At 46.6% G+C, this 72,089-nt stretch overlaps 2 protein-coding genes and 1 long non-coding RNA gene across 3 annotated transcripts; 2 read left to right on the forward strand and 1 right to left on the reverse strand.

The window, feature by feature from the left end:
* The first annotated feature begins 21,332 nt into the window (after window positions 1-21,332).
* Window positions 21,333-22,313, forward strand: LOC123494159 (uncharacterized). The gene is made up of 3 exons (XR_006664278.1): window positions 21,333-21,533; window positions 21,642-21,695; window positions 22,228-22,313. It is a non-coding gene; the product is annotated as an uncharacterized lncRNA (long non-coding RNA).
* LOC109733214 (putative wall-associated receptor kinase-like 16) lies at window positions 22,289-29,720 on the reverse strand. The gene is made up of 4 exons (XM_040389789.2): window positions 28,773-29,720; window positions 26,725-27,166; window positions 26,453-26,614; window positions 22,289-23,466 (listed from the first exon to the last, which is right to left on the reverse strand). Exons 1-4 carry the CDS (start codon window positions 29,199-29,201, stop codon window positions 22,289-22,291), a joined length of 2,211 nt encoding a protein of 736 aa, XP_040245723.2. The 5' UTR covers window positions 29,202-29,720.
* A 16,698-nt stretch (window positions 29,721-46,418) lies between these two features.
* On the forward strand, window positions 46,419-53,851 carry LOC109733225 (uncharacterized). The gene is made up of 15 exons (XM_020292422.4): window positions 46,419-46,808; window positions 46,986-47,074; window positions 47,946-48,012; window positions 48,093-48,208; window positions 48,882-48,948; window positions 49,054-49,102; window positions 49,468-49,553; window positions 49,683-49,933; window positions 50,007-50,062; window positions 50,492-50,577; window positions 50,856-50,948; window positions 51,756-52,191; window positions 52,304-52,824; window positions 52,929-53,157; window positions 53,251-53,851. The coding sequence occupies exons 1-15, from the start codon at window positions 46,635-46,637 to the stop codon at window positions 53,550-53,552; spliced, it is 2,622 nt and encodes an 873-aa protein (XP_020148011.1). The 5' UTR covers window positions 46,419-46,634; the 3' UTR covers window positions 53,553-53,851.
* The last annotated feature ends 18,238 nt before the right edge of the window (window positions 53,852-72,089 follow it).

A 72,089-nucleotide genomic window follows, 5' to 3' on the forward strand; every position in this document is an offset into this window, starting at 1 on the left:
CTGTCGTTCGAGATCCTGCCCGGGAGAACGGCAATAAGCTTTTTGGGGAGCGTCTCGACGTGACTGGTCCTGATCCATACCCTCCACCGATCGCCTCTGCTTCCACTACTTCCCCTGCATCGACTCCACGGCTGATGACGAAGCCGCCAAGAAGAAGGCCGCGGCCGATGCCGAGGCAGCTGCTGCCGCCGCCGCGTTGGCCTGGCCAATCGAAGGGTATGACTCGTTCATCCCCTATTTGCTCGTTCATGTGCTAACCGTATATATGTTGTTCATAGATGTTTCGGTTCTATATACTGTACATGCTCACATGCTTAGGTATCGGTATGAGATGCATACCGTATTTGCCATGCTTACTGTTTACTCGTGGATTAGATTAATCGAGAAAGTGCTAATATTTCCAACAATCCAAAAACCTTATTTTAGGCACTTTTCGACTCATGGCTTCGCCGCTACTCTGAAACCGGAAAAGTTTATTGGAATGCATTTTAAGCGTTGGCAGACGAGGACCACCTTGTGGCTCACAGCTATGAATGTGTTCTGGGTTGGTGGTGTGTATCCCACGATAACGATTGCTCCTGAACAGGAGAATGCGTTTAGGGAGGCAACCACCATCTTTGTGGGAGCCGTTCTTACTGTGATCGGAGACAAGTTAGTCAACGCATATCTCCATATGCGTGTTGCCAAGAATTTGTGGGATGCGCTCGAAGCTAAGTTCGGCGCAACCGATGCTGGAAGCGAGTTGTATGCTATGGAGCAGTTCCATGATTACAAAATGGTTGATAACCGTTCTGTATTGGACCAGGCCCATGAGATACAATGCATCGCTAAGGAGCTGGAGCTCCTGAAGTGTGAGTTACCGGACTAGTTTGTCGCGGGTTGCATTATTGCAAAACTCCCTCCTGGATGGAGGAACTTTGCTACTTCTCTCAAGCACTTGAGACGTGAATGCTCTATTGAGGATGTCATCGGGCATCTAAGTGTTGAGCAGAACTCGAGAGCAAAGGACTCACACGTGAAAGGGGCAGAGGGTTCTTCTAGCGCCAATGTGGTGCAGAAGAACTTCCACAAGTTCAAGGGAAAGAACTCTGTCCAGCAGAATACTACCTTCAAGAAGAAGGGTAAGAAGAAAGATAAGAAGAGAGATGGCTGCTTCACTTGTGGTTCAGAGGAATATTGGACAAACAAATGCCCAAACAAGTATAAGAAGTCAGGATAGGACGCCAAGTCTGTCAATGTCACTTTGAGCAACAATGATGGGGCATCTGGGTATGGTAATCTGTTTACCGTACTTTCAGTTTGTCAGTCCATCGATTGGTGGGTTGACACTGGGGCCAATATTCATGTGTGTGCTGATGTGTCTTTGTTTTCTTCTTACCAGGTCACACGAGATTGTTTGTGACGCCCGGGTAGTTAAGCTACAGTAAACCTTCGTTAATGATGCCATGTCACGATGGTTACTGTTGCTAATCTCGTGTTAGTTCGAAACCGATTCAAATTCAAATTCAGAATCAAGTCAAACGGTAAATTTTTCAAACGTTAAAACTAAAATGTTCAAAATGGGACAAATAAATCCTAAGTCATAATGGTGGAGGAACCACATTTTTGTAAAAATATTAGAAGCACTAAAATGATTTAAACAGTAGCAAAACAACTATTTGAGCGACTGGTATTTTATAAAATACAAAACTATTTTATATCAGGGTAAAACTTTTTATAGTAGTGGATTGTTCTGAAACATTATTTTAGGGGCTATAGATATATTTTTACTAAGTTAAAATTAATGTGTAACTAAAATAAAAGAAAAAAGAAAAATATGAAAAGGAAAAACAGGAATAAAACAACCCCCCCCCCCACTGGGCCACTCGACCCAGCTGGTAGCCAGGCCAAACCCCAGGCCGGCCCATCCCCTGCCTACTAACCCACTCCCCCTCCCACCGTAACCCTAAACTACCCACCGACGCCCACTCCCCCCCACGTCGCTCGTTCCCCTTCCCTCCCGTGATCTAGATCGGGATCGACCCGATCTCGACGCCTGACGCCGCCCGGCGCCGCCCCGCCGTTCGCCGGACCTCCTCGTCAGACTGCCCGTCTCCGACTCTCCCTCGCCGGCTCCGTCGCCCGCCACCTCACGCTCCCATCTCCCTTTCCCTCGACGGATCTGCTCGCGCCCGAGGACGCCATCCCCATCGTCGGAGCATGCCGCCGTCAAGCCCTCCCCGAGCACGCTGTTGCACGCCTACAGGGCCCGGTGAGCGCGCCCTCGATCCCCGTTTCGCCCCCGTCTCTATGTGGTTTGCCGCACCACGCCCGTCGCTGCGCGTCCGCGACCACCTGCCCGTGCCACGTTCGCCGTGCCTGCCGCTCCACGCCACTTTCCCGCGCCCCAGGCCGTCGTGGCTGTGCTTCGCCCGCGCCCGTGCCTGCACCGCCCCCTGCCGCCCGTGCTGCGTCGTGCCTCCCCGGCGCTCACCTCGCTAACCTCCTTAGCCCGCGCTCGTCGCCCCGCGGCGCTCCTCGCCCCTGCTGCTCCTTCCCCGTGCGCCACGCCGTCGCCTCTCCCCCCTGCGCCCTATCCGCCGCGCCGCCTAGTGACCACGCCGGCGCGTGCGCTCGGCGCTGCTCCCCTTTTCCGCGGCTGCTGCAGCTCACTGCGATGGCCGCCGGAGCCCCGATGCGTCCCGCCCTGTGGCTGGCCTGGGTGAGCGCCCAATCGGGCTGGCGCCCGATACCCGTGCCCATGCGCCCGGTATGGTCCCTGGACCATTGACAGCTGAGCCCCGCCCCAGAACATTTTTTTAAAAGAGACAAAATAATAATAATAATAATAATAATATAATTAATTAATTAATTAGTTAACTAAGTTAATTAACTTATTTAATTGTGATTAATTAACCTAATCATTTAACTAATCTAGTTAATCCTGATTAGTTAGTATCAATCAATGATAAACGGGACCCACCTACCAGCTTGACTGGTCAAAGGTCAAAGCTGACCAGTGATGTCATGCTGACGTCATAAATGCGTTAGAATTATATTAATTCTAGATAATGCTTAAATCCTTTTTAAATTAATATAAAATACACCGTACCTCGGATGGGAAAATCTTGTACATGAAAGTTGCTCAGAACGACGAGACGAATCCGAATACGCAGTCCGTTCGTCCACCACACATCCCTAGCATAGCAAACACGCAACTTTCCCCCTCCGGTTCATCTGTCCGAAAACGCGAAACACCGGGAATACTTTCCCGGATGTTTCCCCCCTTCGCCGGTATCACCTATCCCTGCGTTAGATCACCCCTGGCACCGCATATTACCTCGTTATGTTTTGTGATGCTTTGTTTGCTCCGTATTTATTGTTTCTTACCCCTCTTCTCTCCGGTAGACTACGAGACTGACGCCGCTGCTGGTGCCCGATCGACTACGTTGTTGACGACCCCTCCTCGGCTGAGCTTCCAGGCAAGCCCCCCCCCTTGATCACCAGATATCGCCTATTCCCTCTCTCTACTGCTTGCATTAGAGTAGTGTAGCATGTTACTGCTTTCGGTTAATCCTATTCTGTTGCATAGCCTGTCATTGTTGCTATAATTGTTGATACCTTTACCTGCTATCCTAATGCTTAGTATAGGATGCTAGTGTTCCATCAGTGGCCCTACATTCTTGTCCGTCTGCCATGCTATACTACTGGGCCGTGATCACTTCGGGAGGTGATCACGAGCATATGCTATATACTTTATACTGTTACATTACTTATGATACTGTTCGGAGATGGGGGCTGAAGGGGCAGGTGGCTCCATCCCGGTAGAGGTGGGCCTGGGTTCCCGACGGCCCCCGACTGTTACTTTGTGGCGGAGCGACATGGCAGGTTGAGACCACCTAGGAGAGAGGTGGGCCTGGCCCTAGTCGGCGTCCAAGGTTACTTCATAATAACACGCTTAACGAGATCTTGGTATTTGATCTGAGTTGGGTCGTTGACCTTATACGCACTAACCGCCACGTGGGACAAGATATGGGCAACTGGCGTCGTGGTACCAGCCGAAGCTCTTTTTGACGTCAGCGACTGAGCGGCGCGCGCCGCATTGGACCGTAAGCTCGCGCTTGTATTAAGGGGGCTAGGTCTGCTTCTGGCCGCGTACGCAACGTGCAGGTGTGCAATGGGCGATGGGCCCAGACCCCTGCACGCATAGGATTTAGACCGGCGTGCTGACCTCTCTGTTGAGCCTAGGTGGGGCTGCGACGTGTTGATCTCCCGAGGCCGGACATGACCCGGGAAAGTGTGCCCGGCCAGAGGGATCGAGCGTGTCGGGTAATGTGGTGCACCCCTGGAGGGAAGTTGATCTATTCGAATAGCCTCGTCCACGGTAACAGGCGACCCGGAGTTGTACCTTGACCTTATGACAACTAGAACCGGATACTTAATAAAACACACCCTTGCAAGTGCCAGATATAACCCGGTGATCGCTCTCACACAGGGCGACGAGGGGAGCATCGCCACGTAGGACTTATGCTATGCGATGATACTTGGTGAACTTACCATCTTTTCTCTTCTACATGCTGCAAGATGGAGGCTGCCAGAAGCGTAGTCTTCGACAGGACTATCTATCCCCCTCTTATTCTGGCTTTCTGCAGTTCAGTCCACCGATATTGCCTCTTTACACAGATACCCATGCATATGTAGTGTAGATCCTTGCTTGCGAGTACTTTGGATGAGTACTCACGGTTGCTTTTCTCCCTCTTTTCCCCCTTTCCATTCTACCTCGTTGTCGCAACCAGATGCTGGAGCCCAGGAGCCAGACGCCACCGTCGACGACGACTCCTACTACACCGGAGGTGCCTACTACTACGTGCAGGCTGCTGACGACAACCAGGAGTAGTTTAGGAGGATCCCAGGCAGGAGGCCTGCGCCTCTTTCGATCTGTATCCCAGTTTGTGCTAGCCTTCTTAAGGCAAACTTGTTTAACTTATGTCTGTACTCAGATATTGTTGCTTCCGCTGACTCGTCTATGATCGAGCACTTGTATTCAAGCCCTCGAGGCCCCTGGCTTGTATTATGATGCTTCTATGACTTATTTTATTTTTAGAGTTGTGTTGTGATATCTTCCCGTGAGTCCCTGATCTTGATCGTACACGTTTGCGTGCATGATTCGTGTACGGTTGAATCGGGGGCGTCACAAGTTGGTATCAGAGCCGACTGCCTGTAGGAATCCCCCTTCCACACTCCTTGGCCGAAGTCGAGTCTAGACATTGCAAAACTTTTTACTAACATTGTTGTGTGCCTTACGGGCCCACGTCGCCGTTGGGTGGTATTAGGATCTTTTACTCCTCGATCTTTACTCCGGGACTCTTAACTCTCTCCTATTTAGGTTTAATGAATTTACTAAAATCTAACTTTAGGTTCTCGAAAATACTTTCTCCCGGAGAGCCCCTTTAGTCCAGATGATCGCCGGCTGCACCAGAAGATTTCGAAGATACTCTCCGATACTCTCTCGAGACCTTGTGCCCGTTGCTTTTGCAATTCCCTACCACCAAAATATCCCTATGGATAAATACATACACCCGTCGTTCTTACTTTTATTCCCAGTTGATCTTGTTATTACAAGATAGCCCAAAATTCTCTCTATTGTTCCGAAAATACTTTGTGCTTACTGCCTTGCACTTCTTGCCACATGAATACCCCCCTATGGATAATTCCTCGCACTTACCGAGTATCCGTTCCTTCCCCGTTGTTCATGTGTTTCACAAAGTCTTTGAAATACTATTTGATCTTTCGAAAATCCTCAACAGCCTGTTGTTTTTGAAATTCTTGCTTGCTTGCATTATGGTTAATCCCATAAGTATACTAATCTTATTGGCATCATTTGTCACTATCATTTTTTGAGTCCCTTGATTCTATAAGTTGCGGATGTTCACCATCATCAGTCGAATCCTAGGATTATCCTTCTGGCTCAGACGACATTTGGATATGAGCTGGTTCTTGACCCATCAATGCCTTGATCGGTTGTGCTTCTAAGTCCATTGAACTTATTCATTTTTGATCAGAACGATTGCTTCTGATCCCTTGATTTTGGAATCATAATTCCTTTGCATCTGAGCTTTGGTTTAGTCAGTTGTTTCTATAATTCAATGCCTTTGCATTGTTTCTGCCACTGGTGGTGTGCCAATGCTCACATCAGCTCCATTGTGGATCGCCATATCCACTGTTGGATTATTATCTGACAATGTCCTTCATAATTAATCACCTTGTGAGTTCTTTCTCCGATACATAATGCCTTTGGTAAAATTGTATCCTCTCCTTTTGTCAACCATACTCTGCTTTCGAGCTTCTGTTTGTTACTCCTGAAGGTTGTGTTATATGTTCCTAAGGTGCCCCTATGGTTGAACCTATGCCTTTTCCTAATCTATGTGAGCCCAAAAGATTTCACGGGTCATACTCATCTCGTATTTCAACAGGTAAAACTTTCAACACTAATGCCATTATCGAAACGAGAAGTGAATGTAAGGTTATGCTTTGGAGAAGTGGGAGTCGACCTTGAACTTTGTGTTCATGCCCATGGACCCGAGGTGGAACTTAAAATGGAAGCTTCTTGTAGTAATAATAATCCCCTTGTGATAACTTCTTCTCTTATTTATGCTTGGTCCTTTGCAACCGTGGTTCCGACCATGATTGTTTTTCTTTGGTCCCATTTCTCGGACAAGTTAAATCGCTTGTCTTATGCAGATCAATGTGCCTGCCCAACCTCGATTCTGCTCAACCTTTGAGTATACCCCTACGGTATCTTGAGAATATCACGGAACTACATAACATCTTATGAGATCTCCATCAAGTACTACATTCTCACTGATTTCAATTTTTTCACGGGCTCTGGGTCGTTAAACACTCAAGGACACCGATAACTGAATCGAGTCCGCATCGTGATTAAAAAAACTATTAGTAATCTTCTTTACTTACAAGTTTGTACTCGATCACGTCATTGCTAGCCTGATCGGCTATATCAGTATCGTGCTGATTTTTAACTGTGCTACCTGGTCCTTATTTTTGGAGCACCACTTTCGGCGATGAGCTAAGCTTACGTCGATCTTCCTTGTCTTATCGTTCCATCTCGAACAGCAAGCTCGATTCCGAGTTGGAGACGTATCCATGGTTCCAAAAATCTTTCACTACAACACTCCTTTTGCTTGATGCAGTTGTTGTTCGATTGCTATCTTCATGAAACCTCTCGACAAATGTGTCATGATCATCATCAACATTCCGAGCTCCTCAAGGATATCAATTGAATTCATGATGAGGAATACCATCCTTGCCCTCGATGAATTGTGTTATCATCGACCACTCGATTGCCTTCCGTTCAACACAAACTTGTTCGTGTTTTGTGTTATACCTTGGGATCCTTGCTATCCAGCATTTGTTCTTCTTTACCTTGGAGTATTACCATCTTTTATGTCAAGAATGTCGTGAGAATTTCACCACCTCTAAAGAATTCTTGATGCAGGTGATAACTTTTGCCATATCCGTTCATTCCTTGGTCCCCGTGTTATTTCTAACCGGAAAACCGACAATCGAACTATGATGTGCGACTTCAAAACTTCTAGCAACCCTATTGCTTTGAATTTAATGGTCGATATTTCATTCTTAGACCATTGGTTATCGGATCACCATTCTAACATTGATCATGCTACCTAAGCCCATATTTCGGGTGCACCTTTCAACCAATGTTTAACTGTGTATGTTTTCCTCCAGCATACCTCATTATATCATTTGATCTGACAAATGTTATCCCCTTGTTCTCATAAGTGTGGAAATCCATCTTTTGAAATTCTCAATGAATTTTCGCTGAGTCAATCAGCCACCTCCTCACCTCTCCTTGATTTAATGATGAACTCTTGTTTCGGAACTCGCTTCCATAGATCAATTCCCGAGAATCTTACACAGTCGTCTCGACAATTTGTGTCGCACCTTTTCTCCTTGGGCCTCCTGAGTCTGAGTTATCCTGACACCAATCATATCTGAATCTCGGTCAGATATGATGGTTGGAATATATTTCCAAGAGTTATAACAATGGTCTTTATGTGACCCGATAAGGTGATGTCGTGCCTAGCAGACCTGGCCGGAGGCCCTATTTTTATAGATTCCTTTTCAGCAAGGTTATCCATTCTTCCATGAGGAAATTGTAAGACTTATTCTATAAGTTGTTTCCGATGGATCCTTTCTATCCAAAGTCTGACCTTTGCTTGAAGACCATGCCAATGCTACCTCGAAGCATGTCTGTGGTACTCCGATTTTCAATAAGAGCATTTGAAGAACAATGCTAAATTTTCTTTGTCCATTATCCAAATATCGTTGTTTGGTTAATGTCATGAAATTTCTCTCCCCTTTCCTAAAGGGTTTTCTACGTTATATCTCGTCATGGTTATCATGCTCTGCTTGCCCTTGGGAAGGATATACCCCTAAAAAATGTGTTTAAACACATTTGCCTTTCCATTGTTCTGTTTAATCTGACGATCACCTTTTCCTTTCCATTATTTTGTTTAATCTTTCTTGTGATCTATATGATATAAGCAATAATAATTCACTGCTTATGTAAACACCTTGGTGTACTACTCTGTCAATAAGACCCTGTTACTATTGTTGATGACATTCTTAGCCACCGATGGACGAGAACCTTGCCTATTGGTCCGCCTCGTTCAACGAGCAGGAAAATGGTTCTCTTCGTCCCTCGCCCTTGGTACCAACGTTGTTGTCGACATAACTGACAGGCTATTCTCTGGCATGCCTTGCTATCATAACTGTGCAAGATGTCATCGCCTTTCCTACTTTTAACCCACATGGTGGGCCCATAACCCACAGTTCCACAGGATCGAAACCTGACTCTCCTGTACACCTTGTTGACAAAGTTATCCCTTACTCTTGGTTTCGTAGGTAATTCGCGAGCCACCTTTCGAGAGATCATAAATTTTGGTATCAGACACAACACTTATTCCCGTTGCTTTGAACCCTTTCATGCCCTGTTTCAGGCATCGATCGATTGCCTGCCTGCTTGAAACTTCCCATAATACCTACTCACTTTGCTCTCGATAATGTCTTAAGTTTCAATTCGAGGGTTACTTCTGCCACCTTCCCTGATGTTATCTACTAGATAAGCAAACATTGTAGCGGACCATTTTTCCGTAATACCCCCTTATCCTTTCGTAAGTACGATGGAGTTCTCGAAGAAAGGACGACAACTTCATCATGATGCATTGGAATAAAGAATTGAAGACATCAACGAAAGGGATTAACTTCTTCGAGAAGATCCGTTAGAATATCGTAACCAGAACTTTCTCCCTTACTCCCCTCTTAAATCTCGGGACGAGATTTCTTGTAGTGGAGGAGAATTGTGACGCCCAGGTAGTTAAGCTACAGTAAACCTCTGTTAATGATGCCACGTCACGATGGTTACTGTTGCTAATCTCGTGTTAGTTCAAAACCGATTCAAATTAAAATTCAAAATCAAGTCAAACGTTAAAACTAAAATGTTCAAAATGGGACAAATAAATCCTAAGTCATAATGGTGGAGAAACCACATTTTTGTAAAAACATTAAAAGCACTAAAATGATTTTGGTATTTTATAAAATACAAAAATATTTTATATCAGGGTAAAACTATTTTATATCAGGGTAAAACTTTTTATAGTAGTGGATTGTTCTAAAACATTATTTTAGGGGCTATAGATATAATTTACTAAATTAAAATTAATGTGTAACTAAAATAAAACAGAAAAGAAAAATATGAAAAGGAAAAAAAAGGAATAAAACAACCCCCCCCCCTCCCCACTCGGCCACTCGACCCAGCTGCTAGCCAGGCCAAACCCCAGGCCGGCCCATCCCCTGCCTACTAACCCACTCCCCCTCCCACCGTAACCCTAACCTACCCACCGACGGCCACTCTCCCCCCCCCCACGTCGCTCGTTCCCCTTCCCTCCCGTGATCCAGATCGGGATCGACCCGATCTCGCCGCCTAACGCCGCCCGACGCCGCCCCGCCGTTCGCCGGACCTCCTCGTCAGACTGCCCGTCTCCGACTCTCCCTCGCCGGCTTCGTCGCCCGCCACCTCACGCTCCCATCTCCCTTGACGGATCTGCTCGTGCCCGAGGACGTCGTCCCCATCGTCGGAGCATGCCGCCGTCAAGCCCTCCCCGAGCACACTTTTGCACACCTATAGGGCCCGGTGAGCGCGCCCTCGATCCCCGTTTCGCCCCCGTCTCTATGTGGTTCGCCGCACCACGCCCGTCGCTGCGCGTCCGTGCCCACCTGCCCGTGCCACGTTCACTGTGCCTGCCGCTCCACGCCACTTTCCCGTGCCCAAGACCGTCGTGGCCGTGCTTCGCCCGCGCCCGTGCCTGCACCGCCCACTGCCGCCCGTGCTGCGTCGTGCCTCCCCGGCGCTCACCTCGCTAACCTCCTTAGCCCGCGCTCGTCGCCCCGCGGCGCTCCTCGCCCCCGCTGCTCCTTCCCCGTGCGCCACGCCATCGCCTCTCCCCCCTGCGCCCTGTCCGCCGCGCCGCCCCGCGACCACGCCGGCGCGTGCGCTCGGCGCTGCTCCCCTTTTCCGCGGCTGCTGCAGCTCACTGCAGTGGCCGCCGGAGCCCCAATGCGTCCCGCCCTGTGGCTGGCCTGGGCGAGCGCCCAATCGGGCTGGCGCCCGATACCCGTGCCCATGCGCCCGCTATGGTCCCTGGACCATTGACAGCTGGGCCCCGCCCCAAAACAGTTTTTTTAAGAGTCAAAATAATAATAATATAATTAATTAATTAACTAAGTTAATTAACTTATTTAATTGTGATTAATTAACCTAATCATTTAACTAATCTAGTTAATCCTGATTAGTTAGTATCAATCAATAACAAACGGGACCCACCTGCCAGCTTGACTGGTCAAAGGTCAAAGCTGACCGCTGATGTCATGCTGACGTCATAAATGCGTTAGAATTATATTAATTCTAGAAAATGATTAAATCCTTTTTAAATTAATATAAAATAAACCGTACCTTGGATGGGAAAACCTTGTACATGAAAGTTGCTCAGAACGACGAGACGAATCCGAATACGCAGCCCGTTCGTCCACCGCACATCCCTAGCATAGCAAACACGCAACTTTCCCCCTCCGGTTCATCTGTCCGAAAACGCGAAACACCGGGAATACTTTCCCGGATGTTTCCCCCCTTTGCCGGTATCACCTATCCCTGCGTTAGATCACCCCTGGCACCGTGTATTACCTCGTTATGTTTTTTTCATGCTTTGTTTGCTCTGTATTTATTGTTTCTTCCCCCTCTTCTCTCCGATCAACTACGAGACTGACGCCGCTGCTGGTGCCTGATCGACTACGTTGTTGACGACCCCTCCTTCTCGACTGAGCTTCCAGGCAAGCCCCCCCCTCGATCACCAGATATCGCCTATTCCCTCTCTCTACTGCTTGCATTAGATTAGTGTAGCATGTTACTGCTTTCGGCTAATCCTATTCTGCTGCATAGCCTGTCATTGTTGCTATAATGTTGATACCTTTACCTGCTATCCTAATGCTTAGTATAGGATGCTAGTGTTCCATCAGTGGCCCTACATTCTTGTCCGTCTGCCATGCTATACTACTGGGCCGTGATCACTTCGGGAGGTGATCACGAGCACATGCTATATACTTTATACTGTTACATTACTTATGATACTGTTCGGAGATGGGGGCTGAAGGGGCAGGTGGCTCCATCCCGGTAGAGGTGGGCCTGGGTTCCCGACGGCCCCCGACTGTTACTTTGTGGCGGAGCGACATGGCAGGTTGAGACCACCTAGGAGAGAGGCGGGCCTGGCCCTAGTCGGCGTCCAAGGTTACTTCATAATAACACGCTTAACGAGATCTTGGTATTTGATCTGAGTTGGGTCGTTGACCTTATACGCACTAACCGCCACGTGGGACAAGATATGGGCAACTGGCGTCGTGGTACCAGCCGAAGCTCTTTTTGACGTCAGCGACTGAGCGGCGCGCGCCGCATTGGACCGTAAGCTCGCGCTTGTATTAAGGGGGCTAGGTCTGCTTCCGGCCGCGTACGCAACGTGCAGGTGTGCAATGGGCGATGGGCCCAGACCCCTGCGCGCATAGGATTTAGACCGGCGTGCTGACCTCTCTGTTGAGCCTAGGTGGGGCTGCGACGTGTTGATCTCCCGAGGCCGGACATGACCCAGGAAAGTGTGCCCGGCCAGAGGGATCGAACGTGTCGGGTAATGTGGTGCACCCCTGTAGGGAAGTTGATCTATTCGAATAGCCGTGTCCACGGTAACAGGCGACCCGGAGTTGTACCTTGACCTTATGACAACTAGAACCGAATACTTAATAAAACACACCCTTTCAAGTGCCAGATATAACCCGGTGATCGCTCTCACACAGGGCGGCGAGGGGAGGATCGCCGGGTAGGATTTATGCTATGCAATGATACTTGGTGAACTTACCATCTTTTCTCTTCTACATGCTGCAAGATGGAGGCTGCCAGAAGCGTAGTCTTCGACAGGACTAGCTATCCCCCTCTTATTCTGGCTTTCTGCAGTTCAGTCCACTGATATTGCCTCTTTACACAGATACCCATGCATATGTAGTGTAGATCCTTGCTTGCGAGTACTTTGGATGAGTACTCACGGTTGCTTTTCTCCCTCTTTTCCCCCTTTCCATTCTACCTGGTTGTCGCAACCAGATGCTGGAGCCCAGGAGCTAGACGCCACCGTTGACGATGACTCCTACTACACCGGAGGTGCCTACTACTACGTGCAGGCCGCTGACGACAACCAGGAGTAGTTTAGGAGGATCCCAGGCAGGAGGCCTGCGCCTCTTTCGATCTGTATCCCAGTTTGTGCTAGCCTTCTTAAGGCAAACTTGTTTAACTTATGTCTGTACTCAGATATTGTTGCTTCCGCTGACTCGTCTATGATCGAGCACTTGTATTCAAGCCCTCAAGGCCCATGGCTTGTATTCTGATGCTTCTATGACTTATTTTATTTTTAGAGTTGTGTTGTGATATCTTCCCGTGAGTCCCTGATCTTGATCGTACACGTTTGCGTGCACGATTAGTGTACGATTGAATCGGGGGCGTCACATTGTTCCGTCCTGATGGGGAACGGCTCGCATGCTTCTGTTCATGGTGTTGGTACGGTAGATCTGAAGTTTACTTTGGGAAAGATCGTGCAACTGAAGAACGTGCAACATGTCCCCGCCATCAAGAAGAATCTCGTTAGTGGTTCCTTTCTATGTAAAGAAGGGTTTAAGTTAGTATTTGAGTCTAACAAAGTAGTCGTATCTCGTTATGGACTATTTGTTGGAAAAGGATATGAGTGTGGTGGTTTGTTCCACCTTTCCCTAGAAGATTTATGTCATAAAGTTGTGAACCAAATTCATTCCCATGTGAACGAATGTGAGGTTTGGCATTCACGTCTTTGTCACATAAATTTCGGTTGTATGACGTGGCTAGCTAAGATGAATCTAATCCCGAGTTTCACTTTAGCCAAAGGCTCTAAGTGCCATGCGTGTGTGCAAGCAAAGCAACCTCGTAAGCCTCACAAGCCTGCGAAGGAGAGACAGCTGGCACCACTAGAGCTCATACATTCAGATCTCTGTGAGATAAATGGTGTGTTGACTAAAGGTGGAAAGAAATACTTCATGACTTTGATTGACGATTCCACTAGATTCTTTTATGTGTATTTGTTAAATACAAAGGATGAGGCTCTACACTACTTTAAAATCTATAAGGCTGAAGTTGAGAACCAACTTGAGAAGAAAATAAAACGAGTCCGGTCTGATCGTGGTGGAGAGTACTTTTCTAGTGAGTTCGATTTATTCTATGCAGAACATGGTATTATTCATGAGAGGACGCCTCCCTATTCACCCCAGTCAAATGGGGTTGCCGAACAGAAAAAAACGTACTCTAACAGATTTGGCTAACGCCATGTTAGATACATCGGGTTTATCCAAGGCATGGTGGGGGGAGGCTGTATTGACATCATGTCATGTCCTGAATAAAGTTCCCGCGAAGGATAATGAGATTACTCCCTATGAGAAATGGGAAAAGAAAAGAACTACACTCTCTTACTTGCGCACTTGGGGGTGTTTGGCAAAAGTCAATGCCGATCCCCAAAAAGCGTAAGCTTGGACCAAAGATCGTGGACTGCGTTAATTTGGGCTACACTAAGAATAGCGTTGGCTATAGATTTCTAGTAGTGAAATCTGAGGTACATGACCAGAAGGTCGGTACAATTATAGAGTCTAAGGATGCTACATTCTTTGATGATATTTTCCCCATGAGATATATGCAAAGCACTTCTAGACTGGAATCTGATGAGACTCCTGAACCTGCCATTCCGATGGAATATTATGAACACAAAAGTGATGAAAGTTCATCAGAGGATGACGAGGAAACTCCTGTTAGGACTTAGGAGCAAGAGACAAAGGACTGCGAAGTCTTTTGGTGATGATTTCCTCGTGTACCTCGTGGATGACGACACTCCCAGTTCCATTTCACAAGCTTATGCATCTCTAGATGCTGACTACTGGAAGGATGCGGTCCGTAGTGAGATGGATTCCATCTTGGCAAATGGGACATGGGAGATCACTGATCGCCCCTATGGTTTCCAACCATTGTGATGTAAGTGTGTGTTCAAGAACAAGCTTAGGCCCGATGGTACTGTTGAGAAGTACAAGGCTAGGCTTGTGGCCAAGGGTTATACCCAAAAAGAAGAAGAGGATTTATTTGATACTTACTCACCTGTGGCTAGACTGACAACCATTCGAGTGTTACTCGCATTGGCTGCCTCGCATGGTCTTCTCGTTCATTAGATGGACGTTAAGACGACTTTCCTCAACGGAGAGCTAGACGAGGAAATTTACATGCAACATCCATATGGCTTAGTAGTAAATGGTCAGGAAAGAAAGGTGTGCAAGCTAGTGAAATCTTTGTATGGCCTAAAACAAGCGCCTAAGCAATGGCATGAGAAGTTCAACACTACTCTGACATCTGCTGGCTTTGTTGTTAACGAAGCTGACAAATGTGTATACTATCGCTATGGTGGGGGCGAAGGAGTTATATTGTGTCTGTATGTCAATGACATACTGATATTTGGGACCCACCTCAAAGTCATTGAGGAGGTCAAGGCTTTTCTATCTCATAACTTTGAGATGAAAGACCTGGGCGTGGCTGATGTTATCTTGAACATCAAGCTACTGAGAAATACTGAGGGTGGAATTACACTTTTGCAATCCCACTATGTTGAGAATATTTTGAGCCGTTTTCGATATTCAGACTTCAAACCTTCTGCAACACCATATGATCTTAGCGTGCGGATTCGAAAGTTCGAAGGCACGACTGTAGATCAATTGAGATATTCTCAAGTGGTTGGTTCACTGATGTACCTAGCCTGTGCTACTCATCCTGACATCTCATTTGCTGTGTGCAAACTGAGCCGGTTTGTTTCCAATCCGGGAGATGTGCACTGGCATGCTGTTGAGCGAGTGATGCGCTATCTGCAAGGTACTGTGAACTACGAAATTCACTATTCTGGGTACCCGACAGTACTCGAGGGGTATAGTGATTTGAATTGGATATCTAATGCTGATGAGATGAAAGCCACAAGTGGATATGTCTTCACACTTGGTGGCGGTGATGTTTCCTGGAAGTCTTGAAAGCAGACGATCTTAACGAGATTGACTATGGAAGCAGAACTCACATCATTAGACACATCATGCGTCAAAGCAAAATGGCTTCGTGAGCTTTTGATGGATTTGCCGGTGGTTGATAAACCAGTCCCGCTGTCCTTATGAACTGTGACAATCAAACGGTGATTGCGAAGGCAAGAGTTCAAAGGACAATATGAAATCCACAAAGCACATAAGAACAAGATTAATATCTGTCAGAAAATCAAGAAACTCCGGAGTGATAGCGTTGGATTATATCCAGACGGCTAAAAATCTGGCAGACCTTTTTACGAAAGGGCTATCACGGATTGTGATAGAAAATGCATCGAGGGAGATGGGTATGAGACCCACGTAAGTTGCCATGGGGGTAACCCAACCTATGTGATCAAAGATCCCGTGAATTATGACCTGGGAAAACAATCCAACGGTCAACTGAGGAGAGTATCCTTAGTTAACTCACTCCGTTGAAGATGCAATAATACTCTCAATTCTGTAAGGCAGGCTGACTTTTGTCTTAATGTGTTCCAAAGATTATGTAAGCAAGATGCTAACCTACAAAGCATTCTTTGGAGGAACACACCTATGTGAGCCCGACTGCTGGTCACAGTCTATGAGATTGGGTGATCTCTAGAAAGCTCATGAGAAGGTACGGAGTATGGCTAATAAGCTCCACCCGTGGGGTTTAGCCTTCGGCAGTCACGTATCAGCTGACAATGGGCGAAACTTCTACACGCCAAACTGACAATTCAAGGCATAGTCCATTGTTCAGTTGTGAAGAAGTCTAATCCCATTGCTCTAGGTGGAAGTTCAACTTAATAGTCTCCACTGAAAATTCTGGTATATCAAACATTGTTTGGAACAGTTGACAAACTTATGTGCCTCGAGATCTGGTGGGGGTTGTTGGATTATGGATGGGCTCAGGACCATATAAGACAATAATCCCTGGTGAATCTCTAAGGCCCATGCATGTGTACGACAAGTGGTGGGAAGTGTGGGACGTTTAGTACCATACTGCTACAGTAAGAAGAGTGAGACCTCTTTATAAGGGCTGCTCCATCACTTGCTATTGGGAGCTTGGGAATATGAGTTGTACACGCGCACTCCTCCTCCTCCGCCGCCCGCCTCGCCTCGCCTCGTCATGACGCGCGCGCCGCGGGTTGCGGGAATGAGCCGAGTCGAAGCTTATTTTTGCCGGTCAGGAATGGTTAATTAATCTCAGATTAATTAACGAGTCGCTTATGGAAGTGCCACTGTCCGAGACGTTGGACCGTGGGCTGTTCGCGGACTCGGTCGTGGGCCTGAGCCCAGGCCCATCTACCCGACGACCTATATAAGAAGGTGCTGGCCAGTGGAGTGAACCCTAACTCAGTTCACTCACTCCCTCTCGTACAACCCTAGCCGTCATCAACTGTTCCTCTCTCTGTGCTGCTTCCGGCAATCCCATCCCGATGACCGCGTGCACGGTTGGTCGGGAGAGCAGGTGCCTCCGGAACCCTGTCGTTCGAGATCCTGCCCGGGAGAACGGCAATAAGGTTTTGGGGAGCGTCTCGACGCGACTGCTCCCGATCCGTCCCCTCCACCGACCGCCTCTGCTTCCACTACTTCCCCTGCATCGACTCCATGGCTGATGACGAAGCCGCCAAAAAGAAGGCCTCGGCCGATGCCGAGGCTGCCGCCGCCGCCGTCGTGTTGGCCTGGCCAACCGGATGTTATGACTCGTTCATCCCCTATTTGCTCGTTCATGTGCTAGCCGTATATATGCTGTTCATAGATGTTTCGGTTCTATGTACTGTACGTGCTCACATGCTTAGGTATCGGTATGAGATGCATACCGTATTTGCCATGCTTACTGTTTACTCGTGGATTAGATTAATCGAGAAAGTGCTAATATTTCCAACACCATTTAGCATAGTTTGTCACCATCTGCATTTAAGATCAACCTTTAACTAGATATAAGCAGTAGATTTTTTAAGGAAGGGGTACAAGGCTTTGGATTTGGAACTGAATCTCACACTGCTTTTACTACTTCCTATATCTGCAGTATGAAGTAGACACTATAAGGTGGGCATACAAACTGAATTTTCTCTTAGCAAGAACAACTACAGCCAACCACATTAACAGACAAATACATTTTACGCTTAAGAGCTAATTTCTCTTATTTCGTTCTGAGTCAACAGAAAGTAATTCAAAAATTATGAAAACATTCATGATTTTCAGCATATGCATATTGGAAGATTTAAATTTTAAAAAATATACACAACTTTAATAGGCAGACACGTGATGAAAACCTGACAAGTCTTTTCTCTTGGTAGTTGATGTGAATTCCCCCCTTCCTAACATCTTTCACCTCTGCTTTGATCCTTGGGACCCCGCTTTTACTAAGTTCTGCAACTAAGCTCATCATCAAGAGCGAGCTCATCATCAAGAGCATGCAAATAAGAAATGTATGGAATTACTATGGAAACAAGTGAAAGATGCAGATGCATATCCATCCTAAATTTGAGTAAACTAATGTATGGAACTTCATGACTGCTCGGAGATTGATTAATAGAGAATGTAAAGTTTAAACAGTTGGCAGACAACACATTTGATAGCATGACTGGTAAGAGAATGTCCAATCCTAAAGTGTAAAATTAGAAGAAGGTACATCTGCTCTGTGGCATCTACGACTTTACAAAATGGCATCATGGTTTGAACATATTACATTTGGGCGCAAATAATCATGGCATGATGGCAAAAAAGAAAAAATGGCCATTCAGATCTCAACCACAAAAATCCTTTTGTAACCCTTCACTATCTTCTAACCTCTACGACCTAAAGGGTAGAAAAACTGAATCAACACAAATATATGACTCTATAATCTGTAGTTTACTGCGTACATATATTTTTCCGTGAGTTTGCGGGCATAAATAAATAAATTTATTTTCATTACTGTATTGGAGACATGCAAGAAAGCTTACATTCTTTTCCAAGCCCTTGTTCCAGACTTTGAGCTCCTGGGTTTGCGTGTTCAAGCATTTCATCTCCTTGGGCTTGAGACTTTGAGAGTCAGTTTAACTCCCAACTTCAATTTTCCAGTAGTGTAGTTGTTTCACCTTGTCATCCAGCTGAAACCTCAGGCTCTCGATTTCCCCTGAAATCGCGCAAGAATCGTCCTCAGAGACCATCGAAAACTTTCATTATCACTAGCTTTCTTCTTCCCACTTGCAGCTGATTCTGGTCAAAAAAAAGCTCTGCATTCCGACTGCTGCAGAGAATCATTTGTGCATTCGGCAAGTAAAATGTAACAAAAATGAGACATGCATGAGATATGACACAAAATTTTCAACTATACTTGCTCATAAGGGCGTTGTGCACTTCTAGTTTTATCAACCAACTAGCATGGCAAGATGATGGTGAGTTGTCTGATATTCATTCTTGAACAAAATTCTGCTATTGGCCGCCGAAGACGTGCTGTTAGAATAAACCATGTGTCGCCGTAGATCACCTGTGTGTCGCGTGTGGGTGTGTGTGTGTGCGCACTCAGTCCAGCGCGTACGGCAGGGCCGTTGGCGAGTGTGCCGGCCAGTTAGTTAATGCATGGATAAGATGGTGGTGGTTGTGGCCGTGCATGTAGCTAGCTTAGTGCATGCATGTATCAGGATATGGAAGTGCCTGTAGGGTAGTGGGTGCTACGTGCGTGCGTGGCGGCCGGCCCTGTGTGTGCTGGGCTATATAAGCCGATGCATTGTGTCTTGTTCGGCTTGAGCCGAGTGTAAGCCATGTAGTCATTGTAAAGAAGAAAATATTGGGGCGTTTGAGCGCCCGTGGCGGCGTTCGTCGCCGGCCAGAAAATCTTGTGTCCACTGTTCTTCTTCCACCTCCGTTCGAGTGAGAGGAGAGGTAGCTAGAGGGCTGCGGTTCCAACAATTGGTATCAGAGCTGGTTCATCTTGGGTGTTGTCCCCTTGCCGGAGGCGTACCGGCGGTGGCGGCGTTCGGCGGCGGCTGCGCGGTGAAGCTCTGGGCCGTGTGTCGGTCTATGGAGGTGCGCGGCGCGGCGAGGAGGCCGCGGTGGCTGCGGCGGCACGGTAAGGAGGCCACGGAGGACCTGCGTGGTGGCGGCTTCAACGACACACAGCGGCATGGAGGTGTCGCGCTGCGGTTGAGGCCGCAACGGTGCAGGGCAATAAGCCGTGGCGGCTTCAACGACACACAGCGGCATGGCGGCATGGAGGTGTTGCGCTACGGTTGAGGCCGCAGCAGTGCAGGGCAATAAGCCGTGGCGGCGAGCCGGGCGCGACCGGTGCGTGTTATGGGTGCGCACTAGACGCGTCGAGGGCGTCGGGACCACTGGCGCACGTACGAGCGTGCGGTTGACGTTGGGAGGAGGCGTATGTCGCCGTTGTGCTCGAGTTCGGCTACATCCTTCCGGCGTTTGTCGCTGGCGGCTGCCTTGGCGGACGCGGAGGCGGCGCGCGGTGAGCGTCTGGTGCGGTCGGGCGCGTCGGGTGCGTGCGGGACGTGCAGGACGCACTGGTGTGGTCGGGCTCGTCGGGTGCGCGCGGGACGTGCTGGGCGCAGAGGGACGCCAGGCGTGTGTCGCCGGCGGAGAAGGAGCTCGGCGTGTGTCGCCGGAGTCGTGACGGAGCACAGTGCGACCGGCGTCAGTGCGCCAGGTCAGGTCCGTGGCGGTGCGGCCGGCGTCGTTGCGCCAGGTCGGGTCCGCGGGCTGGTTCACGGTCGTGACGACATCGACGACGAGAGCTACACCAACTCCGACAACGGCGATGTTGTGGTTTAGGGAGAGTATGTTAGAAATAAACCACGTGTCGCCGTAGATCACCTGTGTGTCGCGTGTGAGTGTGTGTGTGCGCACTCAGTCCAGCGCGTACGGCAGGGCCGTTGGCGAGTGTGCTGACCAGTTAGTTAGTGCATGGATAAGATGGTGGTGGTTGTGGCCGTGCATGTAGCTAGCTTAGTGCATGCATGTATCAGGATATGGACGAGCCTATAGGGTAGTGGGTGCTACGTGCGTGCGTGGCGGCCGGCCCTATGTGTGCTGGGCTATATAAGCCGATGCATTGTGTCTTGTTCGGTTTGAGCCGAGTGTAAACCATGTAGCCATTGTAAAGAAGAAAAGATTGGGGCGTTTGAGCGCCCATGACGGCGCTCGTCGCCGGCCAAAAAATCTTGTGTTCACTGTTCTTCTTCCACCTTCGTTCTAATGAGAGGAGAGGTAGCTAGAGGTCTACGATTCCAACACGTGCCGATGCGTGATCCCCCACACTCCTCCTCCTCCCACGGTGGCCGCCGGCGCCCTCACTACCGTCGGTGGCGGGATGGGATTAGACGGGAGGCGGAGAAAGGCGCCTCATCTCAGTGGAAGGTCACGGCGGCGAGGATGCTGCGCCGCTCCGGAGAGGGATTTGGGGGAGAGAAGCTGCAGTCTGCAGATCGGCGGGGGAGTGCACAAGAGGAATGGCACGGCCGACAGACTCCAGAGCCCATCTATCGCCGACATACATAGTTGCGGAGTTGGGCCCGCAGGCCGTTTCAAAAACCGGCCCAGGTTGTGGATAGCGCCGATCAGAAAGCGGATAATGGAACATACGTCTTCTCCCTTCAAAAAAAATTGTCTTCGCTTCCCGTGCGTGCCCGTCTTATCTCCAACGGTCCGAAGCGGAACACGGCGGCCGCCGCGGCCGGGGAAAATCGAGGATGTGCGGGCCGCAGGCGAGCGGCGCCGCGGCTTCGTGAGTGGTGGGGGCGGATGGACACGGACGAGCACCTCTACGAGGACGCCACCATGCTGGGCTCCTGGCGCTCCCCGTCTCCCGCTTCGACGCCGACAAGGTCGATGCGCTCAAGTGCCTCCTCGCCCTCTTCGGCTCTTCCCATAGGTTCGGTTCCTCCCGTCCTCTGACGCCATGGAAATTTGAGACGATTTGCGTGCGTGCGCAGGTAGGCAAGAACGTGGCGGCGATCTCATTCCACCTCTTCACGCAGATCACGCAGGTTGGGTTCGGCTCGCGCCTCCTCCCCTCGTCCCATCTCAGGGCTTGGATCCCGACGGGATTTCGAATTTTCGATTGGTATAATATTGCATTGATAACAATATTTGACCTATCTGGATAAAAACTCGGTACTGGTACTGAAAAAATATTTAGTTCCTTCACATTGAATTTAGAAGGTAAATCAAACATTTACCATCTGTCTCCATGATAATATACAATGATATTACGATCGACAAAGTTTATGAGAAACAGATAATAAAGATAGACAAACTGACTGATTATATTACAATAAGGTCACTCACACTGCATAGTATATATCATAGTGCATGATACTACTTTAGTTACTGTATTCACACTGCATAGCATCATATTATCATTTCATTTATCCATTTGTAGGATCCAAACATAAAGTTGTGGATATGATCTATTGCTTATAAACTTTTCTCGTTTAACGTGTTATACTGTTCCACAATATGATGCTACAACCTTCTCTCACATTCTTAATTGCAATGCCGCATCATCGTTTTCCTTAGGTGGCACTGCATTGATACCCTTTATGATACTTGCACCGGGACAGATCTAAGGTGTGATTACTCATCGACCTGATCTCAGACTCGTCACTGCTTCCTTCTCGATGCTAAAATATTCAGCACTAACAACCGTCGAGTTGACCATTGCCGATCGCTGCCCAAGTAAGCTTTCGTTCTCTTCAGGTTCTTGTTGCAGCTGCACCCAGGGATGTTGCATCACCTTCCTCGACCTATCAAGCTTCTCTGCAACTTCCTTCATTGATGGCCTATTTGTACCGCACATCTCCAAGCATTGTTTTGCTAGCTCCGCGATCTCGTCAATAATCTCCATGTTGTCTTGCTTGATCCCATCATCCAAGATCTCCTGAAGCTTATTCTCCTTCACTGCAGACATAAACATCATTGATAGGCTCTTCTCTTGGTCAGAGGCATCAAGACTAAAGGGCTTCTTCCCTGTGAGCAGCTCCAGAAGAACGACACCAAAGCTGTACACGTCACTCTTGTCTGTCAACTGGCATGTTTGCATGTACTCCGGGTCAAGGTACCCGCAAGTCCCTTGTACAAGTGTGACAAATTGTGACTCATCGGTTGGTGCCAGGATAGAGGCGCCAAAGTCGGAGACTTTAGCCTTGTAGTCGCCATCAAGGAGGATATTGGAGGACTTGACATCACCATGAAGGATTGGTGTCGAAGTGGATGAGTGAAGGTAGGAGAGCGCGTCCGCGGACTCGTGAGCGATCCCCAAGCGAGTGGCTAAGGGGATACGTCGGCCATGGTTGCTGTGGATGAGATGGAAGAGAGTGCCGTTTGGGACGAACTCATAAACCAACATGGGGACTTCCACTTCGAGGCAGCATCCCAGAAGCTTCAAAATGTTTTTGTGGTTGATTTGGGATAGGATTAGCATCTCCTTACCGAACTCTTTCTTGTGTTGCTCGTTGACGGTTATGCATCTCTTGACCGCCACCTCCACGTTGCCCTTGAGAAGTCCCTTGTACACAGTCCCGTGCCCCCCATGACCTAAGACCTGTTGTTCGCTGAACTTGTTCGTGGCTTGCTGCAGTTCTTCCTCTGAGAAGATTTTGAATGTAACGCCTTGCTTCTCCTTCATCTCTTCAAATAGTATAAGGCCGCCGTGCTGCCGGAAGTAGTTCTGTTTCATGTTCTGTAGCTTCCGTCTCTCTTGGATGAAGCATGCAAAGGCAACAACAATCACAATGATGACAAGTCCAACACTTGCACCTGCATGATTATCAATCCAAGTATAGTTATGAGATAGTGAGATACCTTCTCGAATGAATTTAATGTCTTGTTTTCTTCTTTTGAAATCAAACACAGTGGCCCACTTGAAACCTAGTATGTTGGAGTTATGTTTTGTACTATGGTCCAAACTAAGAATTTTTTGGTCCTTCAAACTATTTATTTGGTTCGCTTTCCCTTTTAAACTATTGTTGGATCAGTTTCTCCTTCAAACTATAGTGTCTAGTTCATTTCACTAAGACTAATTTTGGACAACATCGGTCTTGACGTTGTGGACGGTTGTTTTGCCAATGTGACATGCATGTCATCCAAATACTGCTGGTTCCAATTTTATTTTTCCAAATACTGCACACACAAAATGACACGTGGTAGCAGCACGCACCACTTTTCGTTGGCTGATGCACCGTCGCCTATCAATACCTGACTACTCCGGGGTCAACCTCATTTTTGAAAAAAGAAAACAATACCAGACCATTGATGGTGGGGCGCAAGCTCGGTGAGCTAGGCAACCACGGCCACCACCATGGTCTTCGATGAAGAAAGCGTAGGAGGCAGTCATACCCAATATCTGATCTTCCTAGAACTTGGATAATGCCTTGCGGGCAAAACCATTGTCGAAGGGGGACTGCTAGGCGTCAGCCGGCTTATCTTAGGAAAAGATCAGCCGGCTTGACAACCGTTGATTTGGGCAGCGTTGATCCCCTGGTGCGTGCAATTCACAATACGCCTATGTACTCTTATACCCTGGACCACGTCATCACAATAAGCCATCACTCCAGCCACCGGTACGTCCAATGCATATTCTCGCTTCCAGCATGGCATGCATAGCTTCGATGAGAATCGCAGCTTGCGAAGTTGCAGCACCAAATTCAGGTTGCACATGTCGCCGACCATCTCATGGAAAGCTCAGCGTACTGGCCGCGCACCGGCCATGACTACAGTACCAGCAATCTCCGGGATTGCAGCACCAGCAACGACACCGTTGTGACCATCCCTTGAAGCATCGGCGATGCTCCGGCAACGCGACAATGTCCCATTGCAACACTGGTGATACTCTGTTGCAGCACCGGCGATGTGCCGGCGGCCCGACAACTCTCCATTGCAGCACCCGCACATTGGTGATACTCCATTGTAGATCCAACGATGCTCCGGCGGCATGACAACGCCCCATTGCAGCACTTGCGAGATTCCGACAGCTCGACGATGCTCCGTTGCAGCACCGGCGATGCTTCGGCGGCCTGACGATGCTCCGTTGCAGTACCAACGATGCTCAAGCGGCTCGAAGATGCTCTGTTGCAGCACCGACGATGCTCTGGCGGCCCGGCAATGCTCCGTCACAGCATCGACGATGCTCCATTGTAATACCGACGATACTCAGGCGGCACAAAGATGCTCCGTTGCAGCACCGACGAGGCTTCGGCGGCTCGGCAATGCTCCGTCGCAGCACCGACGATGCTCAGGTGGCTCAAAGATGCTCAGGTGGCTCAAAGATGCTCCATTGCGGTACCGACGATGCTCAGGTGGCTCAAAGATGCTTCGTTGCAGCACCGACGAGGCTTCGGCGGCCGGCAATGCTCCGGCGCAGCACCGATGATGCTCCGGCGGCCCAGCGATGCTCCGTTGCGGTACCGACGATGCTTAGGTGGCTCAAAGATGCTTTGTTGCAGCACCGATGAGGCTTCGGCGGCCCGGCAATGCTCCGTCGCAGCACCGATGATGCTCCGCCGGCCCAGCGATGCTCTGTTGCAGCACCGGTGATGCTCCTTTGCGGTACCGACGATGCTCAGGCGGCTCGAAGATACTCCGGCGGCCCGGCAATGCCCCGTTGCAGCACCGATGATGCTCAGACGACTCGAAGATGCCACGTTGCAGCGCTGACAAGGTTCCGGTGTCCCTAGAATGCCCCATTGCAACACAGACGATGCTTCGTTGTAGTACCGATGATGCTCAGGTGGCTCGAACTCGATATGCTCCGTTGCAGCACTGACAAGGCTCAGGTGGCCCAGCGATGCTCCGATGCCCAGGTGGCTCGAAGATGCTTCGTTGCAATACCGACGATGCTTCGGCGGCCCGGCGATGCTCCGTTGCAGCACCGACGACGCTCCGTTGCAGTACCGAAGATGCTCCTTTGCAGCCCGACAAGGCTTAGGCGGCCCGGCAATGCTCTGATGTTCAGGTGGCTCGATGATGCTCCGTCGCAGCATCGACGATTCTCCATTGCAGCACCGACGATGCTATAGGTGGCTCGAAGATGTTCCGTTGCAACGCTGAGGATGTTCCGGCGGCCCGAAGATGATCCGTTGTAACACCGAAGATGCTCCGACGGTGCACCATTGTAGCACCCACAAGGTTCCGACGGTCCGGCGATGATCCATTGCAGCAGCCATCGACGCATGCAGTAGAGGCCATGAATGGCAGCCCACCGGCGCTCCGTTGTCCTAGTATCGCCGACCATTAACGCGGCATAGCACAGAGACGACCTTGTAGCACCATCATTGGCAGGCCGACTCGCAGCAATGCTGTTGAAGTGCAGCCCTCCGCACTTCTGTAAGAAGTAGCTAAAGTGCACCAAGCTTGCAAATACGCTAGCACATCGTGTGGAAAGGAAAAGAAAGTCAAAAGAATCACGATAACCTCCTGTGGGGACCAGCCACATGCAACGCACGACTAATGAGCTGATCTACTAATCGGACGGCGCAGCGGGTGGTTTACGAATCGTCAGAAATCAGTCGGATGAATATAAACGTTTTCCTGTCGAAGTCATGAAATCGAGCATCCAAGAAAGGTAGGGGATAAAGACATAAATGTTAGTAGCATAGTTTTGGAGGGGTATATTGAACCTAAAACATATTTGAGAAAAAATAGCAAATCAATAGTCATTTTGGGTAGGTGGGGGTGGGGGTTGAGCTTTTTTCCCCTTCTTAGTAGTGATGATGTATATGCTCACTTAGCAAAGAGAAGAACACACCTACAACTGGCACCGCAGGAAAATGGGGAGACTTTGGAATTGGTACGCAGACACCATTTGCCATATAGTTCCCAGGGTGGCATGAGCAACTGTATTTCCCCTGCGTATTCTTGCAGATCCCTGGGCCGCAAGGATTAGCTTTTTCATGGCACTCGTCAATATCTGGGAAAGAAATGTTTTTAGTTCAAGTAGTTATACAATGCGTATACTCATGATCTACACGAGATGGTGAAAAATGTAGGTGAGGCAGAAGGCAGGCAAAAGGAAGGTACCTTGGCATCCAGCCTTGATGTAAGGGTTGCCTTTGTACCCATTGGAGCACTTGCAATGGTAACCTGGATCGTTGGTGGTGGAATCAACACACGCACTATGGCTGCTGACGCACGCGTAGGAACTCATGTTCTTTTTAGCTGCCTTGCAAGTCCACGGTCTTATTACCCAGTTCGCGACAAGAGGAACTCCCCCCTTGTATGTCTCATAGAACACTTTGGGTTTGACATAGCTGGTGTTGAAACTGAAAGCTGCCTTTTCCATCACTGTCATGTAATTGCAAGGGCTGTCTTTCCATATTTGAGAAGTGTTGTAGTTTTCGTTGAAATAGCCACGATAATACTGTATGCCCTTTGGGACATCGGCTTGACAACAGCCAGCGCCAGAGCATTTGCCATTCTCGAGGGTGACATTCTTGCATGTGGAATAGCAACCTATTACGTACTGCACACAAAACAAACCAAACAAAACTTATATTATGTTTTCTGTGTGTGCGTGGGACTGTGGGGAGGGGGGGAGATATGGGATGTCTTTAACCAGAGTAACGATTTAAATTAGGAAATTACGTGATTTTTATCTTACGGAAAGGTTATTTTAACCTATTATTTGTAGAAAAAGTCTTTCAAATCTGTTCACACTGGTTAATGGTAAGAGTTTTTTTTTCTATGACAAATCAACTTTTCTCTATGCACCCTATCGTTAACTTTAGAAGTATTCATCCTATTTTTCTCCCCGCTATTTGGAAACTTAAGATAGCACCTAGAACTCACGCACTTCTGTATCTGATCCTCAAAATAATTATATGGAACCTAGCGGATTTATTCAATGTAATGCTCACAGCGCATGAGTTACAATATCTTCTCTTCTGTGTTGTGGGCTTGTGGCCAAACTTCAACTTGTATGGGAGGAATCAGCACCAGTTCTGAAGGTTAGAAAGTTAGTTATTTCTGAAGGTGCCATTAATACTGTAACTTGTAACTAATGTAACGATGTGAGGATTATGGAATAGCAGGAATGAAATTGTGTGAACAAAAAAGTCTGGGTTAATATGAAACAGTTTGTCCCCTCGAAAGAATAGTGATAATAATAATATGGAACAGTTTGGGACATGATCATGGCCTACACAGGGCCGGTCCTGAGATTTCGGGGACCCCGGGCGAAACCAAAACTCGGGGCCCTTAATGCAAACACCATAATATGTGGTGATGCCTCAAGCATCTACTTGGGGAGCGTTGAGGATGTAAACAGAGATGGTTGGGGAAGGGGATAGCACCGTTGGTCTCCATTAATGGACGCACGGTAGTGGAGCCTTGAATCTGGAAGTGCGTGGGAGCGGCGGCGTTGTTCTCCGAGCCTCTGGGGTGGAGAATTTGGGGAGGAGCCAAGGAGGCGAGGAGACTGGAGACGCTCGGCAGAGGAGCGAAGCGATCGATTCCTTCTTTTTTTTTCTTCATATAATAGTATACTATATTACTACCTGGGCTGGGGCCCCTACCTCCCGGGGGCCCAGGGCGGTCGCCCCGTTGCCCCGGCCTATGGGCCGGCCCTGGGCCTACATAGGGAACTGGAAGGTCCCTTGCAAAGAGGCATATAGATAGACTTGCTGGAAAAAATTGGGGCTCTGTTTGTAAGGAGGGTGAGAGAATTTAACCTCTAGCACTACCAGGGGCTGGGTGGTAGAAGTGCAAGCTGAAAATTAAAGGTATCTTTAAGCCGAGTCCAGCAGAGCTTTGATGTCATACAAAGCTCAGAATAATGCACTAGCAGGAAGAGGTAGGAAGAATGCATACATGCTCACAAGATTAACTATCAGGCGACAACTTGTGAATGGTTCATCATTTTGTTATGTAGCATGTTATTTGCCTGTTTCTCTGTAATTAATAATGAGATGTGTACTGAACTGAAAAACAGATGTAGGTTTCATCTTCATAATGAAAATGGAGGCAAAGAGGTTTTACTGGCCCAAAATTTATACTGTAGAAGGAACGGTTTTTGTCTTCCCAAATACTTTCACATGGATCAGTATAATAAAAATGCTGAAATTACTCACAGTAGAGCTCATCATATAAGCGACTGCATTGCACCCGATGACGATAATTTTGTTATCCACTTCCGATATCGAGAAGGGTGAATTGGTGAAGGTCAAGCTTGCATCAGAGTAATTCGTCTTGCGAGTGGCCGGCAAATAGCACTGCCGAGACATCCTCGTCATCATCCAGACCTTGCTGCTGGGTATGGAGATCTTGGTCACCTCGATGTTCCATTTAAAGGGCTTCATGGTGCCGTTGATGCTCGTGCAGTTGAGGTTAAAGCCGCTGTGCAACGCGCAGTGCTCGCCGATGCCGAACGGGAACGGGATTGTGACGTCGCCGCACTTCGCCGGGCAGCCAGGACGCTGGCCTGCCGGTACATCGGCCGTGGCCAGCACCCATGTCGCCGAAAGGCAGATAAAAAGAAGCCGAGAACAACCCGGCTTCATCCTTGCGTGAACTAGTAGGTGTGTGGCTGTTTGCCCCTGGGCTCCTTGCTGACCATGGCGCGCGCTACCGTGGGCTATAAATAGATGAATGAACAAAGCAACAGTAGTTCTTTCTCGTTATTGGCTGCCTGATTGACTACCACCTCTCATTTTCTTTTCCTTTTTCTTTTTGTTTTTGCGTAGAGACTAGAGAGCGACTACCAGTTGACTAGGGTTAAGTGATGAAGTGACACAGGCAAAGCGTAATAGCTGCATTATCACCCCTGCCTTATATGGCCATCTTACTTCCTGGCATATTTGAAACATCAATCCATGTCTGAATCTGATTTGGCCTTCCTCATCTGGTAGGGCCTTCAGCAAGCAGCTTCCATGTCCGATGACCGCTTGTGTGGTTGAAGATGGAAACGAGCCTGAACCGGAACCTGATTAGGTTTGTAATCTGTTGGTATTCCCATTTTCCCATTTGTTTGTAACCCAAGCCAGTAACAAACCGTTCTTTTCTCCTCTGAAATGCATTGGCAGTACACCTGCTATTTTAGCCCCCCCCCCCCCCCCCCCCCCACACACACAGACACAAAAAAAAAAAGAGTACACCTACTATTTCCTCAAAAAATAAATCCGCATGCCTCTATTTGGTTTGGTATATCCCCTGTGTCATGATTTCGGGGTGAAAACCCATGTATGGTTTGCTGGATTCGGCGACAGCAGTGACGTGTTGTGTGGTTACCCTCTTGGGGACGTTGCCGGGGAGCTCAAATTCCTTCTGCTTACGTCACGGCGAAGTCTTCGGAGGGCTTGGATCGTTGCTCGAAGCATCTTTGGTATCGGCGGGTGGCGGTCTCATTTGCATCCTATCTTTTACACGTGACATCATCATCAGTGTTTTGGGTTCTTTCTGCTCGCTGGCATGATCGCCGCTCCATATCATGGAGCAAGAGGGCAGAGAGCCGCTTCGGCAACAATTTGGTGTGGGTGATGCAGCGAAGTCCGGTGGTTCCTCTACGAGACGCGAGTTCGTTCTTGGTTCTATGGTGCTTTTTAATGTGGTTTGGCCCCTCCCGTGCTCATGCTCGCGGGATGGTGGCGTCCAGTAGTGCATTGTTTTTGTTGCTTTCTTTGTTTGTTGGTTTTATTTTGATCTGCTTTGTAAGAATGTTCTCAACACATTGTATCATTTGGCATGCGTGACTATTCTCTTTTTAGAAAGACAACATGGGTTCGTTGACATGCTAGATTGTTGATGAATATGTTTGTTAATCTAATAATTAGCTACACTTCCAAGCATATTGTTTTTTTTTTTGCGGAAAAACTTTCAATTTATTCATCTTCAGTCATGGCAGTACAACGAACATCAAAAATAAAAATTGCATTCAGATCCGTAGACCACCTAGCGACGACTACAAGCACCGAAGCGAGCCGAAGGTGCGCCGCCGTCATCGCCCCTCCATCGCCGGAGCCGGACACAACTTGTTGTAGTAGACAGTCGGGAAGTCGTCATGCTAAGGCCACATAGGACCAGCACCCCAGAACAGCAACCACCGCCGATGAAAAATAACGTAGATTGAAATGATCCAAACTTTGGACAGCTTGGTGCCCGTGGATTTCTCCAAGCACGCAAAATAGTGTTCAATGGAATGCTTATGAAGTTGTGAAAGAACGGTTTGTTGTTTTTGGTCGTTTTCACTATGCCCTTGTACCCACGGTAGTGTTGAAGTCTGTCTTTTTATCTTTCAACAACTCTGCTACATTTAAATTTTACAGCCACCTTGTAAACGAGCATAATAATAATAATGAAATGTTTTTTTCAGGGGAAACGGTCATCGAAAGTTATATCCAGTTTGTTTTCTGGTGAAAACAGTTTTGATCACTAAGTTGTGGCGCAACAAAACGATTCACTTCCTGTGAAGAAAAGACATTTCTCGGCCAGTCCAAACAGTTGACGACCCTAGACCTCCTAATCACGTTTAGTACACTCATTGTTTTTTTTTTTGCGGGAATAGGACACTCATTGTTTGGAGGGACAAGAAGACTTGGGACTTGGCTGTCTTCGTGGGACCCTTGGAATTCCGATGATAGTACATGCCGAGAGATGTTATGTATAGGTATATGCATGTGCACGACGTACACGCTCCGTTCCATGCTCACTTGTCATTGTCGAGTATTTTGGTCGTTCACAGATACTAGCCACTCGATGTTTCTGGAGCAAGCCAAGCATTCTGGCACATATGCTCTCAAAAATCATGAAAAACACCAAACTTCCATATTGGATTTTTGTTTCTACTACAGAGTTTGGTGCAAGCACATGTATTCTTGTGTCATGTGAAAAAGAACAAATTAAGTGTGCAGAAAATGTGAGCTGAGCGTAGCTCAGACGGTTAGGTTTTATGTTCCGGAACCGGCCTACTAGGCTTCAAATCCTCTACATTTGGCATTGATGCTCCATCTTTTTGATTTATTCCAGACTTTTCCGCAATGTTCGTTCAATGAGAGAAGACGTTCCCGCCGACTACAAAGGCGTCTTAAATTCGCTTTAAAATGTATGCGGACACAATTGGATGGCCGGTGATATGATTCTCATATCACTATTCATGGAAGTGTACGGATGCATTGGCGGACAAATACCATGTCCATTTTAGGGGTTTGCGTTGGAGATGCTCTTACTGTTGGGATCGTAGCATAATTTAAAATTTTCCTACGTTCACCAAGATGCATCTATGGAGTCTACTAGCAACGAGGGGAAAGGAGTGCATCTACATACCCTTGTAGATCGCGAGCGGAAGCGTTCCAATGAACGTGGATGACGGACTCGTACTCGCCGTGATCCAAATCACCGATGACCGAGTGCCGAACGGACGGCACCTCCGCGTTCAACACACGTACGGTGCTGCGACGTCTCCTCCTTCTTGATCCAGCAAGGGGGAAGGAGAGGTTGATGGAGATCCAGCAGCACGACGGCGTGGTGGTGGATGTAGCGGGTCTTCGGCAGGGCTTCGCCAAGCTTCTGCGAGAGAGAGAGGTGTTGCAGGGGAGGAGGGAGGCGCCCAAGGCTGTAGGTTGCTGCCCTCCCTCCCCCCCTTTATATAGGCCCCCTTGGGAGGGGGGGCGGCCAAAACCCATCTAGGGTTGGGGGGGCGGCGGCCAAGGGGTGGAAAGGGGTGCCTTGCCCCCCAAGGCAAGGGGGAAGCTCCCCCCTAGGGTTCCCAACCCTAGGCGCATGGGGGAGGCCCAAGGGGGGCGCCCCAGCCCACTAAGGGCTGGTTCCCTTTCACTTTCAGCCCACGGGGCCCTCCGGGATAGGTGGCCCCACCCGGTGGACCCCCGGGACCCTTCCGGTGGTCCCGGTACAATACCGGTAACCCCCGAAACTTTCCTGGTGGCCGAAACTTGACTTCCTATATATAATTCTTCACCTCCGGACCATTCCGGAACCTCTCGTGACGTCCGGGATCTCATCCGGGACTCCGAACAACTTTCGGGTTTCCGCATACATATATCTCTACAACCCTAGCGTCACCGGACCTTAAGTGTGTAGACCCTACGGGTTCGGGAGACATGCAGACATGACCGAGACGCCTCTCCGGTCAATAACCAACAGCGGGATCTGGATACCCATGTTGGCTCCCACATGTTCCACGATGATCTCATCGGATGAACCACGGTGTCGAGGATTCAATCAATCCGTATGCAATTCCCTTTGTCAATCGGTATGTTACTTGCCCGAGATTCGATCGTCGGTATCCCAATACCTTGTTCAATCTCGTTACCGGCAAGTCTCTTTACTCGTACCGCAATGCATGATCCCGTGACTAACGCCTTAGTCACATTGAGCTCATTATGATGATGCATTACCGAGTGGGCCCAGAGATACCTCTCCGTCACACGGAGTGACAAATCCCAGTCTCGATCCGTGCCAACCCAACAGACACTTTCGGAGATACCCGTAGTGCATCTTTATAGTCACCCAGTTACGTTGTGACGTTTGGCACACCCAAAGCACTCCTACGGTATCCGGGAGTTGCACGATCTCATGGTCTAAGGAAAAGATACTTGACATTGGAAAAGCTCTAGCAAACGAAACTACACGATCTTTTATGCTATGCTTAGGATTGGGTCTTGTCCATCACATCATTCTCCTAATGATGTGATCCCGTTATCAATGACATCCAATGTCCATAGTCAGGAAACCATGACTATCTGTTGATCAACGAGCTAGTCAACTAGAGGCTTACTAGGGACAGGTTGTGGTCTATGTATTCACACATGTATTACGATTTCCGGACAATACAATTATAGCATGAATAATAGACAATTACCATGAACGAAGAAATATAATAATAACCATTTATTATTGCCTCTAGGGCATATTTCCAACAGTCTCCCACTTGCACTAGAGTCAATAATCTAGTTCACATCACCATGTGATTAACACTCACTGGTCACATCACCATGTGACCAACATCTAAAGAGTTTACTAGAGTCAACAATCTAGTTCACATCACTATGTGATTATCACTCAATGTGTTCTGGTTTGGTCATGTTATGCTTGTGAGAGAGGTTATTAGTCAACGGGTCTGAACATTTCAGAACCGTGTGCTTTACGAATATCTATGTCATCTTGTGGATGCTACCACGCGCTATTTGGAGCCATTTCAAATAATTGCTCTACTATACGAATCCGGTTTACTACTCAGAGTCATCCGGATTAGTGTCAAAGTTCGCATCGACGTAACCATTTACGACGAACTCCTTTCCACCTCCATAATCGAGAAAATTCCTTAATCCACTAGGTACTAAGGATAAGTTCGACCGCTGTCATGAGATCCTTTCCCGGATCACCATTGTACCCTCTTGACCAACTCATGGCAAGGCACACTACATGTGCGGTACACAGCATAGCATACTATAGAGCCTATGTCTAAAGCATAGGGGACGACCTTCGTCCTTTCTCTATCTTCCGCTGTGGTCAGGTCTTGAGTCTCACTCAATACTTACACCTTGTAACACAGCCAAGAACTCCTTCTTTGCTGATCTATTTTGAACTCTTTCAAAATCATGTCAAGGTGTGCTGTCTTTTGAAAGTATCAGCAGGCGTCTTGATCTATCTCTATGGATCTTGATGCCCAATATGTAAGCAGCTTTATCCAGGTCTTCCTTTGAAAAACTCCTTTCAAACAACCCTTTATGCTTTCCAGAAATTTTTACATCATTTCGCATCAACAATATGTCATTCACATATACTTATCAGAAATGTTGTAGCGCTCCCACTCACTTTATTGTAAATACAAGTTTCTAACAAACTTTGTATAAACCCAAAAACTTTGATCACCCCATCAAAGCGTATATTCTGACTCCGAGATGCTTGCTCTGATCCATGGAAGGATCGCTGGAGCTAGCATACCTTTTAGCATCCTTAGGATCGACAAAACCTTTCTGATTGTATCACATACAACCTTTCCTTACGAAAACTGGTAAGGAAACTTGTTTTGACATCCATCTGCCAGATTTCATAAATGTAGCTAATGCTAACATGATTCCGACGGACCTAAGCATCGCTACGGATGAGAAAAACTCATCGTAGTCAACTCCTTGAACTTGTGAAAATACTCTTTGCCACAAGTCGAGCTTCATAGACGGTAACATTACCGTCCATGTCCGTCTTCTTCTTAAAGATCCATTTATCTCAATGGCTTGCCGATCATCGGGCAAGTTCACCAAAGTCCATGCTTTGTTCTGATACATGGATTCTATCTCGGATTTCATGGCCTCGAGCCATTCGTCGGAATATGGGCCCACCATCGCTTCTCCATAGCTCGTAGGTTCATAGTTGTCTAGCAACATGACTTCCAAGGCAGGATCACGCATTACTCTGAAGTAGTGCGCATCCTCGTCATCCTACGAGGTTTGGTAGTGACTTGATCCGAAGTTTCATGATCACCATCATAAGCTTCCACTTCAATTGGTGTAGGTGCCACAGGAACAACTTCCTGTGCCCTGCTACATACTAGTTGAAGCGACGGTTCAATAACCTTATCAAGTCTCCACCATCCTCCCACTCAATTCTTTCGAGAGAAACTTTTCCTCGAGAAAGGACTCGTTTCTAGAAGCAATTACTTTTGCTTCCAGATCTGAAATAGGAGGTATACCCAACTGTTTTTGGGTATTCTATGAAGATGCATTTATCCGCTTTGGGTTCGAGCTTATCAGCCTGAAACTTTTTCACATAAGCATCGCAGCCCCAAACTTTTAAGAAACGACAACTTAGGTTTCTATAAACGGTGTCGTCTCAACGGAATTGCGTGGTGCCCCTTTTAAAGTGAATGCGGTTGTCTCTAATGCCTAACCCATAAATGATAGTGGTAATTTGATAAGAAACATCATGGTATGCACCATATCCAATAGGGTGCAGTTATGATGTTCGGACACACCATCACACTATGGTGTTCCAGGCGGTATTAATTGTGAAACACTTTCCACAATGTCTCAATTGTGTGCCAAACTCGTATCTCAGATACTCATCTCTATGATCATATCACAGACATTTTATCCTCTTGTCACGACGATCTTCAACTTCACTCTGAAATTACTTGAACCTTTCAATAATTCAGACTAGTGTTTCATCAAGTAAATACACTCAGCATCTACTCAAATCATCTGTGAAGTAAGAACATAACGATGTCCACTGCATGCCTCAGCACTCATTGGACTGCGTACATCAAAATGTAATACTTCCAATAAGTTGCTCTCTTGTTCCATCTCACTGAAAACGAGGACTTTCAGTCATTTTGCCCATGTGGTATGATTTGCATGTCTCAAATGATTCATAATCAAGTGAGTCCAAACGATCCATCTGTATGGAGTTTCTTCATGCATATATACCAATAGACATGGTTCGCATGTCTCAATCTTTTCAAAAAATGAGTGAGTCCAAAGATCCACCTACATGGAGCTTCTTCATGCGTTCTACACCAATATGACTCAAGTGGCAGTGCCACAAGTATGTGGTACTATCATTACTATCTTATATCTTTTTGGCATGAACATGTGTATCACTACGATCGAGATTCATTTTAGGTGCAAGACCATTGAAGGTATTATTCAAATAAACAGAGTAACCATTATTCTCCTCAAATGAATAACCGTTTTGCGGTAAACATAATCCAATCATGTTCAACGCAAACACCAAATCTCGATGGTAGAGGGAGCATGCGATGCTTGATCACATCAACCTTGGAAACACTTCCAACACATATCGTCATCTCACCTTTAGCTAGTCTCCATTTATTCCGCAGCTTTTATTTCGAGTTACTAACACTTAGCAACCGAACCAGTATCTAATACCCTGGTGCTGCTAGGAGTACTAGTAAAGTACACATTCATATAACGTATATCCAATATACTTCTGTCGACCTTGCCTGCCTTCTCATCTACCAAGTATCTAGGGTAGTACTGCTTCAGTGACCGTTCCTCTCATTACAGAAGCACTTAGTCTCGGGTTTGGGTTCAACCTTGGGATTCTTCACTAGAGCAGCAAACGACTTGCTGTTTCATGAAGTATCCCTTTTTGCCCTTGCCCTTCTTAAACTAGTGGTTTTACTAACCATCAACAATTGATGCTCCTTCTTGATTTCTACTCTCGCGGTGTCAAACATCGCGAATAGCTCAAGGATCATCATAATTATCCTTGATATGTTATAGTTCATCACGAAGCTCTACTAGCTTGGTGGCAGTGATTATGGAGAACTATCACTATCTCATCTGGGAGATTAACTCCCACTCGATTCAAGCGATTGTGGCACTCAGACAATCTGAGCACACACTCAACGATTGAGCTTTTCTCCCTTAGTTTGCAGGCTTAAGAAACTTGTCCGAGGTCTCATACCTCTTGACGTGGGCACTAGTCTGAAATCCCAATTTCAGTCTTCGGAACATCTCACATGTTCTGCGACGTTTCAAAAACGTCTTTGGTGCCACAATTCTAAACCGCACTGAACTATCACGTAGTCATCAAAACGTGTATGTCAGATGTTTCGTAACATCTACAGACGACGCTGAGGTTCAGCACACCGAGCGGTGCATTAAGGACATAAGCCTTCTGTGCAACAATGAGGACAATCCTCAGTTTACAGACCCAGTCCGCATAATTGCTACTACCAACTTTCAACTAAATTTTCTCTAGGAACATATCTTAACCAGTAGAACTAAAGCGCAAGCTATGACATAATTTGCAAATACCTATTTTACTATGTTCATGATAATGAAGTTCAACTGATTATGAACTCCCACTCAGATAGACATCCCTCTAGTCATCTAAGTGAAACATGATCCGAGTTTAACTAGGCCGTGTCCGATCATCACGTGAGACGGACTAGTCAAGATCGGTGAACATCTCCATGTTGATCGTATCTTCTATACGACTCATGCTCGACCTTTCGGTCCTCCGTGTTCCGAGGCCATGTCTGTACATGCTAGGCTCGTCAAGTCAACCTAAGTGTATTGCGTGTGTTCCGAGGCCATGTCTGTACATGCTAGGCTCGTCAACACCCGTTGTATTCGAACGTTAGAATCTATCACACCCGATCATCACGTGGTGCTTCGAAACAACGAACCTTCGCAACGGTGCACAGTTAGGGGGAATACGTCTTTTGAAATTTTAGTGAGGGATCATCTTACTTACTACCGTCGTTCTAAGCAAATAAGATGCATAACATGATAAACATCAGATGCAATCAAATAGTGACATGATATGGCCAATATCATCATGCTCCTTTGATCTCCATCTTCGGGGCACCATGATCATCTTCGTCACCGGCATGACACCATGATCTCCATCATCATGATCTCCATCATTGTGTCTTCATGAAGTCGTCACGCCAACGATTACTTCTACTTCTATGGCTAACGCGTTTAGCAACAAAGTAAAGTAATTTACATGGCGTTATTCAATGACACGCAGGTCATGCAAAATAATAAAGACAACTCCTATGGCTCCTGCCGGTTGTCATACTCATCGACATGCAAGTCGTGATTCCTATTACAAGAATATGATCAATCTCATACATCACATATATCATTCATCACATCTTCTGGCCATATCACATCACATAGCACTTGCTGCAAAAACAAGTTAGACGTCCTCTAATTGTTGTTGCAAGTTTTTACGTGGTTTGTAGGTTTCTAGCAAGAACGTTTCTTACCTACGTATGACCACAACGTGATTTGCCAATTTCTATTTACCCTTCATAAGGACCCTTTTCATCGAATCCGTTCCGACTAAAGTAGGAGAGACAGACACCCGCTAGCCACCTTATGCAACTTGTGCATGTCAGTCGGTGGAACCTGTCTCACGTAAGTGTACGTGTAAGGTCGGTCCGGGCCGCTTCATCCTACAATGCCGCCGAAACAAGAAAAGACTAGTAGCGGCAAGAAGAATTGGCAAACTCAACGCCCACAACTGCTTTGTGTTCTACTCGTGCATAGTAACTACGCATAGACCTGGCTCATGATGCCACTGTTGGGATCGTAGCATAATTTAAAATTTTCCTACGTTCACCAAGATGCATCTATGGAGTCTACTAGCAACGAGGGGAAAGGAGTGCATCTACATACCCTTGTAGATCGCGAGCGGAAGCGTTCCAATGAACGTGGATGACGGAGTCGTACTCGCCGTGATCCAAATCACCAATGACCGAGTGCCGAACGGACGGCACCTCCGCGTTCAACACACGTACGGTGCTGCGACGTCTCCTCCTTCTTGATCCAGCAAGGGGGAAGGAGAGGTTGATGGAGATCCAGCAGCACAACGGCGTGGTGGTGGATGTAGCGGGTCTCCGGCAGGGCTTCGCCAAGCTTCTGCGAGAGAGAGGTGTTGCAGGGGAGGAGGGAGGCGCCCAAGGCTGTAGGTTGCTGCCCTCCCTCCCCCCCTTTATATAGGCCCCCTTGGGAGGGGGGGCGGCCAAAACCCATCTAGGGTTGGGGGGGCGGCGGCCAAGGGGTGGAAAGGGGTGCCTTGCCCCCCAAGGCAAGGGGGAAGCTCCCCCCTAGGGTTCCCAACCCTAGGCGCATGGGGGGAGGCCCAAGGGGGGCGCCCCAGCCCACTAAGGGCTGGTTCCCTTCCACTTTCAGCCCACAGGGCCCTCCGGGATAGGTGGCCCCACCCGGTGGACCCCCGGGACCCTTCCGGTGGTCCCGGTACAATACCGGTAACCCCCGAAACTTTCCCGGTGGCCGAAACGTGACTTCCTATATATAATTCTTCACCTCCGGACCATTCCGGAACCTCTCGTGACGTCCGGGATCTCATCCGGGACTCCGAACAACTTTCGGGTTTCCGCATACATATATCTCTACAACCCTAGCGTCACCGGACCTTAAGTGTGTAGACCCTACGGGTTCGGGAGACATGCAGACATGACCGAGACGCCTCTCCGGTCAATAACCAACAGCGGGATCTGGATACCCATGTTGGCTCCCACATGTTCCACGATGATCTCATCGGATGAACCACGGTGTCGAGGATTCAATCAATCCGTATGCAATTCCCTTTGTCAATCGGTATGTTACTTGCCCGAGATTCGATCGTCGGTATCCCAATACCTTGTTCAATCTCGTTACCGGCAAGTCTCTTTACTCGTACCGCAATGCATGATCCCGTGACTAACGCCTTAGTCACATTGAGCTCATTATGATGATGCATTACCGAGTGGGCCCAGAGATACCTCTCCGTCACACGGAGTGACAAATCCCAGTCTCGATCCGTGCCAACCCAACAGACACTTTCGGAGATACCCGTAGTGCACCTTTATAGTCACCCAGTTACGTTGTGACGTTTGGTACCCCCAAAGCACTCCTACGGTATCCGGGAGTTGCACGATCTCATGGTCTAAGGAAAAGATACTTGACATTGGAAAAGCTCTAGCAAACGAAACTACACGATCTTTTATGCTATGCTTAGGATTGGGTCTTGTCCATCACATCATTCTCCTAATGATGTGATCCCGTTATCAATGACATCCAATGTCCATAGTCAGGAAACCATGACTATCTGTTGATCAACGAGCTAGTCAACTAGAGGCTTACTAGGGACAGGTTGTGGTCTATGTATTCACACATGTATTACGATTTCCGGACAATACAATTATAGCATGAATAATAGACAATTACCATGAACAAAGAAATATAATAATAACCATTTATTATTGCCTCTAGGGCATATTTCCAACACTTACTTCGCTTTAATTTTGTTTGTTTGTTTTGAGGTTGCTTACCACATACATTATGTGGTGCCCTTAGAGCATCTACAATCGGACTTGATAAATCCGGCCCCTCAAACGCCCGCGGACGTGATCGGGCGCGTTGCGAACAGTGACTGGTCACGCCTCAAATTAGCTCCACTGCATCCGCATCTCTCATATTTGAACCTCTAGATCCATACAAAGCATGCAAAAGAAATCCTACGTACTACCCTACCCAATCTTCGTCGTCGGAGATGTCCATGACGTCGGTGTCGGGCGCCAGGTGGACGGGCGCGTAAGAGGGCTCCTGCTCCTCCTCCTCCTGCTCGACCTCATCCATGTATGCGGACATCTTCTCCTCCTCCGCAGTGTGTTGCGCCTCCATCTCCTGCCGGCGACGACGCCTCGCCTCCGCATCCGACTCCGAGCGGATGGAATCGAGGATGGCCTGCTGCTCCGCCTGTAGACCCGCATCGCCGGCGTCCCCCACATCCTCCTCCTCCTCCTCCGCCTCCCCCAACTCCTCCCAATCCACTACATCCAGAGGTAGCCCCGCAGCGATCCGGGCTTCGCGCCTTGCCCAGATCTGCTCAAGGAGCTGCAACCGGCGCTCCGGCATTAGAAAGGGGTGGTCCCTTATCCGACGACGTGGGGGCATGGCTACTAGTTGTGGGCGGACGGGGAGTGGAAAGTGGCGGCGACAGCGGACGTGCGATGGGAAATGTGGAGGGGGTAGGGTTTTGGTGCCGGCAGTCGCCTTAAATAGCGGGCTAGGAACTATGCGGCCCGCCGGAGCGGCGCCATGTGGCGACATCAGTCCGACGAAGGAGACGTGTTTCGGGCGATTCCGACTGGGACCCCGATGTCAGTCCAATGTAGCGGGCGCGCCCGGACGCCCCTATATTCGCCCCATATTTAGGCTGGATATGAGGGGTGCCGGTCAGTCCGAGCGTTTAAGACCCGTTTAAGGCGCCTGGCTAGGTCGAAATTTCGTAACCTACCGGTGACCGCCCGGACGTTTGATGCTGGTTTGGGATGCACGGCTTTAGATGCTCTTACTCAGCTTTAACGAAGCCTAGGTCCTTCGAGACTGATATTTTTTCTCCCTTTTCTAAAAAACTAGTCCGAGAATTTCATCCGGATGGTACAGGAGGATGGGGTATGCTGGCTAGAGATAATGAGGGGGTGGTCATTTGTGGGTCAACTGGATACCTAGTACATCAGGCTGAAGCTCTTCATGCCGAGGCGTCGGCCCTTCTGAATGCCATCCAGGTAGCCGAGATACAAGGGATGGGACGTGTTGTTTTTGAAACGGATTGCATGGCTCTCCAACATGCAGTATCCTCTACTAGCCTTGACCGTGGTCCTCTTGGTGTGCTTTTCAGGGAGGCAAAGTACAAGCTTCAGCTAGGATTTATTGATTTTCATGTTTCATATTGTCCTAGAAGTTGTAATATACCAGCTCATATGCTGGCATCGTATGGGTGCCGGAGCAGTGAGGAGTGCCAAGCTTTATGGCCACCGAATCTCCCGTTTGATGTAACTGATGTTGTGACCGTCGATTTGATCGGTCCACCGTAAGTTTTGGAATGCAAGGTGTTCCAAGTTCAAAAAAAAAAAACTAGTTCGAGAATGATTGGATTAGTTACCAGGGGCATTTTGGTTATATCTCAGCTATTCAGCTGTACATCACGATCGTGAAGTCGTGAAGACCTGGTATTGTTCATGCCGGTACTTCTAGACCACCTGTCGCTTCCTGTGGAAAAAGACTGCCCCGACATGCATGTCCCCAATCGCTCCAATGTACTGTACTGGGGTGACCTTGACTCAACGCGTCTCTCCTTCGTTGCAACGAAAGTAGGGGGTTTATAGGTTTGAAAAATACAGAGTGCGTGCGGTGCGGTGGTGCTTCCGGCTTGCATGAGACAGCATCCCAAGTCTCCGCGAGTACTGACGCCGGGTGTACTGTGTGGGCAGAACGTGTTACGGAGAACCCACGGCACTGCGAATCGGTCCATCCCGCCGGTTTTTCCCCGGCGAGCTGCAATCACGGCGGACCAAACGAGTGGAAACCTCGTTCCTAGTACAGCGAGAGCTTCTCAGAAGACGTACTGCCTCACAGTGACACTTCCTGCGTGCGTGGCTCCGCTAATCTTGGAGCGAGTAGCTGATTCCGAATAAACATTATTGTAGTCGTCGCTAGGTGGTCTATGAATCTGGATGTAATTTTTATTATTTTTGATGTTCGTTATACTGTCATAATTGAAAATGAATAGATCAAAAGTTTTCTCGCAGAAGAAAAAGGTTGCGTGAAAGGGCGACCAACATTATTGCTACAGTAAATGATTTGTGAGGTAATATTACAGAAGATCTGTGTGGTAATAATTATAAAAGAGGTAGGTTCAGAGCACTATTTGGAATTCAAGTTATTTTGAACATGTGTAAAAAATTCAGGTTTGGACCATCCATGCGGCATGCGCCTGAGATTTTGTGTGGCATTACCTACCTTCTGGAGGTTGTTCAAGTGAGATTCTTTTGGGTCGAGCAAAAGCTTGGCCGACATACGCTCGATTAATGTTGGAGAATTTTAAATGAGGCCGATGGGTTCTTATGGAATTCAGTGGCGGTTAATGGGGCGTCGGAAGTTTAGTTTAAGCGTGCCTACATTTCTGCTTGACTTTGTTCATGTTTGCTGCTATGACCAAGGTTTATTATTTTGTTTCAGGATTTTTTTTCCTGTGCAAGCGCCGAGATCCATAGATTTTGCCAAATTAATAGAAAGTTCCAAAAGGTCACCAAATTCAAAACTCTAGCTCTTACATTCCTTTAGAAAACTAAATGGTGTTCTTTGGAACCAATTGATTCTCTTTCTATAGCAACAGGTTTTATATAGTTGCTTTGTAGTCCCTTCGTTTGTTTTTATAAGACGTTTTGGACAGCCAGCTTTGAACTGTTTTGGGCACTGTCTAAATTGTCTAAAACGTCTTATAAAACTGAACAGAGGATGTACCTGTTAACAATCTGTATAATTTGGACAGCAGCACACATACAAGTACTGTACTTGCATAGCAACAGGTTTATATAGACGCATGCATAAATCATCTAGGTTCCATTTTGGAGCAGCAGGGAAAACACATACCCTTGTAAACACATCACAGTGGTTCTTACTCTAATTAACATAACAGTAACTCATATAAATATTCAACAAAAACTGAAATTCTTGATTCTGCAAGCTTGTACAATAAAGGTTCTTATAGTTTACACCATAATGCATTTATTCACAGCCAATCTTCTTTAGTCCGGACAACTTCAGAAATATAGATTCAGAACCATGCAGATATGCATCTGCTTCTCAAGCTTATCCACCTGAAACAAGTAGTACAACTCTCGCTGAAGTCATATGTAGCTGGAAAAAAACGAATCTGTAAGCATCAAAGCTTCCTGTAAGTAAGCAAGTAAATAATCATGCAAGTATGCTTATATGTTGGAGAGAAAATCCACAGAAACTTAAAGATATTGTTATTAGTTTAACCATTACATCACATCTGAAGATATTGTTGGAGAGTAAATAATCATGCAAGTATGCTTATATGCATGCATAGGGCAGGCGGTGCATGAGATCAGAATTGACATGACCAAACAATGATGCAAACTCTGATCCTCCCAAAGAAAGAATTTTTATCTGTGACTTTCTAGCGCTTCTGCGGGAGAAAGCCAAGAGAGGCAATGAACAAAAAAATACAGCAGACTGACCAAATATTTCTAGCACAAATCAGTCTCTGACATCCTTGTTGAATAAATATAGGCTACAAAGTTATTTCAGTATAGCAGATGTGCGCTATTCAACAGATACACGGTTATCACTGAAAATCTGAATTTACACCATTCAGAGTTCAACCATTTCACTAGATAATTTGTGTTCTAGTGGAATTAATCATCATTGCCAATCAATCCAGGCCGTTGGCATGATCATCAATTAGTTACTTACATCTTTGAGCGGCGGAGTAAGGTCACTACGATGAACAAATGACCAACAAAAAGTTCAACAAATCTTTAACCTTGCTCAAGAAAATGACAGGTTCAACCATCTTAGTCAAAAAGAACTACCAATAACATGGGAGATGCCAGGGGCAATATCTTGGAGGAGGCGGGCCAGGATCAGTGGGGAGGAGGCAGCAGGTAATGGACCGGGAGGCGTCAGCGACCACGAAGTCGGGCAGGAGATGGGGCATCGGGGGTGACAGCCGGGAAGCCAAGACAGAGGAGAGCGTGCAGCTGCGGGCGTAGCCTTCCTCTCGCGCAGTTACCGGCGATGGCTCTTGTTTATTGAAGTCAGGTTTTAACTCTCTACTTTTGTTATTGGATGCCTATTCTTTTATCATTGTTTTTTGTTACCATTTGCATTTAAGATCATCTGTAAACTATATAAGCAGTAGATTTTTTGAAGGGGTACAAGGCTTGGAATTGGAACTGCACAGGGCTTTTACTACTACCTATATCCGAAGTATGACGTAGAAATTATAAGGTGGGCATACGAACTGAACTTTCTCTTAGCAAGAACAACTGCAGCGAACTACATTACCAGACAAATACATTTTACTCTAAAGAGCTCACATCTCTTATTTCGTTTTGAGTCAACTGAAAGTAGTTCTAAAATTATGAAAATATTCGTGGATGCAGAATGCATGATGGAAGATCTAAATAAAAAAACACATGGTCAGAGAATGTAACAAATCCTAAAGTGTAAATCAGAAGAAGGTGTACATCAGCTCTGTGGCATCCATGACTTGACAGAATGGCATCATGGTTTGAACGTATTACATATGGACGCAAATAATCATGGCATGATGGAAAAAAGAAAAAAAAAGGACAGTTCAGTTCTAAATCACAAAAATATTTCATATACCTTCACTATCTGTTAACTTCTACGACCTGCTGGTAACTGTGCTTACTTTCTGGAGGGTAGAGAAATTGAATGAACATAAATATATGACTCTATACTCTGCAGTTTTAGTCGCTCAGAAACCTCACACATATATTTTCGGTGAGTTAGTGGGCATACACAGATGAATTAAGTTTCATTATTGTATTGGAAACATACAAGAAAGCTTACATTCTTTTCCAAGCCCTTGTTCCAGACTTTAAGCTCCTGGGTTTGTGTGCTCAAGCATTTCATCTCCTTGGACTCGAGAGTCAGCTTAACTCCCAACTTCCTCTCGCAGTACTCTAGTTATTTCAACTTCTCATCCAGCTGAGACCTCAAGCTCTTGATTTCCCCTGAAATCACGCAGGAATCCTCTCTGAAATCACGCAGGAATCCTCCTGACAGACCATCGTAAACTTCTCATCCGATTCCTAGTTGCAGCTGATTCTGCCCATTCCGACAGCTGCAGACATAACGTAACAAAAATAAACACAAACTTAGACAGGCAGGAGATACGACACAACGTCCAGTTAATTTATCAACCATAGAAGCAAACCAAAGCAAACTAGCATGGCAATACGATGCGTATTGGGTGGTCTGATATTCATTTTTAAGTACAAAATTCTGCTATCGTGCAGTGGACTACTCCTGCAGTGCACAGGAGCTGTAAAAAAAAATCATAAATAGAATTTCTTTACACACCCCTTTTGTGTCATTTTAAAGTACAATTTCTTTACACGCCCTTTCCTTTTTTAAGAAGAATTTTGTACGGGAGGTGGAGAAATGCGCCTCATTTCAGTGGAAGGTCACGGCGGCGAGGATGCTGCAGATCGGCCGGGGAGAGATGCTGCAGATCGCTCAGGCGAGGGGTTTGGGGGAGAGAAGCTGCAGATCGGCGGGGGAGAGCAGAAGAGGAATGGCTCGACCGACAGTGCGAGCCTATCTATCTCGCGGAGATGGGCCCCCAGGTGCCGGCCCAAAAGTCTTTAAACTAATAAGCCCATTAGGCTTCTCGCGTGAACTTCAGCCCATAGATCACTTCGCGCTCCTCCGATTCGCGATGAGCCCAACCGGAGCCCGCCTAACATTCCCCACCCCTCGCGACCTCCTCGCCTCTCTTCCCACCTCCATCGCCGCCACTCCCTAAACCTCACCACCAAACCGCAGGCGCTCAAACTCCTTCCTCGCTCGCGCCACCGCCACCGCCACCTCCCTCCGCGCCGCCGCTGACGGGTCGCGGCAGCAGACGAAGCTGCGGAGCGTGCGCTAGAGGGAGAGATGGGGGGCGGCAGGAAGCGCGGGCGCTCGCAGCGTCGTCACTTCAAGCAGGAGCGCGAGAACGTCTGGAAGGACAACCCCAGGCGCCCTCCCGCCTCCGCCGGCGAAGGAGGCGAGGGGAACGGCTGGCAGCCGTTCGCCACGGAGAACCTGGCCTTCGAGGCCTACTACAAGGTGCCGACGCCTGGTTCAGATCACGCGCAACTTCCCTTTTTGACATTTTTGGCTCGATGACATTAACATGGAGCAGTGCTAGCCCTGTGACATTAACTGGATGTAGCATTACTTAGAAACTGGTGATGTGGCTTGTATTAGATTCCTATTGAATGTAGATTTGTGTATGCATTGCAGGGGCAGCAAATTGTTCCGGAGGAAGAGTGGGATGCCTTCATGAGCATGCTCCGGAAGCCATTGCCAGCCGCTTTTAGGATTAATGCGAGGTAACTTTGCTTTCTCTGAAACGTAAGCATGCTTACATATGTATGCAAATGGCCTGGACTCGACGCAATTGGATACTGAATCGACAATTAAACCTAATAAACTTTCTGAACTAAGAATTCCCTAATTTTATTCTCTCCAGTCGAGAGCAGCTATGCTCTGCCCTCTGCCTTGTCCAACTCTGAGACGGATGCAGCAGCTGGCAGCCGCATCCTCCTTGCATATGAGTTCCTCCACGTAACAGTTAGTGTGTATGAACTATTACTGAAATAGAAACTTCCTGGCATGTTTATGTTCTAGATGAAAGACCAGCTACTGTCTGTTAACTGTGATCAACTAGGTGAAAGATCAGCTAACTTCTCGAGAATTACATTTTGGTCTGCCTCCTCCGAACAAGCGCTTTATTTGGGAATTCTGTGCTACTCTTTTCAAGAGGATCCGATTTTCATGAATATTTTCAATAAATTGGTGTTATTTAGTTAGTAAGCATATCTGGCATTCTGGCTGTTGCTCTCAATGTTTGTCAATTGGCAACTATTGTGTTTGTTGGCAAAGTTTTGGACTTACTCCATGGAGGTATATACTCGTTCCGTTGACAAGCAAAGGATGATATGATTTCTGTTCTGGTTTGCCTGCTGGTCACTTGCTTTGGTTAACAAGACATTTAATTATGAACACATCTGTCACCTTCTCATGTGTGTTTACTTTCCAAGAATATAAACAACCGACCTAATAGTTAGAGCAAAAGGTACTCTTTGTATTAGGGCCCCATTTTACTTTTTTTTATGTCAGGTATAATTCTGATAATTTTTTTTTTGTTCAAGGTTTTATTCTTCTATTGTATTAAGCTAAATGTTTTTATTTGCTTCCCAGCTGTCAGTTTTATCAAGACATTTGTTCACAATTAGAAAATGACTTCAGGAAGTCGTTAGAGTCTGAGGTAATTTCTTAAAAACTTATGCATGCATGTAAGTTATGCCCTTGATATTTTCTATTTCATAATACTTCTGCCATGGACAGGTCAGTGATGACCATGAAAAAGAGGCTATTCGGCCTTTGGCCTGGTACCCTGGCAATCTTGCATGGCATTTGAACTTTTCTCGGATGCAACTGAGGAGAAACCAGGCACTTGAGAGGTAAACCGACCTTGTACTGCATGCTGTTTATTTTAAATGAACCTTACCAAACCGTGTGCAGTATAGGGTACATGACTACTTGTTAAACTGGTGTTTCATACAAATGAATATATTTAAACTTCACAATTTTCTTTTGCATAAAGTGATGTATCATGCTCTATCGAGATCATGCTTGTCCCTTAAACGTTGTTTAATGAAATCCAAATTGTTTAATATGATTGACCGAATTAAGTGAAATCCATCATGAATCGGTTATCAAACTTGCTGCTTCAGCGATTTGCCTCGAGTTCTGTATTCTGCGATTAACAGTTCACCGAAACTTGTCAGTTACCTCTTTTGAAACTTGTAATGTCATATTGTGTATTCATCTTATTCTATATTTTCTTGTTGACGATTCTCATAAGATTTTTTAGGGTGCTAATTGAACTGATAGAGTAGCTGTCGACCTGTAGTGGCTTAGATAAGCTGATGCATGATTGCATGAAGCCATATTGCAAAAGCCAATGACGAGCTTGTTTGTCACCCACCCCAAATTTCTTCGGAGAATAAAATTGTGTAACCATTGGCATGCTTAACAATATGCTGCCGTTAGAAATTGTAACACTCGAAGCTCTTATACTTAATATTCTAATGACATGTCATTGTTAATTTAACATCAATTTTTTTGACCCAGTTTCCATGAATTCTTGAAGCAAGAGAATGAAGTTGGTAATATTACCAGGCAAGAGGCTGTCAGCATGGTGAGTGCTTTATGTTTACTTCGAAGATGCCCTATGTTGTTTATCTATGATGCCTTACATATGTTGGGGCAGTTCTTGTCTAAACGATGTACATTGCTTTTGCAGGTCCCGCCTTTGTTTCTGAATGTGCAACCTGACCATCATATTCTTGACAGTATGTTTTATCCATCATTACACATGTTAATAGTGTGCAATTTGCATACCATACTAATCCGGTTTGTAACGTCCATGCCCGATAAACTAGTTGCCAAAAAAGGGTTTAGAGTTCTAGAATGAGTTTTCTTTTTGTATAAGTGCAAAAAAGTCGAAAAAGAAAAGAAAAACATAACATCCAGCACTTATAGCTACACAATTTGTCCATGAGGTAGCTGAATCTTTCATTTAAGCCCATTCTTTTCAGGTTGTTTTGGCTTAAACTTATTCACACAGTATTTGAATACAGTGTTTTGATTTTTTGTTTGAGAGGAAAGGTTTCTGTAACACAGTAATATATCTCGTGAATTTTGTGACCTTGTGCAGTGTGTGCCGCTCCAGGGTCTAAAACTTTCCAGTTACTTGAGATGATCCACCAGTCAACAAAGCCTGGAGTGCTTCCAACTGCCATGGTGGATTTCGTCATCTATTACATATAACGGATACAGCTATAGTTATTTACAGTTTCTATCAATTCTGAAAACAAAACATTGATTTTATCATCTGTTATTAATAGTTTGCACTGTCTACTCTGTAATCAGGTGGTAGCTAATGATGTTGATGTGCAAAGATGCAACCTTCTGATTCATCAGACGAAGAGAATGTGCACAGCCAACCTGATAGTGACAAATCATGAAGCCCAGAATTTTCCTGGCTGTAGCCTTGCAAAGTTCTGTCCAGAAGCATGTGCAGAGTCCAAGCTGCAGAGGCTGGAATTTGATCGTATACTGTGTGATGTGCCATGTAGTGGGGATGGAACTGCCCGTAAGGCTCCTGATATGTGGAGAACATGGTAAATACCGTACCATTTAGCCTGTTTGCTTCATTTTCTCCTTAGTTCCTTATCTACTGAATTGGCTACCCAGGAATATTGGCATGGGTAATGGACTTCATCGTCTCCAAGTGGAAATAGCTATGCGTGGTAAGTATTAAAATATACTTACACCATTATCAAATATGCGTTTCGCTGAATTGTTAAGTTGGTCTAATGTATATAAGCATTCTATGTCACCTTTGTGGTTCCCTTGCACAATTCACGATTGGCATCGTAATGTTTCGTGCCATGAAATGTTTCATGAATCTGAGTATTTGATCACATGATGAGTGAGAGATAACATACTGCTTAGGATCCTGGATCTTGTTAAGATTCTTATAACTCTTGTCAGATGCATACATTATCAAGATATGTATGCTGGCTTTGATTTTCTTTTGCAATCAATCATGTGATATACAATTTTGCTCTCAGTTTAATAGTTCTGACACTTTCCAACTATGACGGACAGATGATATGCTAGGTGCCCTGTTAATGATTTGCTACTAAAAGAAGTTAAGATTGTATTTTTGTTGTCAGGCATTGGGTTACTTAAAGTGGGCGGAAGGATGGTCTACTCAACATGCTCAATGAATCCTGTTGAAAATGAAGCTGTTGTTGGTGAGGTAATTTTTGTTGCTTGACTTCTCTCTCTGATATTTAATATAATGTACTAATGTTTCGTGTTTGATTTGGTGAGGCTTTTTATTTTTATATATTTGAATAGTTTGATAAAATCATAAAATGGTGTCCAGTGCCCAACAATAATTGTCAGAGAAATGCATTGAGATTTGACCACAAATCATGCTCATTTTTTAGCATATTGCTTTTTGCAGGTTCTTTTATATAGTTGTTTTGTATGCCTTATTGTAACATTGATTGATCATATTTTTCCACTATATAGATTCTGCGGAGATGTGGGGATTCTGTTGAACTCCTTGATGTTTCTAATGAGCTACCTGAATTGATCCGCCGTCCTGGACTTAGAACCTGGAAGGTTAGTGTGCCTATCTCTATATCATGCATATTTTCTTGTTATTTATAGTAGCGTGTTTTGCCCATCAGGTGTTTGTTTTCCTAATTAGTCATGGTTTCTTGTGAACCTGTAACTTGTCATCCTTTGTGAAGGTTAGTACAAGCAGATCACGTAAGATGTTGATCATCTTCTATTTCATGGTCTAATTAGGCACCTTATTTACTAACAATAATCAAAACATAGTGTGCATTGGATAAAGTGGAGATAGGATTTGCACTCGCATGTCACATCATACAACTACATCCCAAACATTTTCTGTTTAAATGTAATTTCACTTTTTCGCATTGTAAGTTTTTTAAAGAGGTGTAAAAGAGATTACATAAAGAGGAGAGATGTCCCAATTTGTATCAATATTCTACTAAGAAGAATAATTCCTTTTCACACTTCTTAAAAAAAATGGAAGTTTGCCACACTTCTGCAAGGACAATCGTGTAACAAGTGACGTTTTGATTTGCCCAGTTGCTGTTGTTTTTGGAAAGTACTCCCTCCGTTCCTAGATATAAGTCTTTTTAGAGGTTTCAAATGGACTACAACGTACGGATGTATATAGACATATTTTAGAGTGTAGATTTACTCATTTTGCTCCGTATGTAGTCCCTTGTTGAAATCTCTAAAAGGACTTATATTTGGGAATGGAGGGAGTAGTTTGCATTTTATTCTTTTGTTCTTGTTGTTCTCTAACAAAATTATCCTACCCCAATTGGCCTGTATACATTGCATAATTCCTGGCACTCTGCTCCCTTCCGTGATTCTTTCTAATTATTGCAGGTACGGGATAGAGCGTCTTGGTTGGGCAGTCATAATGATGTACTTCACTACAGGAAGAATGCAATATTGCCAAGTATGTTCCCCTCGGGTAAAGGTACCACGGACAGCTGTACGGTGGGTGGCAGTGTTGAGGTCAACATCAATGCAGTCGATGCAGATATGAATGAGTCAGGGGATATGGTAGAGGGAAAAGAAGAAACGAAGATAGCGACCAGTGACAGCAATAACGGTGACAATGCCAATACTGAAGAGATAAAACAAGATGAATCTGAGTCTGTTAAAGTTTCAAGGGGCTCAGATGAAAAAACAGATTCAGCCTCCATCGTTACAGAGCATTCAAATTTACCGCTACATCGTTGCATGCGAATTATTCCTCATGACCAAAACAGTGGAGCATTTTTTATAGCAGTCCTTCAGAAACTCTCTCCGCTGAATGGTATTATCTTAAATCCATCTATTCCATATGTTTCAATTATTATTGCATCAAATCTCATAGTAGATACTGGTTCGTAGTACTCAAGTACACTATACAATGAACATAATTTCAGAGAGTCTGGTGGTAGAAGTGATGAAAGGTGAGCGCAGTACCTCGAAAGACAAGGCTTTGAAATGTTCGAATGGTCAGGGATCAGATACGGTGCCGGCTGAAGAAATTTCAGTTCAGCAGCCAGGGGTTGATGACACCCATGTTCTTGTTGAGCAACAAAACAGAGACATGGATACTGAAATTTCAAAAGATAAAAGTTCTGAGGAAGCTAAGGTGGTTGCTGGTGAGGCGCAAAATGATCAAGCGACAAGGAGAGATAAAAGAAAGACCCAGAACCAAGGCAGATGGAGAGGGGTTGATCCTGTGATATTTTTCAAAGACGAAGCGACAATCAGAAGCATAGTGTCTTTCTACGGCATCAAGGATTCATTTGCCCTTGAAGGCCATCTTGTGACTAGGAATCCTGATACTAATCATGTTAAAAGAATATACTATGTCTCAAAATCAGTTAAAGAAGTTTTGGACCTCAATTTGAAAGTTGGCGAGCGGCTGAAAATCACCTCACTTGGCTTAAAGATATTTGTAAGTGTGCCACTAATTTCTGTTTATTTTTTTCAAGCTTTTCTTAGAAGAGCAAACTTTACATAAACACTGCTACCATCTTCTGCCCATCCCTTGTCTTTCAGGAAAGGCAGTCGTCAAAGGAGGGTTCACCATGCACATTTAGGTTGTCATCCGAGGGATTGCCTCTGCTGCTTCCTTACATCACCAAACAGATTCTATATGCATCTGCAATAGACTTTCAGCACCTCTTACAATACAGAATCATTAAATTCCCTGATTTTGTGGATGCAAAATTCGGTGAGCAAGCTTCAGCTTTGCTACAAGGTTGCTGTGTCGTAATCTTACGTGAAGGTAAATTACATTCCCTTTTCCTTTTTGAGCCTTCAATTAGAAGTGAATTGTCACAGTTTGATTGCAGCTGAAGCATCTTTATAAAAATTCCAGGGCATGAGGATCTAGAGTCCATAGGCATGGATCCCTCTGCAATCGCCGTTGTTTGTTGGAAAGGAAAGACCAATCTGTGCGTCATGGTCACTCCCATGGATGGGAGGGAGCTGCTTGAAAGGATCTCATTTCGTTTCGGGCTCAAAATCCCAAAAGTTGATGATGGGAAGCCCGACCTGAAGAGTGATGATGGATCAGATGAGCAGCCTGATGGTGGCGCCGAGACGGTTGATCCAGATTGTGTGCCTGAGAGCAAAGCATCAGAAGACATGGATATCTCAGACGTCAAGGACACGGAGTAGCTCGGTTTGACACCAATGCAAGGAGGCATGTTATATCTCGTTTCGATGATGCAGCAGAGACCGCTACTTGGCTTACGAGTTGATGATTACTCTAATGGGAGTGTTGTTGCCTTTCCTTTGTTCTTCCTGTAGGGATTCTATCCTATTGCATTGCCATGAAAAACCACACCGCATAGTTGGTGCTGGACTGCTGGTTGCTCCCCTGTAACGTATCAGTTTGTTTTTTGTGTGATGTTGGCACACGACTGTCGAACGGAACTCGGAACATGAAAGTGGACAATTCTAATTTGCTTGGGGCATTTTGATCTTGTGTGTACGCGCATTCTTCTGGGTGTTTGGGGGTAGTCATTCCGGTGATGGGAATAAGAGGAACTCGTGCTTAGAAAACGTGTCTAATCTCAGTGGTCTGTTCTCAGTGGTCTCTGCCGTATCCGTAATGTGTAATCTCAGTTGTCTGTTCTCTCCGTTGTCAATAAGAGGAACTCGTGCTTAGAAACGTTTTGCACGAGAACCGTTGACATATCATTTGGTGCTAGAAAGTTAGGAGAAGACATTGACAAACGGAAGTAACACCACGTGCACAACTTTGACGCGCAAAGGAATCACTGATCAAAGGGATGGATTCAGTACCGTGTAACACAGTACGTGTAGACCTACTAGAGACCAATGCTTTGAAGTCTTAACAGAGCAGTGGCATCTGTAGAAGGTCTACCCAAGGTCTCCTCTGGTCCCCGTGTCCCTTCTTCTGAAGCTAAATCGCCCACCTTTTCACGACGTTTTAGCCTTTGGGAGGATGCATGGACGAGTTGGTGGTCTTCAAAAACGGTATCCCGGCCGTCCGAGGCGAGAAGCGGCGTCGACCCGGCCACCTGGTCACTTTCCACGGGCGTGCGCACGACCCAGCGCACCTGCGACACCGTACGTGACGACCCGACGGAGAAAAGCACTTGGGTAGGCCACGGTAGCTTTTTGGGGTGGGGGTGAGGGCGGTCGATGTCACGTCCGTCCGGCGTGCCGGTGGACACCGATCGATCGACCTGTTTGCACACGCTCTTGGAGAATTCCCGTCGATACCATACAAGTCCGCGGCACCGCCAGCTCCGTGGTGCCGACTGCTAGCGAGTAGTACTAGTAGTTGCCAGTGCTGTTCGGTCGGTGCAGCTCCGGTTGTCAAATAGAAAAACAATCAGTCGGTGCTCCGGAGAAAGTAGACTTTGCCTGATGGAGCGTGTGGCGACAGTGCCTAGCTGGCTCCCTCGGTCACTTTCGGTGTGGGAAACTAGATGTAAAACCCCACGTGGCATGCGTTCAAGTTCTTGTACACTAGAATTCAGGTTCTTATCTCTTCTCTGGTGCTTCAAACTTTTTTTTAGTTAGTTATTGCCTAGCTAGGTTGCTCAAAGTCCTGGATTAGCCGGTTTGTGCAACTGTGCTCACATTGCAACGCATGATGCATGTGTACGGCGGTAGACTAGACTGCTTACTAGTTAGGTGGATAATTAGTTAATTACCATCTCCTCGGGTCGACAGGGCAGAAAAATGGAACATGACGTGTGGTTTGTTAATTTGTACTTAGGTTATTATCATCGATGACAAAAGTGTTTTCCTCTGCTAGACTGGATCAGTAATGTCACGTCACGGAGAGAAACGGTACACAAGTCCATGGTCGCAAGACGAACTGGGGATGTTTTTTTGGCTGCGCGTGGTAGTACGACTCGTGTGTTGGATCTTTTGTTGGCAGCTACTATGATTTTCTATGAGCTCGTCACCCATCCGCTCTCGAAATGCTGGGGAGATAACCCTTTTTTAGATGCAGTTCAGCACTTAGCGCCGTTGTGGACACGGCGAGACGTACTACGGTAGACTTGCTGTTCGGTCGCGTCAGAAATCGTCAAGGACGACGACGGCCATGCTGCATGCATGTGACCATGGCTTGGCTAGGAGAATGATATTGTAATGTGAGATCTAAGGCATGTTGAACGTTTTCTTTTTCAGGGAAAGGCATATTGAATGCTTGACCACGACATATTTTTTGGGAGAAAAAGGAAATTTATTCCAAAATTATGGGGTTATAGTCGAGATGTAGAAGTTCTTCAATGCAAGGTGATCCTCCCTATAGCCATAAAAACAGTGCTAAACTCGGTTCGACTGTGCAAAATCAATCGAGCTGCTACCCTAATTTTCTTCCATATAAGCTTCTGTACAACAAACTCCCAGTCGACAATCAACTATTTAATCTCAGCTACAAGACAAGCATATGCTGAACGAGCTAAGCTACTACCAAATAATGTCGCTAAAGCCTTTGAAGAGTCCAACTGGACAATGATGGACCCTTCAGAATGCTGCTTAGCCAACGTCATGTCTTGCATCATAGCATGAATCTCCGTTTCAAGAGCATCGTTGCAGTGGAATAAGAAATGATAAGCTGCAAAGATTACACTACCTTCATGTCTCCTGAGAATCATTACCCGCTGCCGCTGTGCCATCCACAGATCCACTATGCATCTATTTAATTCGTGCTGCGTCCATAGTACCCAAATGTAAGTTACAGCGATAGAGGTATCCACTGGTCTTTTACCGAATCCATGATAAATAAGTTTTTTTTTGGCCGAACATATAATTCAGCGGTATGCACTGAATTTTCCCTGGATCCAGTTCAAACATGTTGACTATTGTTATTTACCGAATCTTAAAGAAGATTTCAGTTTTAAGAAATGTTTTTTTACTTGATTTCGTATTAAATGATATATATATATATATATATATATATATATATATATATATATATATATATATATATATATATATTTGCTCTCTCTCTCTCTCTCAATATTTTTTGTAATCTATCACCCATGCAAAGTCACCATGACACCATTGGTCAACGACAAAAATTATCTGCTTCTAAAAGTTTAGATCCATAAATGTTGAGGGTAATGGCACACATGTTAAGTAACCTAAGAAGGTACACTTCTTTTCCGTTATACTCCCTCCATTCCATAATGTAGTGCTTCCTTTATCTCCGTGCTTCAACTTTGACCGTAAATTTAACTACCAAGACCGGTTGCGGCGGGAGCAAAAATTATATCAGTGAATTCGTATTCGAAAGAAGTTTTTAATTATGTAATTTTTTCACCCGCCGCAGTCGGTCTCGTTCGATAAATTTATGGTCAAAGTTTGACCTCGGGAAGCGCGGGCGCACTATATTTTGGAATGGAGGGAGTATGAAAAACGATCCGGATATGTTATAAAGATTCATCAGAAGTACAAAGCTTTCCAAACATAATTAAATACATTAAGATCCATGAACCACTAAACGACTACTACTGCCGTCAAAACAAGCCGATGCCGTGCTCCTTATCACCGCTCCCCTGCTGAAGCTAGCCAGTTTGACCTTGCCAATTATAGCCGAGACGTCTTCATGATGCGCCCCTTAGAGACTAGCTCCCTGGAGTCGCAGCCGACGTCGTTGAACCCCTTAACTGATCCAAAGCACCAGACACCAGACCTTGTTGGCGCGCACGCATGATGATAAACCCTAACCTCGCTGCCTAGAGGATATTACATGAACCTACACCGGCCGTTCGTCGATTTCGTCCTGCCGAACAAATTCGACGTGGATCGGGGCCTAGAAGACCATCTCGACGACAAAGCGGTACCATTCACCGAGCACCGCCTCCGCGAGGACCACACAATGCATCACGCGCCTCCCAATGGTGTGAAGCAGTGGCGAATCCAGAAAAAAATGGAGGGTGGGTTCAAAGTTTAAGCCGAGAAAACCGAACGTTACCCGCAAAAAAAGAAGAAGAGAAAACCGAACGCTCTTTTGAAGAAAAAGTTGATTATCTCCTAATCCTTTTGTGCAAATAAACTGAAACTTTCCCAGATTACTACTGGAAACATGTACTATTTACTATTCCCTCCGTTCCTAAATATTTGTCTTTTTAGAGATTTTAAATGGACTACCACATGCGGATGCATATAGACATATTTTAGAGTGTAGATTCACTTATTTTGCTTCGTATGTAGTTACTTGTTGAAATCTTTAGAAAGACAAATATTTAGAAACGGAGGAAGTAGAATTTTTCTGGATGGTGGCGCCGAGACGGTTGATCCAAATTGTGTGCTTGAGAGCAAAGCATCAGAAGACATGGATATCTCAGACGTCAAGGACACGTAGTAGCTCGGTTTGACACCAATGCAAGGAGGCATGTTATATCTCGTTACGATGATGCAGCAGAGCCCCGCTACCTGGCCTACGAGTTGATGATTACTCTAGTGGGAGTGTTGTTTTGCATTCCTTCGTTCTTAAACCGTAGGGATTTCTATCCTACTGCATTGCCATGAAAAACCACACCGCATAGTTGGTGCTAGACTGTTGGTTGCTCCCCTGTAACGTATCAGTTTGCTTTTGGTGGGAAAAAGTTCATTTTTAATCCAGAATTTGTAGAGGTTCGGCGAAATGAACTCTTAAGTCAAAATCCTGGCCGATTGCACCTTGAACTACACAATCCCAGTCTAAATTGAACCTTAGGGTCGTCTGAGGCATAAAACGCTGACATGGCAAAATGTCAAATGGGATTCTTCTGACTCATGGGCCACAGAGCAGCAGTGTTGACCGGGCGAACCCGTCCTCCCCGTTGGGCCGGCCCATTTGAATTATTTTCTGCTACACTGCTAAAAAAAGGCGCGTGCAAGATAATTCGAACTCGCTACCTCCTCTTTCCGTGCAAATATATGATAACCATTTTTTAGAATATGTAACGAACTTTGTATAAATACAGGAAAAAGGAAACAAAAGAAAAAAAGAAAAAAAAATAAAAGATAGAAAAAAGAGAAAAAAAATTCACGAACTCTTTTTTCATGACTGTTTTCAAATCCGTGAACTTTATTTAAATCCACGAATTCTTTTTTAATTTGAATTTTTTTCGAAATGCATGAGTTTTATTAAATACGTGGACTTTTCTTTTCAAAATCCGAGAACTTGTTTTCAAAATTGTTGAACTTTTTCTAAATCCTTGAACCTTTTTTCCAAAATCCGTGAACTTTTTATCTTTTGAAATTCTGGTTCACAAGGTTCTTGTTTTTCGTTTGCCATTTCCTACTAAGATGGCCACCGGTTTTTATATAGTTTAAAATAATTCGAGCATTCAAAAAAATCTTAAATTACAGGATTCCAAAACAATATGCAAACAAAATCATGAATTTAATAAAAAAGGAAACTGGAAAATAAGAAGAAAAATAAAAAGGAAAGAAAAAAAGAAGAAAAAGGGAGGAAGAAAACACAACTTGTGTCGTGTGCCTGGTGGTTCTTGCGTTGATCATACAGCGCAGAGCACGGTATCTCGCGTTCGAGCCTCACTGTGCACTTATTTGTCGTTTTTAACAAAAGAAATAAAATGGGCCGGTGCATTTATTTCTTGTTTTTAGCGAAAAAATAAAGCGGGCCGGCCCAGCAGGGAGCAGGTGCGCGCCCTCTGCGAAATACCCCGATCCGGCCATGCAAACGACCCGAAGGTTCGGTTTAGACCGGGATTCCACAGTTCAGGATGCAATCGAGCGGGATTTCGATTTAGGAGTTCATTTCTCCAAACCTCTACGAATTTAGGGTTTAAAATAAACTTTTTTTTTCTTTTTGTTGTGATGCTGGCACACGATTGTCTAACGGAACTCGGAACATGAATGCGGACAATTCTAATTTGTTTGAGACGTTTTGATCTTACGTGTAGGTGCATGCTTCTGGGTGCTTGGGGTAGTCATTCCGGTGATGGTAGTGGAAATTCTGCCGTATCCGGAATGTCTAATCTCAGTGGTCTGTTCTCTGCGTTGTCGAGCTCGTGCTTAGAAACCGTTTTGCACGAGGAACGTTGAGATACCGCTGGTAGAAAGTTAGGAGAAGACGTTGAAGGAATGTCACGTGCGCAACTTGGACGCGCCAAGGAATGACTGAAAGGGGTGGATTCAGTACCATGTGTCCATGCAACGCAGTACGGGCAGACCTACTAGTATAGAGTCCAATACTTTGAAATCTTAAAAAGAGCAGTGGTATCTGTAGAAGGTCTACCCAATGTCTCCTCTGGTCCTGTCTCCCCGCTGAAGCTGAATCTTCCAATCTTTTTCACAGCATTTTGGATGCACGGACGAGTTGGTGGTCTTCAAAAACGGTATCCCGGACCTGGCCGGCCACGGCCATCTATGACGTGTTTGGTTGCCCGCATGAGGCCCAGCCTGGCCCGAGGGGAAAGAATTTGGCCCGTTTGGTTTCCTGCATTCACTGTGCGGCCCGCATCGCACGAAGCTTAAAGCACGTCCAGGCCAGGCCCAGGGGCAACACAAGAATCGGCAGTAGCTCGCGAGCCTGGACAGGGCGAGGCAGGGGAGGGCGACGCGCTTCTCCCCCTCGTGCGAGCAGGGGAGATGTCGCGAGCTCGCCCGCATCGCCGAAAAATCGGCGGGAGGATTTCGGCTCACCTCCCGCCGCTCCACCCCCTATTTAGCCCCTCCCTCACCGCCCCAACTCCCGCCACCATTCTTCCTCCGTTCGCGCTTTCCCGCCGACGCGCATCGGCACCGACGAGCAGGTAAGCGGCGCATCTTCATCGGCCGGCTGTCCACGGCGTCGGAGCTCCTTCACCGGCCGGCGTTCATCTTCCACCACCATCCCCCCTCGCCCTCAAGCTGCAGCCATGGCCTCTGTGAGTTCAATCCCCCTTTCTCACTGTTCCTTCTAGCTAGATCTGAGCTGCAGCTAGGGTTTGATCTAGATGCATGGTTGATTAGTGGTCTGATCTGTGAGCTGATATGGTTGGTTGCTATGCTGTGGTTACAATTTGTGGTAGGGCTAGATGTTCAAGCATGTGGTAGGCTAGATTAGTAGTAGAGTTTGAAGTTGAACCTTGTGCTTGTGTTGAATCATGCTCAGATCTGTGATTTGTAGCTATTGGTGGTCATGTGCTTGCTATGATAGTGATGAACCATGTACATGTATGCTTAGTATGATAGTGATGAAGCATGTGCTTGCTATGATAGTGATGAACCATGTACATGTATGCTCCTGCTTTCATGGATTGTCTGGTATGTTGTGTGCTATGCTCACTGTCAATGCGTGCTACGATTCTAGGACATGACCACGCAGACGCAAGATCTTAGTCAGGCCCTTGTCGTGTCCGACAGCCAGTTTGCTTCATCGTTTGTCGAGGACTCGCAGCCTATGTCCGAGATGGCACATGATTCAGAGGTGTTCGAGTCTGATTCCCTCTATGTGCCAGTAGTGCTCGTTGAGCCAACTACTGCTGCTGCTGCCGCTGCAATCAAGCTAGCAGCAGCAAAGGCAAAGAAGGATAGTAGGTCGAACAACATGAAGTGGCAGCCGTTCATGTCCACGTTCGTGCTGAACAAGATGTGTGAGCTCATCTCTAGTGGAGTTAGGACTAACAAGGGCTTTAAGGAGGTGCACTTGAACACCGTTGCGAAGCAGGTGTTCGAGTTCTGTGGGCAAGAGGTGTCTGCCACCCAGGTGTACAACCACCTGAGGAAGTGGAGAAGTCGATGGATCCAAGTGTCCAAGCTGAGAGACCTTAGCGGCGCCTCATGGGATGAGAACACTTGCTCCATAGTTCTTGAGGCAGAGCACTACGCCGGCCATGTCGCGGTTAGCTCACAACCCTCTTCCTTTTCATACTGTCCACCATTGCCTACTCCTAATCGCAACTAGCAACACTTGTGTTTCATTCTTAGGACCACCCAAGGGACATTGAGTTCCTCAACACACCCATCCAGAACTACAACCAGATGCAGCACATCTTCTCCTTCGGGCTGGCAACTGGGAAGCATGCCATGTGCTCGGGGGAGCCTCTTGGTTCTCCCATGCCTGACTTCCCTGGGACCCCGGACGTCGAGATCCTTGATGGCCCTGACAAGCCCGCTGCGAAGCCCTTCGACAAGCCATTTGACCCCGTTGATAGGAAGAGGAAGAGAGGAGGCCTGATGGAGGAGGAGATCAATGTCTTCTGCAGCATGACTGAGGCGGTGAAGGAGGTGGCAACAACCATCAGGGAGTGCAAGCCCCTCGACGTCCACCCTGACCTGTATGGCGCTATCATGACCCAGGGTGGCTTCAGCGACGAGGCTCTCATGGCAGCTCTCAGCCACCTGCTTGACAACACGGCCCAGGGTGTTGGGTTCGTTGCCATGGCCGACGCTCACAGGGTGCTGTGGCTCAGGAGCTGGCTAGGCAAGCACTACTACTAGAGTAGTGCTGCATGTGAGCGTGCATGATCCCCGACAGCGATGGTGGTGGCGACGATGACGACGATGACGACGTACATTTTGTGTAGCTAGGGCTCAAAAACTATTTGATGGTCTGTATATTTTGGTGAGGTGGTATATACTAACCCCTCACGGTGATGGTGAACTTGCAGTGGTAGGACGACACCCTCTTTTGGATGTGGTGGTAGGTTAACACCAAGGTAGTGCTAGGAAGAACTTGCTATGCCGTATGATCATGCATGCTTTACTTCTCTTCTGCTCCATTGTTGTTTGTGTGCTACTTTGCTTGCTACTTGTGCTCCATTGATTTGCCGCTTCAACTCTTGCTCTTGTGCATTGCTAGGGCAAGTGGTATGCCGTGTTCATTGGTGAGGTTCCAGGGGTTTATAGTTCATGGGAAGAAGCCAATGCACAAGTGGCATCGTATAGCAACAACAACTATAGAGGGTTCAAGACTAAGCAGGCAGCAGAACAAGCTTACTCTGCCTGGGTGCGAAAGCACGGAGGCAGCAGTGTCGACAGTGCCAAGGTTGGAGCTGTCAAAGTGGAAGCTGCTAAGGTGGATCATCAGTTCGGCCTGAAGCTGAAGAACTTCATCATCTTCGCCCAGTTCGTCACCATTGCTGTGTTGTGGCGTTAGTGTGCTAGGTGTGATCATTGTGGGTAAGCTCACCAACTAGGGTACAAGGTAAGCACAACATGTACACCGTATGCAACCAAATGCCGTGTTCATGTGCCGCTAGGGCCAATGCAGCCAACCAAACAAAGTGCACTTGCGTATTACCTAATGCGGGGACTAGGGATGCAGGCAACCAATCAAGTTGCATATGGCGTATTAGGGCCTGTTTTTGCTCAACCATGCTGGGTTGAGAAGTGCATGCGATGCAGGAACTGTTGATAACGGCAACCAAACACGCCCCTGGTGACTTTCTACGAGCGTGCGCACGGCCCAGCGCACTGCCGCGCCACCGCGCGCCGACTAGCTCAAAAAGTTATCCACTGCGTAGGTAGGCTAGAGTCGGGAGACGATGGGACACCGTACGTGACGACCCGACCGGTCCGCATTGAGAAATCCCCCTCCGGTAGGCCAGGTAGCTTTTGGGGGCGAGGCGGTCAATGTCACGTCCGTCCGGCGTGCCGGTTGTCGGTTGACCCGTTTGCACATGCGCGCCAGCTCCGTGGTGCCAACTGCTAGCTAGTGGTATTCGGTCGGTGCAGCCCCGATTGTCAAAATAGAAAAAATGGCCAGTGCTATGGACAAGTAGACTTTGCCTGCAGTGCCTAGCTGGCCGCCTGGCCAGCTACTTCGGTGTGGGAAACTAGATGTAGAACCCACACGTGGCACGTGCTCAAGTTTTTGTAGACTCGAATTCAGCTGAAATCCACTTCTGAGCCCAGGCTCACCTGCACTCGCCCTTACAAAAAAATCAAAACAAATACTAGAAAAAATAAAAAATTTCCAATTTTTGGGCTGTGGTAGATAATTTGATGCAAGAGGTACGCTCTAATTTTCAAATCATTTGAACATCTGAGCAGCTTTCAGCAAAAAAGACAAATTCAGGGTTTGTAAAAATGTTTACTGTTCATGCACTGTTCTGACCCGATTTCAGCTTCTTATTTCTCCTCTGGTGCTTTTTTTTTCATTTTGGGGAAAATATTCTTCTCTGATGCTTCAAACTTTATTTATTACTTGGGCTGGGTGTTGCTGAAAGTCCTGGATTAGCCGTTTTGTGCAACTGTGCTCACATTGCAACGGCCGTAGACATGCACGAAGAGTATGTTGGATTATGGATGGGCACTAATCCCTGGTTAATCTTGAGGCCCATGTATGAGATGGCAGGTGGTGGGAAGTTTAGTCCCACCTTTCTAGTTGAGGAGAGTTGAGACCCCTTTATAAGGGCCACTCTACCACTTGCCATTGGGAGCTTGGGAAGAGGAGTGGTACGCGCACGCTCCTCCTCCTCCGCCGCCGCCCGCCTCGCCACGCCTCAACGCGCGCGCGCACGCCGCGGGTTGCGGGAATGAGCCGAGCCGAAGCTTATGAAAAGTTTACCGAGACGCATTTTAAGCGTTGGCAGACTAGGACCACCTTGTGGCTCACAGCGATGAACGTGTTCTGGGTTGGTGGTGTGTCCCTCACAGAAACGATTTCTCCTGAACAGGAGAAGGCGTTTAGGGGTTCACGCATATATTCATATGGGGGTTGCCAAAAACTTGTGGGATGTGCTCGAAGTCAAATTCGGCGCAACTGATGCTGGCAGTGAGCTGTATGCCATGGAGCAGTTCCATGATTATAGGATGGTTGATAACCGTTCTGTATTGGACCAGGCTCATGAGATATAGTGCATTGCTAAGGAGCTGGAGCTCCTGAAGTGTGAGTTACCAGACAAGTTTGTCACGGGTTGCATTATTGCAAAACTCCCTCCTAGTTGGAGGAACTTTGCTACTTGTCTCAAGCACTTGAGACATGAATTCTCTCTCGAGGATGTCATCGGTCATCTCAGTGCTGAGCAGAACTCGAGAGCAAAGGACTCACACGTGAAAGGGGCAGAGGGTTCTTCTAGCACCAATGTGGTGCAGAAGAACTTCCACAAGTTCAAGGGAAAGAACTCTGTCCAGCAGAATACTACCTTTAAGAAGAAGGGTAAGAAGAAAGACAAAAAGAGAGATGGCTGCTTTACTTGTGGTTCAGATGAACATTGGGCAAACAAGTGCCCAAACAAGTACAAGAAGCCAGCACAGGACTCCAAGTCTGTGAATGTCACTCTGAGCAACAATGATGCGGCATCTGGGTATGGTAATCTGTTTACCATACTTTCAGTTTGTCAGTCCACCGATTGGTGGGTTGACACCGGGGCCAATATTCATGTGTGTGCTAATGTGTCTTTGTTTTCTTCTTACCAGGTCGCACGAGATTGTTCCATCCTGATGGGGAATGGCTCGCATGCTTCTGTTCATGGTGTTGGCACGGTAGATCTGAAGTTTACTTCGGAAAAGATCGTGCAGCATGTCCCCGCCATCAAGAAGAATCTTGTTAGTGGCTCCCTTCTTTGTAAGGAAGGGTTTAAGTTAGTATTTGAGTCTAACGAAGTAGTCGTATCTCGGTATGGACTATTTGTTGGAAAAGGATATGATTGTGGTGGTTTGTTCCGCCTTTCCCTGGAGGAATTCTGTAATAAAGTCGTGAACCAAATTCATTCTAATGTGAACGAATCTGAGGTTTGGCATTCACGTCTTTGTCACATAAATTTCGGTTGTATGACGCGGCTAGCTAAGATGGACTTAATCCCGAGTTTCACTTTAGACAAAGGCTCTAAGTGCCATGCGTGTGCGCAAGCAAAGCAACCTCGTAAGCCTCACAAGCTTGCGAAGGAGAGACACCTGGCACCATTAGAGCTCATACATTCAGATCTCTGTGAGATGAATGGTGTGTTGACTAAAGGTGGAAAAAAATACTTCATGACTCTAATTGATTATTCCACTAGATTCTGCTATGTGTATTTGTTAAATACTAAGGATGATGCTCTACACTACTTTAAAGTCTATAAGGCTGAAGTTGAGAACCAACTTGAGAAGAAAATAAAACGAGTCCAGTCTGATCGTGGTGGAGAGTACTTTTCTAATGAGTTTGATTTATTCTGTGCGGAACATGGTATTATTCATGAGAGGATGCCTCCCTACTCATCCCAGTCAAACGGGGTTGTCGAACGAAAAAACCGTACTCTAACTGATTTGGTTAACGCCATGTTAGATACACCGGGTTTATCCAACGCATGGTGGGGGGAGGCTGTATTGACATCATGTCATGTCCTAAAAAAAGTTCCCACAAAGGATAATGAGACTACTCCCTATGAGCAATGGGAAAAGAAAAGAACTACACTCTCTTACCTGCGCACTTGGGGCTGTTTGGCGAAAGTCAACGTGCTGATAACCAAAAAGCGCAAGTTGGGACCAAAGACCGTGGACTGCGTTTTTCTTGGCTATGCCAAGCATAGAGTTGGCTATAGGTTTCTAGTGGTGAAATCTGATGTACACGACGTGAAGGTCGGTACGACCATGGAGTCTAGGGATGCTACATTCTTTGAGGATATTTTCCCCTTGAGAGATATGCAAAGCACTTCTAGACTGGAATCTGATGAGACTCCTGAATCTGCCATTCCGATGGAATATTATGAACACAAAAGTGATGAAAGTTCATCAGAGGATGACGAGGAAGCTCCTGTTAGGAGCAAGAGACAAAGGACTGCAAAGTCTTTTGGTGATGATTTCCTCATGTACCTCGTGGATGATGACACTCCCAGTTCCATTTCAAAAGCTTATGCATCTCCGGATGCTGACTACTAGAAGGATGAGGTCCGTAGCGAGATGGATTCCATCATGGCTAATGGGACATGGGAAATCACTGATCGCCCTTATGGTTGTCAACCATTGGGTTGTAAGTGGGTGTTCAAGAAGAAGCTTAGGCCCGATGGTACTGTTGAGAAGTACAAGGCTAGGCTTGTGGCCAAGGGTTATACCCAAAAAGAAGAAGAAGATTTATTTGATACTTACTCACCTGTGGCTAGACTGACAACCATTCGAGTGTTACTCGCTTTGGCTGCCTCGCATGGTCTTCTTGTCCACCAGATGGACGTCAAGACGGCTTTCCTTAATGGAGAGCTAGACGAGGAAATTTACATGCAACAACCAGATGGCTTTGTAGTAAATGGTCAGGAAAGAAAGGTGTGCAAGCTAGTGAAATCTCTGTATGGCCTGAAACAAGCGCCTAAGCAATGGCATGAGAAGTTCAACACTACTCTGACATTTGCTGGCTTTGTTGTGAATGAAGCTGACAAATGTGTATACTATCGCTATGGTGGGGGCGAAGGAGTTATACCGTGTCTGTATGTCGAGGACATACTGATATTTGGGACCAACCTCAAAGTCATTGAGGAGGTCAAGGCCTTTCTATCTCATAACTTTGAGATGAAAGACCTGGGCGTGGCTGATGTTTTCTTGAACACCAAGCTACTGAGAAATTCTGAGGATGGAATTACACTTTTGCAATCCCACTATGTTGAGAAGATTTTGAGCCGTTTTGGATATTCGGACTGCAAACCTTCTGCAACACCATATGATCCTAGCGTGCGGATTCAAAAGTTCGAAGGCACGGCTATTGATCAATTGAGATATTCTCAAGTGGTTGGTTCACTGATGTACCTAGGGTGTGCTACTTGTCCTGGCATCTCATTTGCTGTGTGCAAACTGAGCCAGTTTGTTTCCAATCCGGGAGATGTGCATTGGGAATGCTGTTGAGCGAGTGATGCGTTACTTGCAAGGTACTGCGAACTATGGAATTCACTATTCTGGGTACCCGATGGTACTTGAGGGATATAGTGATTCGAATTGGATATCTGATGCTGATGAGATGAAAGCCACAAGTGGACATGTCTTCACACTTGGTGGTGGTGCTGTTTCCTGGAAGTCTTGCAAGCAGACGATCTTAACCAGATCGACTATGGAAGCAGAACTCACAGCATTAGACACATCATGCGTCGAAGTAGAATGGCTTCGAGAGCTTTTGATGGATTTGCCGGTGGTTGACAAACCAGTGCCCGCTATCTTTATGAACTGTGACAATCAAATGGTGATTGCTAAGGCTAAGAGTTCAAAGGACAACATGAAATCCACAAAGCACATAAGAAGAAGATTGAAATCTGTCAGAAAATCAAGAAACTCTGGAGTGATAGCGTTGGATTATATCCAGACGGCTAAGAATCTGGCAGACCCTTTTACGAAAGGGCTATCACGGATTGTGATAGAAAATGCATCGAGGGAGATGGGTATGAGACCCACGTAAGTTTCCATGGGGGTAACCCAACCTATGTGATCGGAGTCCCGTGAATTAGGACCTGGGAAAACAATCCAGCGGTCAACTGAGGAGAGTATCCTTAATAAACCCACTCCGTTGGAGATGCAGTAATACTCTCAATTCTGTAAGGCAGGCTGAATTTTGTCTTAATGTGTTCCAAAGCTTATGCAAGCAAGATGCTAACCTACAGAGCATTCTTTGGAGGAACACACCTATGTGAGCCCGACTGCTGGTCACAATCTATGAAATTGGGTAATCTCTAGTAAGCTCATGAGAAGGTACGGAGTATGACTAATAAGCTCCACCCGTGGGGCTTAGCCTTCGGCAGCCACGTATCAGCTAACAATAGGCGAAACTTCTGCACGCCAAACTAACAATTCAAGGCATAGTCCATTGTTCAGTTGTGAAGAAGTCTAATCCTGTTGCTCTAGGTGGAAGTTCAACTTAACAGTCTCCACTGAAAATTTTGGTATATCAAACATTGTTTGGAACAGTTGACAAACTTATGTGCCTCGAGATCTGGTGGGGGATTGTTGGATTATGGATGGGCTTAGGACCATATAGGACACTAATCCCTGGTTAATCTTGAGGCCCATGTATGAGATGGCAGGTGGTGGGAAGTTTAGTCCCACCTTGCTAGTTGAGGAGAGTTGAGACCCCTTTATAAGGGCTGCTCTACCACTTGCCATTGGGAGCTTGGGAAGAGGAGTGGTACACGCGCTCCTCCTCCTCCGCCGCCTGCCTCGCCACGCCTCGCCTCGCCTCGCCTCGTCACGACGTGCACGCGTGCGCCGCGGGTTGCGGGAATGAGCCGAGATGAAGCTTATTTTTGCCGCTCAGGAATGAATTAGTTAATCAGGGATTAATTAACGCGTCGCTAACAGGTGGGCCACTGTCCGAGATGTTGGACTGTGGGCTGTGGGTCGACTCGGTCATGGGCCTCCGCAAGGCCCACGACTTTCTCCCTTACTGACTATATAAGAAGGCTCTGGCCCGTGAGGTAACCTAGTTCGGTTCACTCACTCCCTCTCGCGTAACCTAGCCGTCATCTACTGTTCCTCTCTCTGTGCTGCTTCCGGCGACCCCATCCCGACGACCGCGTGTACGGCTGGTCGGGAGAGCAGGTGCCTCCGGAACCCTGTCGTTCGAGATCCTTCCTGGGAGAACGGCAATAAGGTTTTGGGGAGCGTCTCGACGCGGCTGCTCCTGATCCATCCCCAACTTCGTCCGCCTCTGCTTCCACTACTTCCCCTGCATCGACACCATGGCCGACGATGCCGCCGCCAAGAAGAAGGCCACGGACGACGCCGAGGCGGCTACTGCCGCCGCCGCATTGGCCTGGCCAACCGGAGGGTATGATGTGTTCATCCCTCGTTTACTCGTACTTGTACCAGCCGTATATGTGCTGCTCATAGATGGTCGCTTCTATGTTCTGTACGTGCTAGTATGCTTAGGTATAGCTATGAGATGCATACCTTTTATGCCATGCTTACTGTTTACTCATGGATAAATCTAATCGTAAAAGTGCTAATATTTCCATCAGAGTAGTGGTTAGGTGGATAATTACCATCTCATCGGGTCGTTAGGGTGGAAAACTGAAACATGATGTGGAGTTTGTTAATTACATAGGTTAGGGTGGAAAACTATATCTCATCGATGACAAAAGTGTCGTCCTGTGCTAGACTAGATCAGTAATGCCACCTCATGGAAAGAAACGGTACACAAGTCCATGGTCGCAAGATGAGCTGAGATTTTTTTCTTTTGTATCAGCGAACTGGGAAAAATTAATATTGCTGCGCGGGGTAGTACGACTCATGTGTTGGATCTTGTTGGCGCCTAGTATGGTTTTCTATAAGCTCGTGACCCATTGGCTTTGAAAATGTTGGGGAGATATTACCCTTTTTCAGATGCACAAGATATAGCTTAGCGCCGTTGTGGACATGTTGAGATCGTAGTAAGGTAGACGTGCTCGGTCGCGTTAGAAATCATCGATGAGGACGGCCATGCTGTATGCATGTGATGAGTGCATGGCAATGAGAACGATATCGTAATGCTTGACCACGTCATATTGAATGCTTGTGTTGGGGAACGTAGTATTTCAAAATTTTCCTACGATCACGCAAGATCTATCTAGGAGAAGCATAGAAATGAGCAGAGAGAGTGTGTTCACGTACCCCCGTAGACCGAAAGCGGAAGCGTTTAGTAACGCGGTTGATGTAGTCGAACGTCTTCGCGATCCAACCGATCGAAGTAGCGAACGCACGGCACCTCCGCGATATGCACACATTCAGCTCGGTGACGTCCCTCGAACTCTTGATCCAGTTGAGGCCGAGGGAGAGTTTTGTCAGCACAACAGCGTGATGACGGTGATGATGAAGTTACCGGCGCAGGGCTTCGCCTAAGCACTACGACGATATGACCGAGGTGTGTTTATGTGGAGGGAGGGCACCGCACACGGCTAAAAGATCAACTTGTGTGTTCTAGGGTGCCCCCCTCCCCATGTATATAAAGGAGGGATGGAGGAGGAGGCCGGCCAGGGGTGGCGCGCCCAAGGGGGGGAGTCCTACTCCAAGTAGGATTCACCCCCTTTCCTATTCCTACAAGGAGAAGGGGGAAAGAGGAGGAGGAGAGAAAGGAGGGGGGGGGGGGGGCGCCCCCCAACCCTAGTCCAATTCGGTTTGGGTTAGGGGGGAGGGGCGGCGCCACTCCTTGGTCTACCTCCTCTCTTCCACCACTAGGCTCATGAGGCCAATTAACCCCCCGGGGGGTTCCGGTAACCCCCCGGTACTCCGGAAAATACCTGATACACTTCGGAACCATTCCAGTGTCCGAATATAACCTTACAATATATGAATCTTTATGTCTTGACCATTTCGAGACTCCTCGTCATGTCCGTGATCTCATTCGGGACTCCGAACAACCTTCGGTACATCAAATCACATAAACTCATAATACGAATCGTCATCGAACGTTAAGCGTGCGGACCCTACGGGTTCGAGAACTATGTAGACATGACCGAGACACATCTCTGGTCAATAACCAATAGCGGAACCTGGATGCTCATATTGGCTCCTACATATTCTACGAAGATCTTTATCGGTCAAACCGCATAGCAACATACGTTGTTCCCTTTGTCATCGGTATGTTACTTGCCCAAGATTCGATCGTCGGTATCACCATACCTAGTTCAATCTCGTTACCGGCAAGTCTCTTTACTCGTTCCCTAATGCATCATCCTGTAACTAACTCATTAGTCACATTGCTTGCAAGGCTTATAGTGATTTGCATTACCGAGAGGGCCCAGAGATACCTCTCCAACAATTGGAGTGACAAATCCTAATCTGGATCTATGCCAACTCAACAAACACCATCTGAGACATATGTAGAGCATCTTTATAATCACCCAGTTACGTTGTGATGTTTGATAGCACACAAGGTGTTCCTCTGGTATTCGGGAGTTGCATAATCTCATAGTCAGAGGAGGAACATGTATAAGTCATGATGAAAGCAATAGCAATAAAACTAAACGATCATTATGCTAAGCTGACGGACGTGTCTTGTCCATCACATCATTCTCTAATGATGTGATCCCGTTCATCAAATGACAACACATTTGTATGGTCAGGAAACATAACCATCTTTGATTAACGAGCTAGTCAAGTAGAGGCATACTAGGGACACTCTATTTTGTTTATGTATTCACACATGTACTAAGTTTCCGGTTAATACAATTCTAGCATGAATAATAAACATTTATCATGATATAAGGAAATATAAATAACAACTTTATTATTGCCTCTAGGGCATATTTCCTTCGGTCTCCCACTTGCACTAAGTCAATAATCTAGTTTACATTGCCATGTAATTTAACAACAATAGTTCACATCACCATGTGATTAGTTCACATCGCCATGTGACTAATATCCAAAGGGTTTTACTAGAGTCAATAATCTAGTTGACATCGCTATGTAATTAACACCCAAATAGTAGTAAGGTGTAATCATGTTTTGCTTGTGAGAGAAGCTTAGTCAATGGGTCTGTCACATTCAGAGCCGTATGTATTTTTACAAATTTTCTATGTCTACAATGCTCTGCATGGAGCTACTCTAGATAATTGTTCCCACTTTCAATATGTATCCAGATTGAGACTCAGAGTCATCCGGATCGGTGTAAAAGCTTGCATCGGCGTAACTCTTTACGATGAACTCTTTATCACCTCCATAACCGAGAAATATCTCCTTAGTCTTCTAAGGATAATTTTGACCGCTGTCAAGTGATCCACTCCTGGATCAATATCGTACCCCTTGCCAAACTCATGGAAAGGTACACAATAGGTTTGGTATATAGCATAGCATACTTTATAGAACCTATGGCCGAGGCATAGGGAATGACTTTCATTCTCTTTCTATTTTCTGCCATGG

Source organism: Aegilops tauschii, chromosome 5 (assembly GCF_002575655.3).
Source record: "Aegilops tauschii subsp. strangulata cultivar AL8/78 chromosome 5, Aet v6.0, whole genome shotgun sequence".
Classification (NCBI taxonomy): Eukaryota; Viridiplantae; Streptophyta; class Magnoliopsida; order Poales; family Poaceae; genus Aegilops; species Aegilops tauschii.

What these genes read in the sequence shown, in the direction of transcription:
- LOC109733225 (XM_020292422.4), top strand. Translation starts at nt 46,635, where the DNA reads ATGGGGGGCGGCAGGAAGCGCGGGCGCTCGCAGCGTCGTCACTTCAAG. An exon ending in CTGGACTTAGAACCTGGAAG is followed by an intron (nt 50,949 to 51,755) that starts GTTAGTGTGCCT and finishes TAATTATTGCAG; the next exon opens with GTACGGGATAGAGCGTCTTG. An exon ending in TGTCGTAATCTTACGTGAAG is followed by an intron (nt 53,158 to 53,250) that starts GTAAATTACATT and finishes TAAAAATTCCAG; the next exon opens with GGCATGAGGATCTAGAGTCC.
- LOC109733214 (XM_040389789.2), bottom strand. Translation starts at nt 29,201, where the DNA reads ATGAAGCCGGGTTGTTCTCGGCTTCTTTTTATCTGCCTTTCGGCGACA. An exon ending in CTTATATGATGAGCTCTACT is followed by an intron (nt 27,167 to 28,772) that starts GTGAGTAATTTC and finishes TTTTGTGTGCAG; the next exon opens with TACGTAATAGGTTGCTATTC. An exon ending in CATCAAGGCTGGATGCCAAG is followed by an intron (nt 26,615 to 26,724) that starts GTACCTTCCTTT and finishes TTTCTTTCCCAG; the next exon opens with ATATTGACGAGTGCCATGAA.